The sequence below is a fragment of the Homo sapiens genome, chromosome 8, assembly GCF_000001405.40.
Source record: "Homo sapiens chromosome 8, GRCh38.p14 Primary Assembly".
NCBI lineage: Eukaryota > Metazoa > Chordata > Mammalia > Primates > Hominidae > Homo > Homo sapiens.
In genome coordinates, this window is record NC_000008.11 from 139,294,260 (window position 1) to 139,366,348 (window position 72,089).

A 72,089-nucleotide genomic window follows, 5' to 3' on the forward strand; every position below is an offset into this window, starting at 1 on the left:
AACAAAAGGCGTCATGTCGTGGTCCATCCGTACAATGGAGTGTTATTCTGCCTTAAGAAGGAAGCAAATCCTGTCACACACCACAACATGGAGAACCTTGAGGACATGATGCTGAGTGAAGTAAATCAGCTACAGAAGGTCGGGTGCTGCATGAGTCCCCTCATATGAGGTATGGAAAGTCATGAAATTCGCCGGGCACGTTGGCCCATGTCTGTAATCCCAGCACTTTGGGAGGTAGAGGCGGGTGGATCACCTGAGGTCCGGAGTTCGAGACCAGCCTGGCCAACATGGTGAAACCTCGTCTCTACTAAAAATACAAAAATTAGCCAGGTGTGGTGGCGTGTGCCTTTAGTCTCAGCTACTTGGGAGGCTCAGGCAGGAGAACCGCTTGAATCCGGGAGGTGGGGGTTGCAGTGAGCTGAGATCACCCACTGCACTCCAGCCCGAGCGACAGAGTGAGACTCTGTCTCAAAAAATAAAAATAAAATAAAAATAGTCATGAAATTCGTAGAGACGGAAAACAGGATGGTACTGACCAAGGGCTAGAAGGAGGGGAGCAGAGGGAGTGGTTTAATAGATACAGAATTTCACTTTCACAAGATGAAAATGTTTTGGAGATCTGTCCCACAACAACATGAATATATTTAACACGATTGAACTAAACACTTAAAAATGGTTAGGATGGTAATTTTGTTATGTGCTTTTTGTGATAAAAAATATATTACATAAAGCTAAAAGGATATATAAACAACTTCATGCCAACCATATCTTTAAAATTAGGTAAAGTAGACAAGTCTTGAAGAAAAATTTTCCATAATTCACCCAAGGAGAAATATAAATTTTAATTGTGCTATCTGTATTAAGGAAAATCTAATTTATGGTAAAAATCTCCCCTTAAAGAAGGTTCTGAGCTCTGATTATTTTATAAGCAAGTAAAATGAAGCTTTCAAGGAACAACCAATAGACGACAATGTAAATAGGTCAATTACATGTCATATTCAAAGATTATCTTTCTTTGCCTAGATATAAAGCAGGGAAAGGGGAAGGTGTGTGAGAGAGTTCATATAGACAAGGTGGCCAGGGCACGGTGGCTCACACCTGTAATCCCAGCACTCAAAAGGGGAGGCCCACTGGAGGCCGAGGTGGGTGGATCACTTGAGGTCAGGAGTTCAAGACCACCCTGGCCAACATAGTGAAACCCCATCTCTACTAAAAAATACAAAAATCAGCAGGGCATGGTGGCACACACCTGTAGTCCCAGCTACTCAGGAGGCTGAGGCAGGAGAATCATTTGAACCTAGGAGGGGGAGGCTACAGTGAGCCAAGATCGCACCACTGCACTCCAGCCTGGGCAACAGAGCAAGACTCCATCTCAAAAAAAGAACAACAAATCCTAAGTAGAGGAAGGAGAGTGTTAGGATAAATAGCTAATGCATGTGGAGCTTAATACCTAGGTGATGGGTGGATAGTTGCAGCAAACCACCATGGCACACATTTACCTATGGAATAAACCTGCATGTCCTGCACATGTATCCTTAAAATAAACCCTAAGTAGAAAAAAAAAAGTGAGCAAAAAATATACATGGGCACTTCATAAAACAGGGTATACAAATACAGTCTTGATAGTCATCAGGGAGATGCAGTTGAAGACCACCCACTGTCTTAGTCTGAGATCCAAGGTCTGAGAAACCCAATAACACCAAGGCTTGGGAAAGATACGGAGTCACGAAGACTCGTATGCAGCTAGTGGTAATACATTAGTAAACTGCTGCTATGCATCTAGATGTTTGTGGATGTTTGAATATTGAACCCTAGTCCCCAGTGTGATGGTATTAGGAGATGGGGTGTTTAAGAGGTGATTAGTTCATGAGGGTGGGGCCCTTGTGAATGGGATTACTGCCCTCATAAAGAGGCCCCAGAGAGCTGCCTCACCCCTTCCACTGTGTGAGGATGCCACTAGAAGTTGCCATCTATGGCTTTGAAAGGGAGGCCTCACCAGACACTGAATCTGCTGGAGCCTCGATCTTGGACTTTTCAGGCCCCAGAACTTCAAGAAAAGAATTTCTGTGGTTTAGAAGCCACCTAGTTTATGGCGTTTTGTTATAGCAGCCCAGATGGACTAAGACCACAGTCTCCAAGGATAAGTTGGCATTATCTTATAAAGGTGACCATGTATCTACAGGGTGATCCAGACATGGTGGCCAAGAGCCATGTCCAGCTCACACACAAGATAAGGCAAGCTCAAGACTGGGCTGATTCAATGGAGGTCAAGTAAAAATGGCAGCTTCTAGATTTAGAGAGTGTTATGAGTTGAAACGTGTCCCCCCAAATTTCACACATCGAAGCCCTAATTCCCAGTCCCTTCGAATGTGACCTTATTTGGAACTAGGACCTTGCAGATGTACTTAGTGGACATGAGGTTGTTAGGGTAAGCCCTAATCTCATATAAGTGGTATGCTTATAAAAAGGAAATTTGGACACAGAAAGAATACCATGTGAAGGTTGAAGCGATGCTGCCATAAGCCATGGAATGCCAGAGAGTATCACCAAACCACCAGAAGCTAGAAGAGAGTATCACCAAACCACCAGAAGCTAGGAGAGAGGTGTGGGGCAGACTCTCCCTCACCTCCATCAGAAGAAGCCAAACCCGCTGGCACATTGATGTCAGACTCTGGACTGCCAGCACTAAGAGAAAATAAATTTCTGTTGTTTAAGCCACCTGTGTATGGTACTTTGTTAGGACAGCCCCCAGGATGCTAATACAACATATGGTTTGTTACCTATACAGGCGGTGGAAAGGAAAGTACAGCTAGATGCCAGCTCCACATGGTTCTTGTTCCACACCCTAAGAAGGACGGTGCTGAAACAGAGGCACTGTGTGGCTGCCGTGTGAGCTGGGGGCACCCCGGTGCTGAGGAGCCAATGCTGGACTGCAGCTCTGCAGCTCAGAGGGAGTGGGACAGGAATTCCCAGATCCTGTCAGAACCCAGGAGGCCATGAGAAACTGTCTCGCCACCAGGGAGAGGGGGAGGCAAGTGGGAGATGGCCGAAGGGCCACTCCTTCCCTGGCCTGGAAGCCATGGTGGAGTCATTCACCTACAAGCGTGGTTTTCAAACCATTTTTGGTTATGTCTGTAGCAAGAAATGCATTTGAAATTGTGGCCGTAACACACATACACATACGAATACAGATGATAGAAACACGGTGAAAGTCTTTATCCTTACTTTGTACTGTGCTGTCTTTTTAAAAATTATTCTTTACAGTTTCATTAAAAAAAGGCTGGTTGATACCTGATACTTCACTAAATTGATTGCACAAACCACAAATCAAAACAACTGACAATTTGTAAAGCACTGAGAATCTCTTGTAGGTGAGCTGAGAAACACACACCTGAATTTCATAGTGGCATTTGTTTGTTGAATACACTCTTACAGAGCGCTATGTGACAAGCACTGTTTGAAGCATTGTAAAAATATGTGTACAACCACAAGTGATCACAGCCATAAAAAGGATGAGTTCATGTACTTTTCAGGGACATGGATGAAGCTGGAAACGATCATCCTCAGAAAACTAACACAGGAACAGGAAACCAAACACCACGTGTTCTCACTCGTAAGTGGGAGTTGAACGATGAGAACACATGGACACAGGGAGGGGAACATCACTGGGTGGGGGGCAAGGGGAGGGACAGCATTAGGAAAAATACCTAATGCATGTGGGGCTTAAAACCTAGATGATGGGTTGATGGGTACAGCAAACCACCATGGCACATTTATACCTATGTAACAAACCTGCACGTTCTTCACATGTATCCAGAACTTGAAGTATAATAAATAAATTTAGGCTGGGTGTGGTGGCTCACGCCTGTAATCCCAGCCCTTTGGGAGGCCGAGGCGGGCAGATCACGAGGTCAGGAGATTGAGACCATCCTGGCTAACACAGTGAAGCCCGATCTTTACTAAAACTACAAAAAATTAGCCAGGGGTGGTGGCGGGTGCCTGTAGTCCCAGCTACTCAGGAGGCTGAGGCAGGAGAATGGTGTAAACCCAGGAGGTGGAGCTTGCAGTGAGCCGACATCGCGCCACTGCACTCTAGCCTGGGCGACAGAGTGAGACTCTGTCTCAAAAAAAAAAAAAAAAAAAAAAAATTAAAAATCACACACACAAGCGACCCTCACAGGAAAGCTATGAGTTAGCCACTGTTGTTACTCCCAGGTGACAGATGAAGAAACAAAGGAGTAAGGGAAAGTGTCTGTGAGGTCACACAGCAGGCAGGAAGAGGCACGGTATGCTTCAAGCCCGGTACACTTTTTTTTTAACTTTTAAGTTCAGGGGTACATGTGCAGGTTTGTTATATAGGTAAACTCACATCACAGAGGTTTGTTGTACAGAATATTTCATCACTCAAGTATTAAGCCTAGTACCCATTAGTTATGTTTCCTGATCCTCTCCCTCCTCCCACCCTCCAGTAGGCCCCAGTGTGTGTTGTTCCCCTCTACATGTCCAAGTGTTCTCATCATTTAGTCCCTACTTATAAGTGAGAACATGCAGTATTTGGCTTTCTGTTCCTGTGTTATTTTGCTAAGGAGAATGGCTTCCAGTTCCATCCATATTCCTTCACAGGACATGCTCTCATTCTTTTTTATGGCCGCATAGTATTCCTTGGTGTACCAAGGAATACTATGTGTGCCAAATTTTCTTTATCCAGTCTAGCACTGATAAGCATTTAGGTTGAAATGATTATCAGAGTAAACAGACAACCTACAGAATGGGAGAAAAATTTTGGAAACTATGCCTCTGACAAAAGTTTAATATCCAGCATCTATAAGAAGCTTAAACAAATTTACAAGAAAAAAGCAACCCCATTATAAAGTGGGCAAAGGACAGGAACAGACACTTTTCAAAAGAAGACATTTATGCAGCCGACAAGCATATGAAAAACTCACCACTGATCATTACAGAAATGCAACTCAAAACCACAATGAGATACCATCTCATGCCAGTCAGAATGGCTGTTATTAAAAAGCCAAAAAATACAGATGCTGGAAAGATTGCAGAGAAAAAGCCCAGTTCTCTTAACCTTCCTGCTAGGGAGCATTTTTCACAGTAGGAAACACACAAACAGACCAGGAAACAATCCATTAAATTTAGATACTTAAAAGTGTACACTTCGCAACAGAGTACACAAAGCAGTAGAGATTGTGCTATAGCTACACATGACTGGCATGTGAGCATTTTAAAATGCTGAGGAAATTGCAGTGTAGAACACCATAGAATGCTATATTTCACACAAAAATGATTTGTAAAGCTTAAAAACAAACAATTAACAATGTTACTTAGGGATTCATATATTTGGTAAATCTCTTAAAAACAGTATGTTGACGTGCAAAATGCAAGGCATGGGGACTTAAGAGTTCTGTTCACAGGTGGATACAACAGTATTGGCAATGTTGTCACTCTTTTTTTGGAGGGTGATAAGTTCTGGCTGTTTGTTTGTTTGTTATAGAGTCATGCATTGCTTGATGACAGGAATACGTTCTAAGAAATGCTTCATTAGGCAATTTCATGATTGTGCAAACATAGAAGGTACTCACACAAACCTAGGTGGTCTATCTTACTACACACCTAGATGATATAGCCTATTGCTCCTAGGCTACAAACATGTATAGCATATAACTCTGCCGAATACTGTAAGCAATTGTAATACAATGGTTGGTATTTGTATATCTAACCATAGAAAAAATACAGTAAAAATACAGTATTATAATCTTATAGGACCACTGTCATTGACTGAAATATTGTTATGCAGGGAACGTGGCTGTACTCTACAAGTTGCGTGTGTGTGTACATATATATATATACATACCTTCTATATCTCTTGTACAATATTTTTAAATTATGGCAAAAACATAAAATTTACTATTTTAATCACATGTAAGTGTACAGTTCAGTGACATTTAGCACGTTCATATTGCTGTGCAAGCATCACCACCATCTAGAATTTTTCATCTTCCAAAACCGAAACTCAATACCCACTAAACAATGACTCCTAGTCCTCCCTTCTCCCAGCACCTGGAGAACACCATTCTACTTTCTATCTTTGTGAATTTGACTACTATAGGTATCTCATATAAATAGAGTCATATAGCATTTGTTCTCTTTTGACCAGCTTACTTCACTCAGCATAATGTCCTCAAGTTTCATCCATGTTTTGCCTATGACAGAATTAATTTTTAAGGCTGAACGATTTCCCATTGTGGGTATATACTACATTTTGTTAATTCATCCAACAGTGGACACTTGGGTTGCTTCCACCTCTTGGCTGTTGTGTACAATGCTGCTACGAACATGGGTGTACAAATATCTCTTTGAGTCCCTGCTTCAACTTCTTTGGTTATATACCCAAACGTGGGATTCCTGGATCATATGTAATTCTATTTTTAATTTTTTCAGGAACCACAATAATGTTTTCCATAGAAGTTGCACCATTTTACAATTCTACCAACCTTGTGCAATGATTCCAGTATTTCTACCTCCATGCCAACACTTGTTATTTTCTGTTTGTTTTTTTTTTAATAGCAGCCACTCAAATGAGTGTGAGGTGATCTCTCACTGTGGTTTTGATATGCATTCCTTGAATGGTTAGCAATGTTAAATATCATTTCATATGTTTGCTGGCCATTTGAACAGAGACTCCTTGACTTACAATGAGGTTACATCCTGATAAACCCACCAAAAGTTGAAAACATCTTAAGCAGAAAATGCATTTAATACACCTAACCTACTGAACATCATAGCCTGGCCTGCCTTAAATGTGCTCAGAACACTTACATGAGCCAACAGTTGGGTGAAATCATCCAACACAATGCCTATTTTATAATAAAGTGTTGAATATTTTATGTAACTTATTGAGTACTATACTGAAAGTGAAAAGCAGAATGGTTGTAGGGGTACTGGAAGGACACTTTCTACTGAATGCATAGAGCTTTTGCAATATTGTAAAGTCAAAAAGTAGTGCGTTGAACCATGTTTCTATATTTTCTTCTAAGAGTTGCAGATCATGAGGTCAGGAGAGCGAAACCATCCTGGCTAACGCAGTGAAACCCCGTCTCTACTAAAAATACAAAAATTAGCCGGGTGTGGTGGCAGGCGCCTGTAGCCCCAGCTACTGGGGAGACTGAGGCAGGAGAATGGCGTGAACCCGGGAGGCGGAGCTTGCAGTGAGCTGGGATCGCGCCACTGCACTCCAGCCTGGGCGACAGCGCAAGACTCTGTCTCAAAAAAAAAAAAAAAAAAAAAAAAAAAAGTTGTATAGTTTTATCAGAAATGTAAAGGCTTATTTCTGGACTTCTGATGCTATTTTATGGATCTATGTATCTATCCTTATGATAGTATCACATTGTCATGGATTAATAAATTGATGGATAAAATAAGTGATCACAATGGAAATTAAACACACTTCGTCCTGAAAAATAATAAAAATATATATAAAAACTGGCCAGTGAGAAACAATTTCCAAAATGGCAGTGGGAGGAGGTTTTTTCTCTGGGCCGTCTCCTGAGGAAATAATCGTATTGTATTTATTTTGAGGCTGTTAGGCATAAACAAGTGTGTGATTGTTTGATGTTACTGTTTATCATCATTATCATACAATGGCCATTTTATCCCTGATAATTATTTTTGTCTTAAAATATATTTGCGTGCTATTACTTTGTTTACCAGACATATTCTTGATTATTTTTTGCCTATCATATGCTTTTTATTCTTTTATTTTTAGTACTTCTGCATCTTTAGTTTTTTAGGTGGGTCTTTTGTAACAGCATAAAGCTGGCCATAATCTCATTATAATCCAATCTGACAACCTGTGTCTTATTTTGTGAAATTAATGCATTTTTCATTTATTGTCATGATTTATATGTATGCATTAATTGTTATAATTTTTATTAGTGTTTTTAAAATTTTTTTCATGCTTTTATGTATGCCTCCTTTTACCTCATTTACTGGCCTTTCCCTTATTTTCGGATTCCCTGTAATGCAGGCTTTGCAACAAAGATTTAGGGGTAAGTAGTTTTGGGAGGAGTTATTCCAAAACGTCCTGAGGGAGCTAGGAAGGGAGAGAAGCCAATAAAGAGCATGTTAATTATGGGCTGTCACTAAAGCAGTGGGTTTATTTCCAGTGGATGCTCTCCGAGATGTGTAAAAGACATCTCAGAATTGTCCCACCCAGGGATGAGGAAGGCCAGATATTTGTTTACCAATTTCCTTGCTTGTTGACTGAGGGTGGTTTCTGGGGCATTGGCTCTGCAATACCTGAGGCAGAGAGAAGCACAGAGGCATCAGCCTCTGGGGAAATCGGCAGCTGAACTCCAGAGTAGGCTGAAAAGTTGTGAGTGGGCTCTGGAAGCTTCTGCTAAATCTTTTGGGGTTTTTCTTCCTCTAATTTTATTTGTTTGTTTATTTGTTTTACTTCTTCCAGTTTGACACTTGTTCACACTTTTTCTATTTACAGGTTGTCCTCGATGTTTTACTATTAAAATTATAAATTCTAAAATTAATCAAAAACGCATCTTTTTTTTTTTTAAGACAGTTTCGCTCTGTCACCCAGGCTGGAGTGCAGTGGCACAATCTGGGCTCACTGCAACTCCCGCTTCCCAGGTTCGAGTAATTCTCCTGCCTCAGCCTCCCGAGTAGCACGTGGCACCACTCCTGGCTAAATTTTGTATTTTTTTCTTTTGAGACGGAGTTTCACTCTTGTTGCATATTTTTAGTAGAGACAGGGTTTCACCGTGTTGGCCAGGCTGGTCTTGAACTCTTGACCTCAGGTCATCCACTGGCCTCGGCCTCCCAAAGTACTGGGATTACAGGTGTGAACCACCATGCCCAGCCCAAAAACGCATCTTCATTTCCTAAATAATATGAGTACATTATAGCAGTTTGATTCTTGTAAACTCCTACTGACTTACATGCAATTATGTTGGTATTTTATTGCGCCTTCTCTGACTACATATATTTTACTTTTTATTAAAAATAGTGTTTTTTGAGAGTTATCTATATACTTACCCATCTGTTTATTATTTCTTCTTGCATCTTAAACCTTCCTTTGGGGATCATTTTTTCTTCTTTCTAAAGTATATTCTTTGGTAATTTCTGAGTAAATTTAGTTAGAGATAAACTCAGATTGTCTTTATCCAAAAATGTATGTATATTTTATGCTTGTTCTTGAGAGACAGTTTGTTAGTACTCATTCTAAGATGACAGATTTTTTTCCCTCTCAGCATATTTTAACACTCCTTTGCTTCTCTGATTTTAATTTTAATTTCTTTGTAAATGATATGCCTTGTCTGTACAGGTGTTTGAAACCTCATCTTTGTCATTCTATAGCTTTAATGCAATAGGCTTAGGTATCAATTTCCTTTTATTTATGATGCTTGGTATAAATTATGTCTTCTGTCTATGTGGATTAGTCTCTTTCAAATGTGGAAGTTTTTCAGTCATTTTATCTTCAGATCACTTTCTGTTACTCTCACTCATGGAAGCTGATTAGCTATGTGTTAGAATTTCTAATTTCACCTTTCATATTCCATAAACTCACCTTGTATTTTCTTCCTCTTTTCTTGTGTCTGCATTTGAAGCCATAATCCAAATCACTAAGTCTTTTTCAGCTCATGGGACCTGATTAGAGGTTAATCTGTTAACCTCTAATCTGTTGTTTCATTTCAAAAAGTGTCTTTTCACTTCTAATAATTTAGCTTTCATTATCTTTGTAGTTATTTTTAAAATCAACTTTATTTGCAAAACTGGTATGTAATGCAATAAGTTTTGAAAAATGTCTAAAGTTGTGTAATCACCACAGTCAAGCTATAGAGCATTTCCATCACCCCAAAAATTTCCTGTTTGCCATTTGCCAGCAAGCTCTCCTTCTTCCCCCAGCACTAATCAGCTTTCTGTCATATGAGTCGGCCTTATCCAGAATCTAGTGTAAATGAAATCATACAATATGTGGGCTCTGTGTCTGGACTTGTGCACTTAGTGTAATGCTTTTGAGATTTATCTGTGTTGCTGCATCTAGCAATACTCCATTTCTTTTTATTATTAAGAAGTATTTCATTATATAGATCTATTACAAGTTGTTTATCCATTCCCCCAGTTGATGGGCATTTGGGCTATTTTCAATCTTTGACTATTATGAATAAAGTCTTTGTGTGGACATGTTTTTCATTTCTTTTGGATAAATACCTAAAAGTGGGATTGCTGGTTCACATGGTATGCATACCTAGAGATGTATTTACCTATGAAAGAAACAGCTTATTCTGTTTCTCCTTGACTTATCCAAACTGGACTTCTTGTGATTGTACTTCTGCTAACAGCCATAAGCATTTGGCTCTCTCTCTAGCATAAACCTGCCCTTACTTATCTCCATTCTCTTAATATTGTTTTAGCACTATTGTTAGTAAACAATAGTGATTGTTTTATTTATACTGATTACATTATTTATACTAGCAATGCTTCTCACTGCAGAACTAAGCGGTATGCTGGAATGATACTTCCTTACCTAGCTTTTTTTTTTTTTCCTGAGCTTTCTTTTCTACTTTTTTTCCTGTAATTTCTTCCTTCTACTTAACCTCCCTTTTTATGATTCCCCAAAGCCACATCTTTTTGGTTATTTTCCTCAGTCTCCTAAATCAGACTCTCAGGAAAACTCACTCCTGGGTCTCATTCCCTCCAGGGCTGCTGCATGGTTTACCTGGTGGTTTCTCTTACAGTTCCCCTGGATTTGGCCCACTGTTTCCTAAATGTGTTGCCATGTTCTTCATTTTTTTTCCTAGTATCTCTGGATGATAGTCCTTCAGCAACTTCCTATGAAAAGAAAACAAACTATCTGGTTACCTACTTTCAATTAACAGATTTGGCTTAAGCTCCAGTCTCCTCACTGGACTTCACCATATCTGTCACCTAATAGCTCAATCCTCTTTGCTTCTCTGAAAGGCTAAATTGCATCCCTTATTAACCAATCTTTCCTTCTATGGCTTTTCTTAGGCTGCTATATTAGCTACCACTCAACTGTCTGACTTCCATCTTCCAGAAATGTCTTGATCATAAGCCTGCCCAATTTATTTGCCTTCATGGGTTTATAGCATTTTATACCTTTTTCAATGCAAAGTTGCTTAATGTCCAAGCTCATCTCTACAGTTTCCCTTCTTCAACATTCTACATTAGTGGCTATAATGATTTATTTATATTGTATATTTGTATTGCAGGAAATGTAGCCTAATATGACCTCCCAAATGATTTGAAGTGTCTGCCCTGCCCCCAGAGGACTTTGTCATGGCAATTACCAAGTGTCTTTCAAGCTTTTTGTTACTTCAATTTTTCTAATCACTTCTTTGTGCTACCACCAGGCTATGCAGAAGAAGTGATGATGGGTAAGCTTTATTCTTATATTTCAAACTTAATGCCTGGCTCATAACAGGCATAAGATAATATTTTTTGAACAAAAGAAAAGCTAAGGCCAGGCACGGTGGCTCACGCCTGTAATCCCAGCACTTTGGGAGGCCGAGGCAGGCAGATCACTTGAGGCCAGGAGTTCAGGACCAGGCTGGCCAATATGGTGAAACCCCAGCTGTGCTAAAAAAAAAAAAAAAAAAAAATAGAAAAATTAGCTGGGCATGGTGGCACATGCCTGTAACCCCAACTATTCAGGAGGCTGAGTTAGGAGAATCGCTTGAACTTGGGAGGCAGAGGTTGCAGTGAGCTGAGATCACTGGTGACAGAGCGAGACACCATCTCAAGAAAAGCTAAGTATGTCTCCATAACAAATACATACCATTAAGCTTATTAATGTTTTTCTCCTTCCTCATCTGAGTATGATCTTCACTCTTAGATTAGCATTTTCTCTAGAAGGAGCACAAAGCTAAAAAGGGCTAATGATCAGCTTCCACATGGGAGAAAGGGTTATAGTGCCTGACAACAACATCAAAAACCAGACTGTTTTCTTGAGAAAGTAAAGTTCAAAATGTTTATATGGCCTCTTACCATTTTAATAACTAAACATGAAGTGCTTAGCTCTTAAAATTTCTTCTAAATGTTTGAAACATTTTTGTCTCTTTCTGACCGTTAAGGCTTGCTCAGAAGAAGAAAGAATATGAGATAAAATTGGTGGAAGATGAGCCTTTCTCCTCTCCAGCCTGGGATAGGATACAAAGATGGGAAGGAGGATGGTTTCTCTGTACTTATTTTTATTTATTTCCTTATATTTTACAAAACTGAAATCATATTGTAGTCATTTTACATCATGACTTTTATCACCTTCCATGATGTCATGAGCATTTTCTGATGTCACTAAGTAATCCTAGCAGACATGATTTTTTTTGATAGCTGTTGGGCACCTTATTACATGGATACACCATCATCTAGGTAACAGGTATTCAGCTTTCTCATGTCTAAATGGGGAGATGGATGGCTGAGATAATAGAAAAACATGTCTCTCTCGGGGCCTGACCACAGAAACTGTGCAAAACATATGCACGATTTTCTTCCACGTTTATTCTCTTTCCTCTAACATATTTGGATGCACACCAAAGTTTGAGTATTCTTTCAGAATCTATGTGTCCTGAAGACTGGGGATCCCTGTCTTTAAGAGTTGAGAGAATATGAAAACTCCTGTGTCTGAAAAACACCCTCAAATCCTTGTCTGCTGGGTGGAGTTGAAGAGTGATTGTGAACCCAACCATTGTTCTGTCCTCTCTTCATTTCTCCCAGATTAATGAATTTCCTCACAGCTTCGATTACATTTAATGGATTCCCTAGGAACTGGGACAGAAGGTCGGAGCCAATTGACTTCAGCTCCAGACCAAGAACAGCTCCTGACCTGAAGGCAGGCAGAGTCATTTGTGAGATCTCCAAGGGGTGAAAATAAATTAGGGTGGGTTACGGCTATCTGCATTCATTTCCAGATAGCTCAATAGGTAAATAGCCACTGCATATTGGCTTTGTGGCTTGTAAGTAGAGCAGAAATTTCATAAAGTCAAGGTATGTATGTATGTATAAACATATTTTAGTTACAAAAATTTATGTCAAAAGGAGTAAGGAAGCATACATGTCTTTCATTGTTATCTGAATATAAAATACCACAGTTTTTTTTTGGAGAACAATATCAATTAGACATAAAATGTGCAATCTTTGACCAAAAAATCAATTTTGAGGCAGTGTGCTTATTATTTAGAGGCATCTGTGTGCATTTATCTAAATAAACATTTAGTGATATGCACAGGTGAATTTATTTTTTCTGCAAATATTTATTTGTATATGCCTCTTTAACATATACCTGTATCTCTCTGTTTCAATTATACATTTGTTTCCTTTCACCCTACCCAGCTATGATGTTGTTAAATAATAATTTGCAAAATAATAAAAAATTCTGACTTTCATACAAATATAAATAAACTCATATCAAAGATTTAATCAAATAATCAGTTAATGAGGAAACCAGTAAGATGTTAAAACTTTTCAAGAGATGATCTGAAGAGACACGTATAACCAGGAATTGGGAATGCTGACATGAATTCCATACTAGATACAACACTAGTCACTACCCACAGTGCTGTTTTTGAAATAGATTCTTCCATTGGGACAGGGTGGGGGGTTAATTGCCCTCACCACCAGACAAAATTCATTTGCATCTCTATGGAAAAATTATATTTTTTACTCTCAAGATTTTCAAATTAACTTATAGCATAGCGATATATCCCCCTTAAAGGCCCTGGAGAGATCAGAGCCCTGTAAAATTAGATAGCCCCACTTTGATAATGCTTGATAATGCCCAGCATTCTAGTGAAAGAACACCTAGTATTTTGTTTCCATTTCCAAGTCTTTCATGGCAAAACAAACTATGAGATGGTCTTTCATAATTTTTCTTGGCAGTATAATTAGAAGAGCACTGATTATGGAGAAAGAAGATTTGAATTCCAGACATGGATTCCCCATTTTATCTACATGAACCTCAGATAAATTACTTCTTTTGGGGGTGTCATACAGAGGTTCACAGGAGAAATGACCTGAGGCTTTAATCTTGGAGGATGAGTAGGAATTTGTTCAAGATGACATGTGGACTGTCCCGCCAGGAGAACGTGCTAAAAGGCACATTTGAGGGGGTCAAGGAATGAAGGACCTCATCCTGGTGTTCCTGACCTTAGAGGAAATAACTTTACATGTGCTCCTCTGTTTCTCACCTATGGTAAGTTCTGACCGACATACCCCAAAGAGAACCTGTGAGAATCACATGAGTTCACGTTTGGGAAACATTTTTTTTTTTTTTTTTTTTGAGACTGAATCTTGCTCTGTCGCCCAGGCTGGAGGGCAGTGGCACAATCTCGGCCCACTGCAAGCTCCATCTCCCGGGTTCACACCATTCTCCTGCCTCAGCCTCCCAAGTAGCTGGGACTACAGATGCCCGTCACCACGCCCGGCTAAGTTTTTTGTACTTTTAATAGAGACAGGGTTTCACCGTGTTAGCCAGGATGGTCTGGATCTCCTGACCTCATGATCCGCCTGCCTCGACCTCCCAAAGTGCTGGGATTACAGGCGTGAGCCACCGCGCCTGGCCCGGGAAAGTATTTTTAGGTCTCCAAAGGAGTGTGCATTTAAGGACTGCTGTACTGTGTGCTTGACACATACTATGTCATTTAATCTTTTCAATCCTATAAGATAGATACCATTATGATCCTGTTCTCTGAACCTTATAGAAATGGGAGTTTCTTTGCCAAGGTAACATAGCTACCAAGCATTAGAGTCTAGGACGAATTCCAGACTGCCTCTTAATATTGCAGCTGAAATTAAAAAGCAGGATATTGACTAATGTATCACTGATGACCTGGAGGGAGGTCTGGTGTAATTCAAGGTTCTATCCTTGGTTCTTTTCCCTTCAAGAGTTTTCATCCATTGAATCATTCATTCACCCATCAACATATTGATTTATTTAATTGCCCTATATTATTTCTGCACTTTTTTTTTTTTTTTTGAGATGGAGTCTCCCTCTGTCGCCCAGACTGGAGTGCAGTGGTATGATCTTGGTTCACTGCAGCCTCTGTCTCCTGGGTTCAAACAATTTCCTGCCTCAGCTTCCTGAGTAGCTGGGACTACAAGCACCAACCATCATGCCCAGCTAATTTTTGTATTTTTAGTGAAGATGGGGTTTTGCCATGTTAGCCAGGCTGGTCTTGAACTCCTGACCTCAGATGATCCACCCGCCTCGGCCTCCCAAGGTGCTGAGATTACAGGCGTAAGCCACCACACCCAGCCTGTTTCTGCACTATTTAATAGATGCCCTGCTTAACATAGATTAAACTTCAAAAATCCTATATAGAGTCTATTAGCTTGATTTATCAATAAGGAAATTGAGGCATGAAGATTTCAAGTAACATTGTGAAGCTCAGAGGGCCAGTATATTTTGAGCTGTGTCTAGAATGCAGGAATCCTATTTACCTTCTGGACCATGATTTATCTGAGTCTATATGCAAACCCAAGCATGACTCATTGGTTACGTGTCTCATCCATTGCATCTTCTTCATACCCACTGCCACTGAGTTACTGGCTTCTCCCCTGAGTTTCCATGGAAGGCATCTGTCTGGACTCACTGCTCTGTTCTCATTGCTCTGCACTAATGTTTCCAGGAAACTCAGATTCTCACATAAGCTCCTCCCATTCTCCTGGCCCATGCTTGTTTCTTTAGCCTCAACTTGCTCCACTTTTCTCCTTTCTTTCTGGTCTTGTTCTCTAGCCTCATGGAAGCACTTTCCTAAATATGTACTTGCTGTTTTTTGGAGCCAGAGAATCTTGGCATCAAGAATCGTACTTAATGTATGTTAGTTGGTCTCTTTGGGTTCTATTTTTAACATCCCTGAGCTCAGTTTATTCTTGTTTAAGAAGAGGATAGCAAGAGCACCAAAATCCTGGGATTCTTGTGAGGATTGGTAAGAAACCTAGATTGTTGTGTGGCTCATCATAAGTACCCCATTCACATTCAGTTGGGTTGATGTTGGTGTTAACATCATGTGCTGCTTTCCCTGGTTGGTGTAGCCTGCCATCCATCTTCCCCACCCAATACACAGGCTGGCCTTTGTTCATCTTGAACACTCAGTTTGTTTCTCTAGGAAGCCTTCTCTGGGTTCCCAGACTGGGCAGCCTCACCCAGGCTCTCATAGCACCTAACGATTCCTGTAGCTGAACACTGATCATCCTGCATTGCAGCTGCTCACTTATTGCTATTCTCCTCCTTTAACCTGTAAGCAACTGGGAGCTATGTCTGTTGGTCTACATGCCCCTGGAATGCAGCTTTTTGCCTGGCACATAATAGGGGATAAATCTGTGTTTTCGGTGAATGAATGAATGAATGAATGAACAATCAAACGTGATGATCACATCTCTCACACCTTCAAGGGATGGCAGAGGTATGGATTTATTTATGCCACTGGGTCATTCTTCCACAGTGAACATTAAAAGCTTGTTTATCTTGGGGATTGTCAATCAGATTCCATCTCTGTTTTGAATGAAGAAGAAGACAAGCAAATCATTAGAATAATGACTGAGGAAATTCAATATACGGCATTTAAAGGGCACTATCAGGAATCTGAGGCCTCAAGTCAATGCCTCTTGCAAGTGACATTAGCAAGTTTGGAGTGTCATGGCACCATGGAAACAAATGACCCCATGAAAGTGATTTCATTTAATCTACTCATTCTATAATAGAGGGGACTGAGGCCAAGGGGAGAGGAGATGTTGTGAAAGAAGTTTTAAGAAGAACTGCCCTGGAGATTGGATTATTAGCTTTCGCCTAAATGAGAGTATTCTATAATAGTCACAGGAACGTGTGCTCCAACCACATGAAGCTCCTAAACACAGCAATGCCTGCTCTCTTTGAAGCTGTGAGCAGTCTAAGATTTCTGTCTTAATCTCCTACCAGTGAAGTTCTCTTACCATTAACCAGGATACATTCTCACCTTGGTCATTATGCAGGAAAGGGTTAACTTCGCAGACCTGGGCTCTTCAAACCCTGCACATTCCCAGGGTATTCAGGACTAGCCCTTGGTCCAGGAAGTCCTTGGAGTATCCTGTCTGACCAGAGGCTTTGGGTCATGCCAAGTAGGTCAGGCTAACGATGGGTATTTATTGTGAATGCCATTTGTGTATGCTTGAGGCTTTGGGGCACACTGTTATCAGTCTAACATTGGGGACGGAGGGTGAAGGTCTGAATAGCTGAGGTCAGTCTTAAAGTCACTGCATGCCCATGTGACTGACTCATAATAAAACTCTGGACAGCAGGGCTCAGGTGAGGGTCCCTGGTTGACGTCAATCTGCACAGGCTGTCACACGTCATTCCTCAGAGAATCAATCACCGCCTGCGAAACTCCACTGGGAGAAGACACCTGAAAGCTTGAGTCTGGTCTCTCCTGAACTCTTCCCTATGTGCCTTTGCTGAGTTTAGTCTGTATCCTTTTGCTGTAATAATCTGTAACCATGAATATACAGGTTTTCTGAGTTCTGTGAGTCCTTATAGTGAATCATCAAAACTGAAGGTGTCTTGGAGACCCAGACACAGCCCTCTGCTCCATGTTATATGCCAGCAGAGGTGCTCTGTCAAGACAGAAAGCACATGGTCTAGACCAGCATACTGATTATATCAGCTAACTTCAACTGTATAATAATCCCAAATGAATGGCCTAAAACAGTAACTATTTAGCTCATGATTCTGTATCTTTCAATTTGAGTTGGGCTTTGTCAGGCTGTCTTTCTGCTCCCTGGGCTCCTTCTATTGTCAGAGTGGCTCTGCATTGAGGGTTGGCTGGAATCCAGAAACGGCAAGGGGAGAAACTGGACTATATGCTTCTCTCCCTCCAGCAGGCCAACTCTGGCTTGTCACAGAGCAGGCAGTGGGATTCCAAGGTCAGCAGGGAAGCAAGCTCCACTATGCAGCCCTTTTCAAGCCTCTGCTGGTATTGTGTTTGCTAATATCTCACTGGTCAAAGCAAGTTACACGGCTAATTCAGGTTCAAGGAATGGAGAAATATATGGTGCAACATCACATTGTGAGGGTGTGGATACAGAAAAGGGAAGAATTTACAGTCATTTTTACTATCTACCAAACCCTGAAGAGAAGAGTAACAGCAGGTTATGAATGGGGTGACTGAAAGCCAGCTGATTTCATCACACTTCTTTTGACAGTCCCTGCCTGGGGCACACTGTCACCAGCAGCTGGATCAGTAAAAAGACAAAAAAATACCCCCACTACTCACCACAGATTTGCAAGCCAGTTTATTGTTATGGTCTAAAAAATAAATTGAGACAATTATATCAATACTGCTAAACCCCATCAGAAATGCCTCACACTTACTGCTTTGCAAAATTTCTTCCAAATCTGTCATATTCTTGATAGTTAGGAGCTATTATCCCTATCTGATAGATGAGAAAATTAAGGCATGGAGAGATGGTGTAGTTGCCCACCCAGATTCATACTCTTTGTCTAATTCCAACACCACTCTTCTATCACTGTGCAGTGTTGTCTTTTATTCATTATCACAGGCCCACTTTGAGATGTGTGTTTCTGCTCCCTTTATACAGATAGAGGCAGAGGCTTACAGCAGTTCGCAGTGTAATGGCTGTACCACCCTGAGGGTCACTTCCTCTGTATAACACTCACCAGACACGTATTATTTCATCCTGAGTGATAGTCCATAGCAAAAGCATAGAGAATGCACCAGTCACACACCCAGAGCCTGCTTTTAAGGAGTTCCAAGCCATTTAAACCATACCTTCACAGTTTTTTGGCATTTCATTTGTTCAGGTTTAAGTAGCATACAAAGATGCATAGATCTGAGCGAGAAAAATTTCTTTTCGAGTAGGTGATTCAGAATATGTGCAAACAAAAGGGATAATCTCTCAGTTTGGAGGGAGTAACAGAAAAAGAAAGAGACAAATACAACCAGCTGGTTTGAGGGCGTAATTGCAATGCTTATAACACTGGCCTCTCCCCCACAATCATGCTGGGCTCTGGGGCCATGGAAACAGACATTCAAATACCAGTTTCTGCCTCAAAGAGTCACCAAAACAGTGCACAGAGAATAATAACAGTGTGAGAAGCTGCGATGTGGGGAGCCAGGAGGGTCCTTCCGACTCTCAGAGGCAGGTGTATTGTTATTGCATGACCGGATATTGAGGGAGTTGGACCATTGCCCCTGACTTTCCACCTGTCTCAGTATCAGAAGGATGCAGCCATGCTCTTTGTCACGTGACCTGACCGTCTCACTGACTAGAGGGGGAAGAGTGCTGCCCCCTGCCATGAAATTGGCTGTTGGAATGTGGGGCATGGCGGTCAATCCATTTCAGCACCAGGCATTAAGATGCACTGCAAGGTTCCATTTGCTTCTCTCATGCCCCTGCTTCTATCCTAAAATGCAGACTCAGTGGGCAGCTCCTGGCCTAAGGGCGACAGAGACCCTGGAGCCAAGCTAAGCCTCACCACAGCATGCAGGGGAGCACGCCTGCAGACAGGTAGACCTGTGAGTGAAAAATAGAAATAGTTGCTTCTGGAGGCCACTGAGATTTTGAGGTAGTTTATTAGGTAGAATAGAATAAAATAAAATAAAATAAAATGAAATGAAATGAAATGAAATGAAATGAAATGAAATGAAATGAAATGAAATAAAATAAAAAGCTAATAAGAGTGCAGACTCTGCTGGCCAGACCAGAAGACCCCCACTCTGTTCCTTTATGTCAAGGCTTGTGTCTCCTTAGACCTGGTTCCTCCAGAGGGCAAGTTTGCTTCTAGGTTTGGGTCCTGGTTCACCCCATTCTGGTGCTAGTAGCTGATCAGTTCTAGGCTTTTGGTAGGCCCTGGGGGGCCCAGGTAGTTCCACTCTCATGTTTAATTTGGTGCTGGGGTGAGAGTGGTCTAAAATGTACCTGTCATGTCATCTATTATATATTGACACTTTACACAATCCATATCATCACCCTCATAACCACCCGGAAGGGTAGGTATTATTAGCAAGTTGCATGATAAAAGCAGACTGTTGTAGGGTGGCGAATTCTTCTCCATGCCCTGTTTTGAACCAAATGAAAATAAAACAGAAATAGACAGCAGATGAAGAGCCACAGCATGGCCTTACAACTGCCAAGGCTGACACTAGAGAAGGTGACTTCTTTCTGTGGGCACCTGGGGGACTTCAGAGTACTGATCCCCAGAAAAAGAAAGAGCTACTCAACCAGCCCAGGCCACTGGAGCTGACAACATCCCCTAACCCTGGCCAGCATGGGGCTGCCGCTGTCTGACAAGGTGGGGGAGCTGCCAGGTGTTTGTAGAGGGTCCATGCTGAGAGGAGCCTGGGTATGTGCCTGAGAGTGGACCTCAGGCTGCTTAGGCAAGGAGACAGAACATAAAGTAGTATAAGGGAAAGTATCAATATCGGTGCCCGCCCCTGGGAGGCAGGATTTAATACCATAGCAAACTCCCTGGGAGACGCTGCTAAAATGCTGCAGGGATGCCTCCTAAAAGCAGAGAGAAAGTGATGCCCACACTGAGCAAAATAGAGAAGCCAGCACTGCCTTGGAGATGGAGGGGGAGGGGGAGTTCATGACTAAGGGAGTTGGGAGGAGCCGTCAAGAGGCTCTGCCGCATGGAAGGGCTTGCATGGGCCTCAGGTCGGCAAAGCAATGAGGTCCAAACTGCAGGAGTGGCACTCTACAGTCAGGGTGCACCTCCCACGGTGTTCTCTCTGGGCTGCGGCTGATGGGCAGAGATGCTCTCATGGTAGGATCCTGAAATAACAGTCTAGGTGGTAGCCCACAGCTAACAGAAGCATGGTGGGTGCTGGACCCTAGGTCAGGGAGGCAAAGGAGCATGGAACTCTACCCAGCACTAGGGCCAGGACTAGACCAAGGCAAGAGAGGAGCTCAGGGTGCAAAATGTAAGGAGGCTCTCACCTCAGGGCCTGACTCTGTCCCCATGGCCCTGGGAGGGAGTTCCTCCTTATGGTTTGTACCCTGGGCCCCTTTCTTGCCTTACCCTAGTCCCAGCCCTGGTGGTCAGTAGGGAACGATGGATATGGAAGATAGAGCACAGCATCCTGGGATCAAGATTGGAGCCTTGGGTCCACATGACGGTCTTTCCCCCTTTGTCTGAATGTATAATTGGAATGAACTCATGTGGTAGGTGGCACCCACTGCCACTGCGTTCTTGGCCTGTGGGGTAAGAGCTGTCATAGCAGCAGGGGCCAGGTGGAAGCTGCTGAAATGGGTCCCCACCCTGAGCCAAGAAAGCAAACAAAACAAACAACCCAGGGGTTGGCAGATGTCAGGGCCCCCTTAAAGGATACAGGGAACAGTCCCCATCATATCCCCACTTCATGCACCAGTATTGCTCCAGGAAAAGGTCCAGGAGGGTGAGAGTAAACCATGACATACTCACCTCACTTGCAGCTGCTGTGCAGGACACAGAATCTCTATTAGAGTAGATTTACACAGATAGGATGTCACCATTAGACAAATGGTTCCCGTTTCATCCCTATGAGAAAGAAGAACCCAAAAGCCTTCAGTTGGAACTGACATCTCCAGGTATGCATTTCCAGTCTTCCCCAGGCCTTGACACCTCCCACTGTCCTAAGATAGTCCAGGGAACATGGTCCACCCAGATATTCTGCAGATCATCATGTTGCTCCACTCCAAGATGAGTTGCACTCCATGTGAATTGCATGAGCCGAGCAGGAAGTGGCAAGTACACTAAAGGCCGTGGCAGACACATGTGCTCCAGCAGCAAGGAGATAAACCTCATGAAGATTCAAGAGCCTTACATCAGTGAAGTTGCCTTGGACATGATAGGATTCCCCTCCAAAGTAAAATTCTGGCACCTCCTATTACTAAGAAGGAAGTACAACACCTGAGCGGCTCCCTGTGCCAGCAGCACATTTCACACCTGGAACTAACTGCTTCAACCTATATACCAGGTGACACAGCAGCCAGCCAGCCTGGAGTGGGGTCAGAGCAGGAAGGGGCTCACCAGCAGATATGGGCTGAAGTGCAGGTGCCATGGGCTATGTGAACTGGCAGACCCTGTTGTGACAGAGGCAACTGCAGTGGGGAGAGACACTATGTAGAGTGTGTGGAAAGTCCCTAGAGAAATTACAATAAAGGCCCTTGGGTCCGCAATGGAGTGTCATGCCATCTCTAGTGGAGAACCACATATCTTTCAAAACATAGTCCCTGGCATGAAATTGGGCTTTGGTAGAGACGCCTATCTATGGGACATGAAGTAATGATACTCCCAGAACAGACCATCATGAAACTCATCAAGTTGTAAAGTTGGGCGGGAGATACTCCATGAGGGAATGGGCATGAGCAGCACTGAAGGCATTAGCCCATAACCCAAGCAGGCAGCCCAGCCACCCCCTTGCCCCAACTATCCCCCACTAATGCCTGTTCCTCAGCTCACACATGCAACAACACCCTAGCTCCTTCTGACCAGCTGACAGAGGTGGAAATGGCCAAGCGTGGTTTATGAATGGGTTGGCTTAATATGTGGGTACACATCAATAATGGGGTGATATATAAATTGAAAATAGTAATGCCATTTAACTCCTGAGGTGGTTGTGAAGATCTATTATGATAATGTGTGTCAAGTACTGACACATTCATAAATGTGAGATACTGTTATTGATGTTGATGTTGTTAGCATCACCATCATGACAAGGGAAAGCTGGTGGTAAGCAGACGGTGCTACCCACACTCACCTTTCTTGACCTTCTCCCATATCTCAGCTCTGATCTCTGTTTCCTGACCCGCTCCCTCCTGGTTGCCACCTGGAGCGCAGGTGATTTACTGAGCTTGAGCAGCACACTTAGAATATCAGCTCTTGGTAGACACAGCCCTCTCACCTGGTGTCAGCTCCTCCAAATGCTGCCCGAAGCCAACTGAAAGAATAATTAAGCAGCCATTTGGATACTAATTATGGAGCCTTGGCAAACATAGGGGAGAGTGGAAATCTCTTTGGCTTGAGTTTGTGCACCTGTGTCCAGCAGGAGATGCATACACATGTGCGTACACACACACCTGCTCACAGCATTCCAGAGGGCAAAAACAGAACACACATGAACTCATCCCCACAGGCAGAGAAGACCAGTGGGGTCCGTGGGAGATTTGCTGGCCTCAAAGCTAACCCGTCTTGGCAGAAGCTCATTTCCTAGCCTCTAGGACAGGAAATACATAGTCCCACTCAAAAACTGGCAGCCTGGAGATCAAACTGGCCTCGAAGATTAGGACTCATGTGTCCTGGATATTAAAAAATAAATTGATTTAGTGGCCAATATTCAATGATGAAAAGACTTCTCATAAGAATCCAGATTTCAAGGTTGTCTTCAGAAGCAAGGCACTCTGGCAGCACTCTCTGTATCTTCCTACTGGCCCACCCTAGGCTGCAGCCACTGCCCCTTGTGGAAGGGGCACTCTTCATTTGTCATAGCCCCCCCAAACCATGAGTGTCACTTGGTATTTAAGGCCTCTATTCAGGGCTTCTTCTCTCACATTTATGAAGCAACTAACACTTCTATATATTTGAACTTGTAACTTGTACTTGAAAACAATTCCCTTTCTTAATAGGTAAGGAAATCAAAGCTCAGAAATCGGAAGTGAGCTGGGAGTAGGCATGCATGACCCACAGGCATGGAAAATTCCCTTTTCACAAATTCTTCTTTTCCTTCAAGATCCATTTCCATGTCTACACGATGCCTCCAAAACCATTTCATTGTACAACATTCTTTTCCTCATCTAAACGTTAAAACCACCGTGGCCTCTATTCACATTTGCTAATGACTCATCTGCTGGCTTTAGTATTTCTGTGAGTGCTGATGTCTGCATGTGTGACACTGAGTTGGCCTAGGAAGAGAGAATGATATAAATTAAATGTTGTCCAATTCTTAAAGCAGGTGGGCTGTTGTAATAGAAAGAATTCAGTCTTTAGCATGGGACCTGGCTTCAAATCCTGACTTCACCACTAACTGGCCTTGGGACATTGAGAAAGTTACTTAATGTCTCCTAACTTCCATTTTCTCGCATTTAAAGGGGAGGCCATAATTTCCATTCAGCATGGTTCTTGCCAAAGTAAATGAAAGAAAATTTGGGAAAATGATCTATACAGTCTCTGCTATGTGAAAAGGTACATTCCCTCCCTTGTGATAATTCAGAGAGTGGTGAAGAAGAAAATCTAGAGAACAAATGATAAAGGTGCAAGGGAGGGAACAGCCAAGGCCTGAAGAGAAAATCCACAAAATTCATCATGATTTATGGAGCACCTGATATGTGCAAAGCATCAGAAAGGTTTTGATATATGTGATCTCACTTAACATCCTGGCTACCCCTGGCCTGGCTAAGGCTTTGCTGTATCCATTTTTCAAATGAGAAGACTGAGGATCCCAGAAGTTAAGGGAGTTGCCCAACATCAAGAATTCCCAAGTAGGAGAATCAGGTTTGACCGCATATCTGGGTGCCCTACCTGGGAGCCTTCCCATAGTACCTCACTGCCTCCATGGAGACGTGTGGGGATGCTGAAGGCTGATCCATCGCCCAGGAGACCCAAAATTCCTAGAGCTGGCAGTGGCTCTGAGTCACCATGGGCTGAGGGCACAGAAATTGTAAGTCCAGGCCAGGACTCTGTGGAGACCTTGTGATGTTCCCCAGAAGGTCAGGGCAGGCGATCTTGGATTCTTCCAACTCACCCTCGACCTGGGTCTCACTTCTCCAGTGTGGTCTCTCAGGTTGCAGCACATCCATAAGAAGAGAGGACCTTGAGGCTCTGAGATCAAAGCTCACTTCCCACTGAAGGCCATGCCCTGGGGCCGCTGAGGTTAGGAAGGCTGAAGAGCAGAAGATGGGATCAGGGTCAGGATTCAGAGGCCTGTGGGCAACTGTCCTCCAGCCAGGAAGATGGAGGGGCTTCTTGGGGCATCTTTCCCATCCTTTAGTCACCCTCTCACTGTGAGATCTCTCTCTTTCTCTCCTTTTTCATCTTCAGGAAAGTGATCCCTCAACATGCTTGGAATCCAAAGCAACTTCCTTTCTGTGCCCATCCCACAAGGGGTGATAGGGAATCAGGAAGACTCTGACACTATCCCTGACCTCAAGTGTCTCCTCTTTCAGAGTATAAGACAGGCAGGTAAGCAGGTGAGTGGTGAACTTTACTGATGGTGTTGGGCCACTGGAAGCATGTGGCCTCAAGTGGGCCCACAGGTGAGAGGCCAGTGTTGAACGAATGGAGAGAACAAGGCCAATAGAGCTTCACAGAGATGTTGTGAAGATAAAGAGATGGCCCAAGTGGACTTAACATCCAACACAGAGTGCTCAAGAAGAGGTAGAGAATGATGATGATGATGATGATGGACCCAGGTTACTAAATTGATTGGAAAAATGGAGCTCGTGGAAATAAAGAGTAGGGAAATAACCACTATGATGTGAGGAACGGGATTGTCTGTAACTACAATAGCACACGATGCTTACTCTGTTGCCTGGACCATGGTGTGGCTAGGACCCTAGGCCCTCGTCCAGGTGGGAGAGGCTGCACTAGGCTCAGCTTCTCAAAGGACTATTGGTTTTGCCAAGCTCCTCATGCCCTCAGGCCTGCAGCAGTCGGCAGCTGGTATTCCTTGGCAACTCTGAAAACATGTACCCAAAGCCAGACTCCCTGGCACCAAAGCAGGTTTTTGACCATTCACTGATAGAGCAGCTCTTGCTCTTGTCCTGTCAGAAGTCAGAATGTCAAGGCCAAGTCCCTCCATGGATGCACTGATGCTGACCCTGGTGCATAGTGTGTGGCCCACCAAGTCTGGGCCCACATCTTGTTAGAAGATAAGTTTAGGGCCATGAGGACACAAAGGCATAATAATGATGCCATGAACTTTGGGAACTCTGGGGGAAGCAGGGATGGGGGTGAGGGATAAAAGACTATTTGTTGGATACAGTGTACACTGCTCAGAAAATGGGTGCACCAAAATCTCAGAAATTACCACTACATAACTTATCCATGTAAAAAAACCACCTGTTCCCCAAAAACTATTAAAATAAAAAATTTTTAATAATAAAAGAAGATAAGCTTAGGCACATTACATTTTTAATGCATTTATTTCAGCATTCAGTGACTCATGAATCTGGTAGTACCAGATCACAAATTGTTCAGCATCCCATCAAGGGGGTTACAGGGAAGAACTTTTATAAGGTGTTAATGGAAGCAAGACAAAGAAAATATGTGATTGGTTACTGTAGAAAGCCCATAGTTAGAGGTTAGTTATCAGGTTCTGATGCGTAAAGTCTCTAGTTACAGGTTGGTTGGTGATTTCTGATTGGTTAAGTTGAGGTTTACAACTGAGTTGAGTTTCGTTTGCTTGTGTGGGAAGACACCAGGGCCATCTCAGCTTACTGGACCCTGCAGTTCATCATTTTAACCGGCTGACAGGAGGATGGAGGGGTCCCTGCCTTCCCCATACTTACTAACTCTTGCTATTTGTCTCTCTACTTCCAAATGAAGCCTGTTCCTTCACCTAAACCATATGATGTTGTAGAATTTGTCTCAAGCCCTGCTATGTGAGTAGTGATCACCCTAGGAGAGCAACATGGCATGAAACCATCTTCTTACCTCTATCCTTGAGGCTGAATGGGCAACAAAGCAATTCACTCTCTCATTCAACAAGTTGAATTCATACCACCACCCCAGGAGAGGTAGGTTCTATAATAATGCCTACGCCATGGAAGAGGAAGCAGGGGAAAGCCTACACGCCCAAGCTCACCTGGCAGATCAGAGGTGAGGACACTGAAAAAAGAGGAAGGAACAAGACAGACATGGCTCCTGCCCTCTGGTGCTGACTGGAGGCTCCTGGAGGGGATAGACATCAAACATACACAAATCCCTATGTCCCTGTAAAGGATCTTTGTGCCAAGAGGAAGCAGATATGGGTGTGACCAGAGGGAATAATGGGGCAGGCGTTTTTGGGTTAGGTGACCATGGCAAGATGTCTTCCATGAAGTGAGATTGGAGTGAGGCCTGAAATTTGAGCAGAAGTCAGGATTTCAAAGGGTCCAGCCAGAGTCATCCAAGCAGAAGGACTGACATGGGCCAAGTCCTGAATGCAGGGCTGGAGCCCAGGTGGGGGAAGAAAGTACAGGAGATGAGGAGAATGGGGTGAGAAGTAGGAACAGGAAGTAGAACAGGTCAGCCCTGGCTTCCGGCGCCTACTAGGACTTTTGGGTTGAGAGACTGATGAGGAGGAATTTGGAGAAGCTGGGTTCTCGTCACAGATCAGAGGCTACAAAAGTGCAGTGCACCAGTGCTTGAAAGAGCAGAATCCTTCAGCTGGGGCCAGGGCAGGCAGGAGTTCAGGAGGGGAGAGTCACTGCTATACCTAAGCATATGTCCCTGGGGCTCTAGAGGCTTTCTCTGCAGATGTGCAAACTCTAGGGGATGGCACAGAAGAGAATAAGAATACCCTTCTTTTCTTTCCCATTCTCCCTGTGGAATTTATGGGGTTTGAAACACTGTCCTAGCAGGGATACAGGAGAAGCCGTGAGAAATCTGATGCCACTAACCTAATTATGACATGATTGATTTGACAGCTATGTCCCAACTCAGCTGGGGTCCCTGTTCCTCTTCTTTAGAAGACAATAAATTCCTCTGAAGTAAATCTGTTTCCCTGGGGAGACCCTGGGGTAACAACAATGTTAGACAGGAGTCTTTGCTAAGCCAAAATTCAGAGGAAGACTGAGACTCCTTTTCATTTCAGGTTTGAAAAATAAATGATTCTTATTTATTTCTGCCAGGCCACTGGGGGAGAACTTGGAAAATGTATACATGCAGACAATAGGCTTGGTATCAAAGGGGGACTTCTGTGCCCAGCTGTGAAAAACAATTGGAGAATTCCAGATGCTGGGCTCTGTTTATCCTTTCATCTTGATGGATAATCACTGTTTCCCTAAGAAAGTCTGTGTGTCATAATCAGATTTGACTTTGCAAATGTTGCATTTTCCCTGAGAGAACATGCAAATGGTTGCCTTTTTGTGGGAAAGATTAACCCCAATTCTGCTTCCTGCAAAAAGTACGTGAAATTTCACTGGAGACATTGAAACCTTAGGACAGAATTCCAGAGAGCAAGAGGCATAGGGACTTTAACCTCCACCCTCCAGAGTCCCTTTCTCAACTCCTACCTGCTCAGTGCTAGGGCCTTCTTCAGGCACATTCCACAGGGGATGGATGATCACTACTCTTCCTCTAGGACCACTGTCTTCCTGAACAACTGCACCTGCCAGAGATTGTCTTTTGTGAGTGGATAGCTGCTCATCCCAGTTCCACCCCATGCCCTTCTCCTCGCCTCCAAAGGGCTGCCTGCTTACACACTTCTACGGACAGCCCTTTTGTGTATAGCAAGGGACCCTCCAACTCTCACTACTCTCCCTAGGGAAAATAACATAGGTTGTGACTACCTTGGGCAAATCACTTAACCTCTCCGAGTTTCAATTTCCCCATCAAGAAAATTGTCAAAACAGTAATACTTGTGATTATTTTATATGGTGGTTGTGAAAATTCCATTACATAATATACTCCTGGCTTACAATGACTTCGCCATTGGTGTTAGCTAATGATGTCATCATCATCAATGCCTTCATGCTTATCATCATCATGAACATCTTTGTTGTCTTCATCATCATCATTATTGTCATTACCTATTTCTTATAAATAGTAATAAACAACCCTAATCTCTCTACATGTTCTCATATGCTTTGGCATATGAAGGTTTTATTATCTTGGGTCCTTTTGGTGAAAATACTCCTTGGACCCATCACTCCTGACCCTTGGTTCCCCCATTTTTTTTTTTTTTTTTTTGAGATGGAGCCTTACTCTGTCACCCAGGCTGGAGTGCAACAGTGCAATCTCAGCTCACTGCAACCTCTGCCTCCCAGGTTCAAGTGATTCTCTCTGCTCAACCTCCTGAGTAGCTGGGATTACAGGCACCCACCATCATGCCCAGCTAATTTTTGTAGAGATGGGGTTTCACCATGTTGGCCAGGCTGGTCTTGAACTCCTGACCTCAGTTGATACACCCACCTCGGCCTCCCAAAGTGCTGCTGGGATTACAGGCGTGAGCCACCATGCTCACCCACTTCCCCCATTTTTAAAAGGGCAAACCAATGTGTGACACCTTGTGCATCGGCTGACGTAGAGGTTATGACACTAGCAGTCTCTCTGTGGGTCCAGGCCTCTCCTCTGGGGGGACACTTCTTTGGTCTTTGCGTAGTAACAGTTTTGGTGATGTCAGGGTAGCTGGGACTGCTGCCATTAAAGAAGTAAGAAAATGAGAGGACAAAAGGTGAACTGGTTATCTCAAGGCCTCTCTTTAAAGCAGAGGTCCCCCTTCCATTCTCAGCCAGGCAGTCTTCCACAGGACAGCAGGTTTCAGGATGACACCCTTCACCACACTTTGACTTCCTCCAGTTGTTCAGAATCACATGGACCTTGTTTCAAAATCTACCTAAATTACGGATATTTATTTAATATCTTTAAGCCTCAATTTCCTCGTCTTGTTAAATGGGGCCATAATAGTATCTACATCATGGAGCTGTGAGTATTGAATGGGATAACCCATCTCAAGGGCTAGCACAGTACATCTTAGTAGTAAATACTCAATAAACTGGTCATTTTTCATCTTAAAGTAGGGTTAACACTCACATCACAGCTCTTGTGAAGGGAGTTTTACGAGCTTGGCTTGCAGCCTGGCAGGCTCAGTAGCTGCTGGGAAATATCATCATCTTTACTATTATTTTGTTCCAAAGCTCCAGCCCTTCTGCCCACCACATCTGGGCCACCCGCAGTCATTGCATGTGTCTAGTCTGATTGGCAGAATTGGCAGCCACACCAGCCATCCCTGACTCTGATGCTTCCAAAAACGTTTGCAAGCCAAATTCCAGACAGCAGCTCCAGCCTAGCTGCAAGGGGACCCAAAGCTCACACCAGCTGCTCGGGCCCCAAAGCCTCCCTGGCTGGCCGCCTGGCGCCCTGTGCACCAAAGCCTGGGGCTGAAGAGCACTCAGGTGGTGGATAATTATCCCCGCACTGCCAAAGCCTGCATTTAGATGAGGCATTATTCAAATCCACCCCTCTCCAAAGAGCTTTGTCATCTTCCTGGGCCCCAGGACAGGTAGCCACAGAGCCACCACCCTGGGCAGCCCTGCAAGTGGTCTGTCAGGAAGCACTGCAGAGTTAATGATGTTTATTTTCTGTGGTTTGTCAACCCTTGGAGCTATTGCTACTGCCCAGCCTTCTTACCATGATCTCTAATCTTCTTGTGGGTGTCTTTCCAAAAAGGGAGGGAGGGAGAAAGAGAGGGAGGTAGAAAAAGGAAGAAAGAGAGAAAGAGAGGAAGAAACGAAAGAATTTCCTGAGAGCAGACAGATTTCTGTCTGCTCTTGTTGCCTCCAGACATTCTTACCTTCCCTCTCAAATGCTTCAAAAGGGCCCTACAGCTCTAAGAGCTCGTGACAAAACTTTTCTCTCTTTCTATAAACACTCACTGCATCACCAGCAAACTCTGCCTCAGAGGAGCTCAGTAAGATTCCAGCCTGAATGTACAGAACCCACACATCATGCATACCTCATATGGACTCCAGGTACCGTGATGAGTGATGACATGTAATTTTTTTGGCAAGAAAAATATGTAATTCAAGTAAACCATTGTGGCAACATGGAGATGCACCCCCAGACGTCTTCAAGGCAAGACTTCCTGCTTAGCACCAGGGAGTGTGATCAGCAGGCAGCCTGTAGCTCTCAGCTCCCTTGGGGTCCACCCCAGCTGCAGAGAGCCATCTTGTCTAAGGCCATGTCCTTCTGAGGACAGTGCATACTCAATGACTGAATGAGGCAGGAGCATAAAGGTCCTGACATCCCTGCCCACCATGGGAGACTTCAATGGGCAACACTCCAGTGGCCCCGCTCTACTCCCTATGTCAGCCAAAGTCTCCCTCCCTCCCTTTTTTGAAAGGAACCCACAGGAAGATTAGAGATCATGGGGAGAAGGCTGGGCAGTAGCAACAGCTCCAAGGGTTGACAAGGAACACTGTCGGGTGTTCATTGCAGTGTGACCTTTCCCTTCCCAATCCTGCTTCCTACACCTCCTTTCACACATGGGGGTCCCTGATACACATCTTGAACCCCACACTCTGTCTTGGCATCTTCTTCTGTAAAATCAACATGTACTAGTTGCCACTGGGAGTGTATTGAGAAAATCCAGAGAGGGTGTTCAGGTGGAAGGAAATATCCTAGCTCATGGGATATGTCAGTCATTTGAGACTATGAAGAACCTATAAGAATAGGTATATGGGCCGGGCACGGTGGCTCACGCCTGTAATCCCAGCACTTTGGGAGGCCGAGGCAGGCAGATCATGAGGTCAGGAGATCGAGACCATCCTGGCCAACACGGTGAAACCCTGTCTCTACTAAAAAAAAAAATACAAAAAATGAGCCAGGAGTGGTAGCGGGCGCCTGTAGTCCCAGCTACTCAGGAGGCTGAGGCAGGAGAATGGCGTGAACCCAGGAGGCAGAGCTCGCAGTGAGCAGAGATCTCGCCACTGCACTCCAGCCTGGGTGACAGAGCAAGACTCCGTCTCAAAAAAAAATAAAATAAGAATAGGCATATGGAATGGCTGTTGCTGGGTGCCACTGATGTTCTGCAGCAAGATAACAAATAGCTGGAAACAGAAATGGGCAGCTGAAAGCCAGGTGTGGAAGCCAGAAAGCCTCTTTCAGAAGCAAAGAAACTCTCATCTTCTGCAGCAGGAGGGTAGAGAAAGCCAAGGACCAAGTTCAAGACTTAATAGTCAGAGGCAGCTGAACTTCAAAGACTGTTCAAGGCTCCAGCAAGCTAGGTTTGTAAGGCTAACTGGGAGAACCTGGGTCCCTGGCCCCTGGTCCCCGGTCCCTTTGGTTCCTTAAAGATTTGGACTTTTCAAACTGCTCTGAATCTTCTGAGGTTGCAGACATGGGCCACCCCTCCCTATTGTAAGACAACACACCCCATGCTGGAGGACAGTGCAGAGACCTCTGCCCTTAAGGCAACACATTACCCCTCAGGGGCCACCCCTATCTCCCTTCCTGGCCACTAGGCTCATAACTAGGGTTAAGGCACAGCATAAGCCAGCAAGGATGGCTCTGAGACACCTGGAGAACATGACAACCCCCACTAAACAACACTGCAATGTCAGGATGCTAATGGCTGACCGTGGAGGGAAAGGGTGAAAGGTTCAGTAAGCAGGTGCATGCTGGAGTGTACACATGGTGTACAGACAGAAGACCCACCAGAAGACAACACTCCGAGAGCAGGCCTAGAGGAGACACAGCACTTCCTAAGGCAATAAGGCATGTGACAGTAGCAGGGGCACCATGTTCCAAAAATGCCAATAGTGCTTCTCCCCTATAACATGGAAGGAGAGGCTGTTATAGAACTTGGCTCACTGATAGCAACAGTGATAATGGAACCCTTGAAATATTTGGGGTCATGTGACAGCACTTGACCACCATAAAGCAGGGGGTCACAATCATCACAATAACTGGCAAGGCTGAGGTGGCTCTTAATGGGGTTGGACCCTCAGAGAACTGTGGAGATGGTTGACAGAGCATGGCATTCCTAGTGGCAAAATAGATCAGCAGCCAACTAGGGGTCCAGCCAGCTTGTACCAGCAGAACAAACTAAGGATATATGACCAGGAGGCTGAATCACAACACCTTGCCCAATTTCTGGACTTGGCATCCCAACTTTGCTCAGCATGGTCCATTGCAGAGGCCCAACAGATGAATGAAAGAGAGATGGGAAGGTTCTTCTTATGGGCTGAATTATGTCTCCCCAAAATTCATATGTTGAAGCCCTAACACCCAGGACCTCAGAATATGACTGTACGTGGAGATAGGGCCTTCGAAGAGGTGATTGAGGCAGTTAAGGTGGGCCCTAATGCAGTCTAAGTGGTGTTCTGATAAAAGAGGAGTTTAGGACACACAGACAGGTATAGAGGGAAGACTGGGTGAAGGACAGGGAAAACATGGCCACCTGAAACCATGGAGATGGGCCTCAGAAGGAATCAACCCTATTGGTACCTTGATCTTGGACATCCAGCCTCTAGAAGCGTGAGAAAAATAAATATCTGTTGTATAAGCCACACAGTCTGTGGGATTTGGTTACATGGCACCCCCAGCTGAGGATTACCCATCCCCATGCCTGCACCCATTGCCCCACTGCATTGAGGAGGCTGCATTGGGCTTGTATTGCTGTCCATCTTCTACCTCTATCTAATTCTTCTCTTAACACTTCCTTTCACTGGTGTGATTCCTTATAAACGTCTCACTTCAAAACTTGATCTCAGTGTCAGCCTCTGACTGACTCAACCCATGGCAATCGTGCATCATATAGAGAGCTGTACAAGCCCTAAGTGTTAGCTCAATAATTGTCACAAGGGGAATTCACCTGTGTAACCTCTACCTTGTAGGCCAAAAGCTTTCCTCATGCTCACTCAAGATAATGGCTGTGGCCAGGCGCCGTGGCTCACGACCGTAATCCCAGCACTTTGAGAGGCCAAAGCAGGCAGATCATCTGAGGTCAGGAGTTTAAGCCCTGCCTGGCCAACATGGTGAAACCCCGTTTCCACTAAATATACAAACATTAGCCAAGCATAGTGGCGTGCTCCTGTAGTCCCAGCTACTCAGGAGGCTGAGGCAGGAGAATCGCTTGAACCTGGGAGGCGGAGGTTGCGGTGAGCCGAGATCACGCCATTGCACTCCAGCCTGGGTGACAAGAGGGAAACTCGGTAACAAAAAAAAAAAAAAAAAAGAAGAAGATACTGGCTGTGAAATTCTTCATAAGGTTCCTGGTAAGAGAAGTCTGTTCTTCTGGTAATGACTATACAGTTTCCCAACATATAAATATACCACAATTAATTTCCTTCATTCTATTAGACATCTCCATTGCTTCCATTTATTCTATTGTAAATCAAGCTACTATGAACATTTGTGTACATTTCTTCTTATATGGACATATGTATTTATTTTTCTTGGGTATATACCTAGTAGTAATAGTCTTAGGTCATAGAATAGGTATGTGCTTAGATTTAATAGATAATGCCAAACTATTGTCTAAAATCGTTTTAACTTGTATTTCCCTGAAAAATAATGGTGTTTGACACCTTTATCATATTATTAGCCATTTGCATATCCTGCTCTGTGAGGTACTAATTCAAATCTTTGTCCATTTCTTTACTGTTGTCTATTTTCATATTAATTTGTAGGTCTTAGTCATATATTTGAAATATTTCCCTGTCAGATATATGTATTATAAATCTTCTGTTCATCTGCAGCTTGTCTTTTTTTTTCTGATTTATTTATGTCTTTGAGCAGAGCACTTCATATATGTGTGTTTGTATGTGTGTGTGTGTGTGTACAGACATGCACCACATATTTTGCTCAACAATGGACCACATATATGATGGTGGTCCCATTAGATTATAATACCATATTTTTGCTGTACCTTTTCCATTTTTAGGTGCATTTAGATACACAAATAGTTACCATTGTGTTATAATTGCCTGTAGTTTCAGTACAGTAACATGCCATACACGTTTGTAGCACAGGAGCAATGGGCTACCCCATATAACCTAGGAGAATAGTAGGCTCTACAATCTACATTTGTGTAAGTGCACTCTACCATGTTCATACAATGACAAGATCACCTAATGATGCATTTCTCAGAACGGATGTCCACCATTAAGCGATGTATGACTGTATGTATACACACACATAAGTTAAATCATGTATATATAAATGATTATATATGTATTTTTTCATTTTTGGTTAATGCTTTATTGTGTTCTGTTCAAGAAACCCAAAGTTATGAACATATTCTCTTTTGTTTTATTCTAAAAGCTTTATATTTTACATCTTACATGAAGGTTTAGGATATATTTATTTCAAGTTATCTTCATGTATGGTGTGAGGTAGGAATCAAGGTTTGTTGCTTTACTTATAGATAGCCAGTTGTTCCAGCATCATTTATTGAAAAAAAATCTCTTGTTCAGTGAAATGCTGAGATACTTTCATGGGTATGAGTAATATTTACAAATTAATATGCAAATAAGCAACAATAAAAAATGGACATAGACTTGAATTAGTATTTCACAAAGCAGATAATATGGCCAATAATATTATAAGCCTATGGGGACAATATATGTGTGGGTCTATTTCTGGACACTCTTCTTTTCCATTTGTGTATTATCCTTATACCAATATCATGCTGTCTTAACTACTCTAGGTTTAAAATAAGTCTGACAATAATGTACAATAAGTCCCCCAACTTTATTTTTCAAGTTTGTCTAGGTTTATTCTAGGTCCTTTGCATTTCCACATAAATTATGACTTTTTGAGATTGCATTGAATCTCCAGATAATTTGGGGATTGACCAAACTGAGTTTTCCAATTATGAATTTGGTATATCTCACAAGTATTTAGATCTTAAATTCTCTCACTTAGGTTTCATTGTTAAAAGTACAAGGGCGGCTGGGCGCAGTGACTCATGCCTGTAATCCCAGCATTTTGGGAGGCTGAGGCAGGCGGATCACGAGGTCAGGAGATTGAGCCCATCCTGGCCAACATGGTGAAATCCCATCTCTACCAAAAATACAAAAATTAGCTGGGCGTGGTGGCACGTGCCTATAATCTCAGCTACTTGGGAGGCTGAGACAGGAGAATCACTTGAACCAGGAAGTCAAAGTTTGCAGTGACCTGAGATTGCGCCACTGCACTCCAGCCTGGACAACAGAGCGAGACTCCATCTCAAACAAAAAAAAAAAAAAAAAAAAGCACAAGGGCCAGTTTGTCTTCCATTACTGTAGCTGAGGCAGGAAGAGGTTCATACTGCAGCACAGTTATAAGAAAAATTAGGCCAGGCAACACATGCTCTCCAGCCAGCACTACCCATCGGAGGAGTGGCGCCTCTTGCAGGAATGCACCTGCAGTGGAATTCCTGCAACCCTCACTAATGAGCTGGGAGAAGCTCATAGGAAATGTGGTCTCAGTAAAAAAGCTGTGGTTGGATTCAGGATGCAACAACTGGGGAAATTAGTAAGTGGTGAAGCCAGGATTTAACCCAAGCAACCACGTCCCAACATCAACTCTCTTCATTACTACACTACCTAATCTCATAAGGCTGAAATAAGAACTAAAAAATAATAGTAATATGTGAAGTATTGTATACCTGGAACATAGCCTACATTCATCAACTGTAAGTTACTATTGTTCTAGGTACACCTTTGCATTGCTTTGTGGCAGGTTTAGTTGTAATGCCAAGCAAAAGTCACTTCAGCCCAATTCACCTCTACTTTTCCACCAATACTCAAATCAGGACCAGACTTTGTAATGTGATCTGTTTGAAGCTTCAATTAACACAAACGAAAGAATCATTTTTGTCCTTCTAAGACTGTCTTATTTCACTTAGCATAATGCCCTCGGGCTTCATCCATGTTGTTGCAAATAATAGGATTTCCTTCTTTTTTAAGGCTGAATAATTGTCTTAGTTCATTTTCTGTTGCTTATAATAGAATACCTAAAATTGAGTAATTTATAAAGAAAAGGAACTTATTCCTTATAGTTTTGAAGGCTGGGAAGCCCAAGGTCAAGGGGCCACCCCTGGGGAGGGTCTTCTTTCTGCTGGGGACTCTCTGAGGTGTCTTGAGGCAGGAAGGGCATCATGTGGTGAGTCAGCTGAGCATACTGTATAATATGCTAGCTCATGTTTTTCTGTCCTTATAAAGTCACCGGTTGTCTCCCCATGATAGCTCATTAATCCATGAATGGATTAATCCATTCATGCCCTCATGATCCAATCTCTCTTCAAGGCTCCACCTCTCAACATTACCACTTTGAGAATTAAGTTTCACTGTGAGTTTTGGTATTGAATATATAGCAATATGAGTTTGCTATTGAAACCATAGCAAATATATTCCATTATATGTATATACCACATTTTCTTTATCTGTCATCTGTTGATGGACATTTGGGTTGTTTTCCTATCTTGACTATTGTGAATGATGCTGCAATGAACATGGGCATGCAAATTTCTGTTCCAGATTCCTATTTTCAATTCTTTTGTATAGATACCCAGAAGTAAAAATGTTGGATCCTATGGGAATTCTATTTTTAATTTTTTGAGGAACCTCCATACTGTTTCCAATAGTGGCTATACCATTTTACATTCCCACCAACAGTGTCCAAAGGTTAAAATTTCTCCACATCCTTACCAACACTTCTTACCTTTTGCTTTTTTTTTTTAATAATAGCTATTCTAACAGGTATAAGGTGATATCTCATTGTAGCTTTGATTTGCATTTCCCTGATAACTAGTGATAGTGAGCACGTTGCCATATATTAATATGTGGTAGCTATTTGTATGTGTTCTTTGGAGAAATGTCTATTGAAGTCCTTTGCCCATTTTAAAATCAGTTTATTTGGGTTCTTGTTTTGCTTTTGCTATTGAGTTATAGAAATTTTTTAATATATTTTGGATATTAACTTCTTACCAGATAAATGGTTTGCAAATATTTTCTCCCATTCTATAGATTTTCAGTTTACTCTTGTTTCTTTGGCTATGCAGCTTTTTAGTTTGATGTAGTCCCAGTTATCTATTTTTGATTTTATTGCCTTTGCTTTGGGTATTATATTTAGAAATCATTGCCAAGACTAATGTCAAGAAGGCTTTCCACTTATATAAAGTATTCAGAATAGTCAATATACAGAAGCAGAGAATAGGATGGTGGCTTCCAGGAGCTAGAAGGCAGGGAGGGGAAATAAGGAGTTGTTCAATGAATACAAAGTTTCATTTATGCAAAGTGAGTAAGTTCTAGAGAGCTGCTGTACAACACAGTGCTTGTATTAACAACATGGTATTGTGCACTAAAAATTTGTTGGGAGAGTAGTTAAGCATTCTTACCCCCCCTGCCCAACACACACACACACACACACACACACACACACACACACACATACATATCTATATAGGGACAACAGGAAATTTTGGAGGTGATGGATATGTGTGGTATCTTGATTGTAACGATAGTATCACACAGGTGCATGCATATGTCCAAACTCATCAAATCGTATGCATTAAGCATGTACTGTTTTTTTGCATGTCAATTTTACCTCAGTACAGCCGGTTAAAGATAGAAAAATAAAATAAAACAAAAATGTACAAATCAACAATAATGTTAAACTTCTTTTTCCATCATCCAACCTTTCTCCAAGAACTAGGCTTCCTCCTACTTCCCAACCAAATCTCCCATCTACTCTCTGGGGTAAATACTTGGCTCCAGCCAAACTAGTTCCTGCACTATTCCAACAATACCCCACTGGACTTACTTGCTTCATGTTAGTTAACTGTCTGAAGTTGTTTTCCCTTGAGGTTCCCTTCCAGCTCCTCCTCATCCTATGTAGTTCAGTGTCCCAACCCCTCTAGGGAATCTTCCTTGAGCAGCCCAGCCCACACAGATTTCTCATTGCTCTGAACTTGAACATTGTCTGTATCAGTCACATGGCAATTAATCATGCTGCATGAAACCTCTTCTATTGTGGCATTGAAACATAAATTTGTAATTTTATTTTGAGGGTTTACATATTGTTTCCTAAACCAAACAGAAAGCTCATTCAGGGACCATGTCAATTCAAGAAAGCTGTTCAATTCATCAAAATTCTTCCTATGCTTTTTTAAGCCACAAGAAAATTTATAAAAACAAGTTGGACTTGTCTTTTCCTTCAAGGAATGAACATGTGACTACAGAAAGAGCACTGGACTAGAACACCAATGATGAAAGTTCAAGTTTAAATTCTGCCACTCAAACCATATGACCTTGGATACGTTATTTAGCCTCTGTGAACTATTTGTCAAGAGGAAACTACTCTTCCACAAGATTTGCTTTTGATATGGGGTGAGAAGATTCCAAGCAGAGGCAACAGACTGTGAAGATCTTCGGAGAGGAAAAAAAAAGCTTGATGTGTTCAGGAAAAGGAAAGGAAACCAGGAAAGGAAACCAGGCTGGTTATATTAATTGAGTATTTACTATGAACTGACATTTTCTTAGCATGTAGTATCTCACTTTAGTCATCATAATAACTCTGAGAGTTAATCTCACAACAGGGTAAACTGAGATACAGAGACGTTAAGTAACTCGGCTACACAGTTAATGCATGGGAGAGCTGGAATTCCAAGTCAGCCAATGTATTCCAGAGCCTGACCTCTTCTGCTGCCTTCATTATTCCGAGTCAGGCTGCACGGAGCCCTGCAAAGCAGTAGAGACCTGACCAGTGGGTTTACCTATGTTATTAAGTATAATAAAACCACTGCAAGGAGTAAAGCAGGAGAGTGCACGATAACTTTATGCAGTAAGAAGGTCACATTTTAACAGCAGATTTTATCAGGATGCAACCTATATACAAAAAAGTGAACAATATCTAGCTCAATAAAATATTTTAAACCAAACACATGTGTTATCAACACTCACATAAAGAAGACATTAGCAGAATCTAAAAAATGCCTCATGCCCCCTTCTAATCACTATTCATCCCCCAAGTGTACTCACATTGCTCATTTCAAACACCATCGATGAGTTTTGCATATTTTTTAACTTTATGCACGTGGAATCACAGAGTATGTTTTCATTTGTGTATGGGTTTTTTTTCTCCTCAAAGTCATTTGTGAAATTTATCCATAATGTTGTCTATAGTTATAGCTCATTCATTCTCATTTTAGTACAAAATCTATTTAATAAGCCTATCACCTTATTTATCCATTCTACTGCAGATGCTCATTTGAGTTGTAAATGTCCAGTTTGGGGCAATTACAAAAAGTAGCTGCTTTGAAAATGATTGTTATTATGATTTGACATATATATGTGTGTGTGTCAAATATATGTGAATATATATTGTGAGTGTGTAAGTATATATGTATGATGTGTATATATATGACATATATACACACACATAATTCAGGAACATACGTTAGACTAGAACAGCTGAGTCATAAAGTATGTCGATGTGTGGAATGGTTGAACCAGCTTATGCTCCCACAGTAACCTATGAAAGTTCCAGTTGGTCTACATCGGTATCAACAACTGGTAATGCCAGTATTAATCATTTTAGCCTTTCCTGGTGTGTATGTGGTGTTATAGTGTCTTTAATTTTTATCTCCTTGATGAGTAACGAAGTTGACCATCTTTTCTTATGTTTGCTAGTCATTTATGAAGTCTCTGTCAAAGTCTTTTGCTCACATTTCTATAGAGCTTACTTTCTACTTTTATTGATTTTAGGAGAGTATTTTTTAATCTGCTCGATATGAGCTCCTTGTTAGATACAGGCTTCATAATTTTCTCCCAGCCTGTGGGTTGACTTTTCCTGCCCTTAGTGGTACTTCAGGTGCATGGCATGTGGCCCTTTGTTTTGGTTTTCTCTGTCCTATAAGGGATGACAGCTAAAACCTGTTCTGAATCATCTGAGAAGGACACCTGCCTATAATTACAGCAAGACAGCCTTGCGCAGGGCTAAAACATTACAATCTGAAGGGACCCATACTACCTGTACATTCCACAGGACATCACATTAACTCAATCCATCAATGACATCTTGCTAATTGGATAGCAAGATATAGCAAGAATGGTGAAGATCTGTGTAAGAAATGTGGTCTAAAGAGCAGAAAATAAACCATGTTAAGATTTAAGGGTCTGCCATATCAGTGACATTTTTAGGGAGTCAAGCGGTCTGGGGTATTCTGGGACTTTCCCATCAAAGAAAATGCTGAATTATTGCATCTGGACTTCCCACCACTACAAGCATAATGTCCAGTAGTCTTCATCGGGTTCTAGAGGAAGTGCATATCATGCACTTCAGAGTACCCTTCCAGCCTATCTACCATGTGACACAGAAGGCTGCCAGCTTTGAGTGGCCCAAGACCAGGAAAGTGCTCTGAAGCCGGTCCAGGCTGCTGTACCAGTGCCCTGCCACTTGGGCCCTATGAATTGGAAGACCCTAAGGTACTAAAGGTATCCTTGGCAGGAAAAGATGCCATGTGAGGCTATGGCAAGTCCTAGTAGGAGAATCACAGGCCATATAAGAGTAGACATTGTGTATGGAGCAAGACCATGCCAATAAACAGACCCTGGGATAGAATTTGGCCCTGATAGAAAAGAAATACCTGATCACAGGGCAACAACAAACTCTGTGGCCAAAGTTTCCCTTAGATACATGGATTGCACCAGGCCCTCCAAGTCATGGTAGGCAGGGCCGAAGCACTGATGGAAGTTGCTCATACAGGATTGTGTCCTCTAGCAGGGCTAGAGGATACAAGTAAAGCCCGCTAAACAATGGTCCATGTCATCCAGCCTGGGTGCATGTTACCCAGGGCCCCTCTCTCAGCTCACACATATGGCCACTTTTAAGGCGTTCCTTTATGACCAGAGGAGACGAAAGGCCAGGACTTATTTACCACTGTCAGAAGGCTCATGGATTATTTGATCCTCCTCACCTGGAGAGAGCTGCCTACCCCAAGGCACAAGCCCTTCCCAGCACCAGTCTCTAATACCTAGTGGACATGGGGGTACAAAGGCCCGGACCCCATGCCTTGTACTGAGGGGCCATCACTTGCTACAGATCTTTTTGCAGGGCCAGTTGAGGCCTCTCATGCAACTACATTGTGGTTCAACACCTCACTTTGCCTCTTCTGGCTTCCCTCACACTCTTAGAGGTGTTATTCCTGCCAGAAGTCTTGAGTAAACTTCCTGAGTGCAAACGTTCTTCTCAGCCTCTTTTTCTGGAAACCATCACCAAAGATAGGTATTCTCCACTCTTGTGAAAGACCCAAAGGCAGGGAGGAAGCCATCTGTATTAGTCTGTTCTCAGGCTGCTGTAAGGACATCCCCGAGACTGGGTAATTTATAATGAAAAAGAGGTTTAATGGACTCACAGCTTCACATGGCTCGGGGGATGGTCTCACAATCACGGTGGAAGGCGAAGGAGGAGCAAAGGCACATCTTACATCGCTGCAGGCAAGAGAGCATATGCAGGAGAACTGCCCTTTATAAAACCATCAGATCTCATGAGAACTCACTAGCATGAGAACAGCATGAAGGTAACTGCGACCATCTCTGTGGACTTTGGGTGTTTACAGTGGAGGATGTAGCAGATAGAGAGGACAGAACCAGCCCTGAGGTGGCAGTACGTTCAGCTAGCTCTGGGAACAAGGAGCGGGCCAGGGTAGCTAGAGCTAAATGAGCAAGGATAGAATGGTAGTTAGAGGGGGAAAGTTAAAGAAATGGATGATAACTTGAGGGAAAGTATATTAGTAGATGTAAGAAGCCACTGGAGCAGTATGAACAGAGGCATTACATGATATAAGACTTACGTTTTATAGAAATCACTGGCTCCTGGGTTGAAGCCAAGTGTTGGGACCAGGGTGCAAGCAGGGAGACCAGTCAAGAGGCTTACAAAAATTCAAAAGATGATCCTGAAAAGATGATGGTCTCCCACCACCTATGGGGCCACTTACAACATCTCCCCCTGTTTTATAGAGAAGGGAAACATGGAGTTAGGCAACTTTAAGATTCATCAGTAAGAATGGCTGTTAAGACAGAATCTTACCAGGCTCACCTGCTTTTGACCACTTTTCAGTGTAAATCAGCATAAGTCAGCGACTCCTCTCCTCGCACTCCCTACACAGTAGGGGCCAGGCTCTGGGCACTCAATAGATTATAGCAAGTGGCACATCTGCAAGCTCGTTCTGCCCATAGTGTGAGCACCTTGAGAGCTGGGACCCCGTCTCATTTTCTTTGCACCTTCATTGCTTGGGGAAAGGAGGCACCAAAGGAACATTTTTGGAATAGGTGAACAAACTACTAAATTACTTTATTAATCCCTAAAACACTCTCTGAACTAAGTTTCCTAATTCCCCCATTTTACAGAGGAGAAGACAGAAGCTCAAAGAGGTCAAGAGTCTTGCAGAGCTGTGTAAAAACACAATATGAATCCAGATCTGTCTAAATCCAGATACCAAACTTGGATTTGAATCATAGCTAGATGGAAAATAAGTATAAAAATATGTGGGAAAAACACTGTTAAAAGTGTTATTTTAAACCAAATTTATGCGTATATATACCCTCCATACACACACACACACACACACACACACACACACAAAGTAACTCTTCCTTATAGGCAAGGCACATGTGTCTGAATAGATGTACACATGTATCCATGTGTACTTACACACATATATACCATAGATGTGGATAAATATAGCCATGATTTTTAATTGAATATTTAGTAGGTGCCAGTTTCTATGCTAATGTTTCATGTGCAGCATTTCATAAAATTCTAACAAATCTATGATTGGCATCACCACTTTAAAAATAAGGACCGTGGGTTTTGGAGAAAGTAAACATTTTAGTCCAGCCTCTAGGGTCACAGAGTTGCTAGTTGTCTGATGCTGAAGACAGGTCTGCCTGCCTTTGACTGTTTCGGTTCTTCCCATGTATTTGTAGAGTGTTTCTACACACTGTGTTCTCTAAGATATGATATACCCATGTGTATTTTATGCTCAAAGCAGGTATGCTATGAATGACATCGTTACATATGAGAATAGAGGTGGCATGCTGCCATGTAAGGCCTATGTTTCTATATCTGTTTACTGTAAATGGATCTACATGATATATACATATGCCCGTAGGAAGATAACTTCTTCAGGCTTAAGAGTAGAGGCATTTTTGTAGCCTTTTAATGTGTTTTTTCATTGCTTACCTGGCATGACGTTAATCTTGGCAACTTTAATATGACTTTAAATTCAATTTTCTTTCCTCCTGGATGCCAGCCACACAACCCTGTTTACAGGGATCACTAAACAAAAGTGAAGGAAGAAGGAAAACAGGTTCCATCCATTTTCCTTCTTGCTAATTGGGGATTTATTACTGGTTCACTTGCTCACAATGGCAGGGAGCAGATACACCCTTCGGTTTCTGGTCCCCAGGCTGGTAATTGGAATGCATGTAGTGTTATGAGTTTGCTCTCTATGGCTGCCTCACATGGGAGCAGAAGGATGAAGACAAAATGATATTTGTGTGCATTTATTATTGTTCTTGCAGCACAGGAAAGGGCTTCCTAGAGGGTGGTGGGCTTACCCTTCAGCCTGCTGAGCTGCAACTGATGGGGGTTATGCCCCCTTAGAGTTGTGCTCATTCATTGATTCATTGGCTCTCACACTCATAGTGTGATAAACTTTTACTGAACCTGTACTAAGTGTGCACCTGTGCTGGGCCCTGTGGCGTACAGATGCCTCCAGCCTTCAGGGAGCTGACAGTGTAGGGAGAGACATGGGCGGTGAACAGAAAACGACCCTAGAGCCTCTTGTGTGGTTCTCTGCAGGTGACAACAGGGGCCACAGAGGGGCTGGGAGAGAACAAAACAATCATCCTGGGATTCAGAGGATAAGTGGCCAGGTGTTGAAGGTTGAGTAAAAGTTCAGAGAGTAAAGAAGGGGCAGGGACATTCCAGGGGAGAGCCTGGAAGCCCAGGGGTGCCATGTTGGGGGACAGTGAGTTTCTGATGAGAATGACTGTGAGTGAATGGACCTGGATGGAGAAGCAGAGTTCAGAGAGTTCATATCTGGCACCCAGAGGAAACCCTAAAGGGGAGTTTTAACGACATTGCCTGTGGGCTGGAGGAGAAAAGAGCGATGTAGCCAAGTATTTGAAAGAAGGAGAAGCAGGGCCAAGCAGTCAGAGGGATGCCGGGTAGGGAGCAGGAGAGAAGGAGCTGAACGTTACCTCCTCTCCGGATTGCTGAAGTCTGGCCCCTAGAGAGGTTCGGTGGGCATCACCAATAGTGCACTTCTGCCTCTAAGGAGATTTATGACCCTAGTGCTTATTTACTAGCAACTGGAATATAAAATGGCCAAGCAAACCATTAAAAGACAAACTTAGGCACATTAACATTTCAACGAGTTTATTTCAGCACTCAGTGATTCATGAACCAGGCAGCGCCAGACCACAAGCAGTTCAGGGCTCCTCCAGAGGGAAAAAGGGCCGGTTTTTACAAGGTATTCGCAGAAGCACATCAAAGAAAATATGCGGTGTTTGGTTTTTTGTATTCTCACTCATAGGTGGAAATTGAACAATGAGATCACATGGACACAGGAAGGGGAATATCACACTCTGGGGACTGTGGTGGGGTGGGGGGAGGGGGGAGGGATAGCATTGGGAGATAAACCTAATGCTAGATGACGAGTTAGTGGGTGCAGTGCACCAGCATGGCACATGTATACATATGTAACTAACCTGCACAATGTGCACATGTACCCTAAAACTTAAAGTATAATAAAAAAAAAAAAAGAAAAAAAAAAAAGAAAATATGCAATTGGTTAAGGTGTAAAGACGTTGGTTAGAGGCTAGCTGGCGGTTTGAGATTGGCGAAGCTTTAGTTTTATTTTGCTGTTTACATTGAGCTGGGTTTGTTTGCTTATGTAGGAATGCAAGGCACGGCAGAGGTCTCAGCCTAATGGCCTTCCAATTAATTATTTTAACACCACTGTACCTTAAAGTTTATAGAACACATTTCCACTCTGAACCCCATTTGAGCTTCTCAACACCCCTCAGGCATAACCACTAGATACCTGCATTGTACAGATAAAAACACAAAGATTGTGCCTTTGATTTGTCTGAACCCACCTTCCGGAATCTCTGCACCCAGCTTCCTCCCACGTGTCCACCAGGGCTCCCAACTTCAGGAGGCACTTGCTGGATACCCAAGGTCACCCTCTGCTGTGTGTGCTCCCAGCTTCAACTCCTGCATGATCTGCCCTGCCCGTCCCCGCTGCCCCCCACTTCCTGATTGATTTGCTTCATTCCTATTGTAGCACGAACACTCCGACCTGTTTTCCAAGTCCTTTATCTTCCTGCTTCAGGGTGTCTCTGTCTACTGTTCCCACTGCCTGGACCAATCGATAATCTACCAGCCAGCTTACTCCTACACAGAGGTCAGATCTTCCACAGCTGAAACATCACTCAGTCTAAAGTGCTTTTGGCTTTATAATTTAAATCAAATTCAGATATTAGACATCTATTTGTGTGATCTTTTTTTAAGGTCTCTGACCCTCAGAGAACATAGCACAAAGTTTGGCCCACACTAACTGATCAAAAAATATTTTAAATAAAAACATGTATTTACAAAAGTTACAAAGAGGCCAGGTGCAGTGGCTCACACCTGTACTTCCAGCACTTTGGGAGGCCGAGGCAGGTGGATCACTTGAGGTCAGGAGACCAGTCTGGCCAACATGGAGAAACCCCATCTCTTCTAAAAATACAAAAATTAGCCTGGTGTAGTGGTGCACACCTGTTGTCTCCACCCAGGAGGCAGAGGTTGCAGTGAGCCGAGATTGTGCCACTGCACTCCACCCTAGGCAACAGAGTGAGACTCTTGTCTCAAAAAATAAAAGGAAGAAGAAGAAAAGAAAGGTTACAAGGAATTGAGGTATGGTTAAAACCTAAAAATATGTTTCTGGCTCCAACCATGTGCCCTTGTGACAACACTGCACTGCCTTTATGTGGCATTGAGTAAGTCACCCCACTATCTCTGGTCTAAATCTGCCCACCACAGGAAGGCTTTGCATGTGACCTGCCCCCTGGTGTTTTTCCCCCACCATGTGGCATCCAACAGCCTGTGAAAGGCCGCCCCCTGGCGGTCCTCTACTATCAGCAGCACCAACACTACATAAGCTACAAAGTCAAGATCAATAAGCCACACAGAACAGATGGTTTCCCACAGTACACAGGCTTTTCTGACAATAAACTGTCAGCCTGCTGGCCAGAGCTATTAACTCCATCATTTTCTTTAGGCTTCTCTGGTTAGAAAAGCTCATCCCTTCATAAATGGATTCTAGAAGTAAGAGCTGGAAGGAATGGCAGCAATGAGATCATCTAGGTCAGGAACAGCCAACACTTGGCACTCATACCACTCCTCCTCTGCTGCACACTGACAGGCATCACTAATAGATCACAGCACTCTTTCAGAACACACCACTGTAGGCAGCCATGAGCAATCAATCTGAGTTGATGTGTCAGATGAAAGCTGAAGGAGTCAAGATGCCTGGTGGGAAACAGATGTCTCACCCAGTTGGAATGTTTGAAAAGGCTTTGAATGAAGGTGCTCTTTACACAAGGGCTCCTAACCCTGTGATCAGGGTCAGGAGAACCAACACAGACTGCCCAGTCACCAGAGACTAGCAGCACCGGGGTTGGGGGAATCTACCCCTAGAGAAGAAGGGGGTGGAGCATCAGCCTGAAGATTGGGTTTAAAGCTGGAGCCATGAAGAGGGCCACCTGATAAGACAGACACAGGCATGGTCCCAACTGGGCAACCAATGCAGGGCAGGAGCAGAGGAACACACACCCCAACCTCTGTCTCCTCTACCCTCTAGCCTCCAGCCCACCTGGAAGCCAGGAGGCAGTAGACAGTTGGTGACATATTTCCCTGAGGCCAGTCAGACCCCTCCCCACCCAGGACACAGGGCAGGACACAGGAGGTCTGAGCATGGAGTCTCCAGAACACAGCATGAGGAAAAGGTCCAGGTTTGCAGCTGTCTCAGGTCGAGTTCGTTAACTGCAGGGATGTGCAATGACGTGGCTTCTTCTCATGATGTTCAGCAAAGGGAGCGGGGGATGCAGGATGGAAGGGAGGGCTGAGCCAGATCCTCGGGTTAGGGGAGGCCTCGGCAGATCTGCTCCACTTTCCCTTTAGGCAAGAGGGCTGGCCCCGTGAGCTCCATTGCCAGCCTGTACTTGGCTGCAGGCTGTTCCCTGGGGAGGGGGCATTCTCTCTCTGGCAAGGATACCTCTCGGGAGGAGAGGACATCAGGAGCCCTCTGCTGACAAAAGTCACAGCTGATAGGGATCTGAGCTGAGCATCAATACTATCCATAGCAGAGTCAGGCATCCGTGTGCAAATTCAGTCTCTGCCACTTATTAGCTGAGTGACTACAGGAAAATGTTTAACTTCTTTGAGCTTCAATCGGTCATAACCTTCAGTGTCAGTGGGAGGAGTATGTTAACTAAGGTACGTAGAGCCCCTGGGACAGTGTAGGCCAGGGCTTTCTTCTTTCCTCCCTAGCCGATGCTCTTTCATCTCTGATAGCTGAAAATGTGGGGTCATAGAGACCTGACTCTTGCAAAGTCAGGGGCATGGGGGCAAGGGAAGGAGGGCAGGAAAGAAGGGAGGGTAATGGGCAGCTCTAGGTTGCTCTTTCAGAAGCCAGGAAAGTTCAGTGGTTAGCACCAAGACCCCAGTCCCTTAGAGGAATAGGCTGTTGGTAGCAAAGATTGAACCCTAGTGGGTGGAAGCTGGGAATCTACGGACGAGGTGGAAGCATTATTCCAGAAGAAACAAGACAGGGTTATGAGTCCTGAATCATAGGATCAGCACTGATCCTAGGCAGCTTGAACTGATGTTAAGTGTCCCTAGACATGCTCTCTGAGTAGATGCTCTTACTGTAGCATTCAGCAAGGTGTCTTGAAAATAGAAGGCACTAAATAGATGGCATTAGTAATCACATAAGGATTAAAACAAGTGGCACTCAAGTTGCTCCAGCTAATTGCTGGGGTACAAGTGCTGCCACAAAACCTCTATGGGTGCTGTCAACTGAATTGTGCTCCACCCCTCCCCCCAAAATTCATATGTTGAAGCTCTGATATATTAACATTAAGGTAATCACAGTTAAAGGAGGTGATAAGGGTGGCACTCTAATTCCATAGGACTTTGGCCTTATAAGAGCAGGAAGAGAGAGGGACAAGAGATCTGCCTGTCTCTCTCCACCATATAGGGAAAAGAAGGCAGCCATTTGCAAGCCAAGAAGAGAACTCACACCAGAACCCAACCATGCTGGCACCCTGGTCTCAGACTTCCAGCCTCCAGAGCTGCGAGGAATAAATGTCTGTTGTTGAAGCCACTGTCTGTGACATTTTGTTATGGCAGCCAGAGCTGATGAACACAGTGAAGAAGGCAAAAGAGAGCAATCATGTTCCTGCTCTCATTGTAGGAAGGCCAGGGCTGTGCCCACTCATCTCTGCAGCAGGGTTGGGGAGAGGGAGGAAAGAGTGGAACCTTTGCCTCTGGGTAGCAGGGAGGGTGTGGAGGAGGGGATATCTGAGTTGGCCCCGAAAGATTCATGGGTTCGCTGCGAGAGATGGTGTAGAAAGACCTCCCTGGAGAAAGAAAAACATAAATAACCGTGAGTTAAAACAGGAGAGTTTTCACCTATGGCTGTTCTTTTAAGACTGGCTCATCTTTCATGCGTTCAGAGGATATTTGATATTTCCTGAGTGCCAGACCCCTGCAAGGGACAGAAGAAACTGAAATAGGTAGAGTCAGTTTATCAGGAGAATCATAATTGGGTTCTAACTTCACAGGGAGGAGGGTTGGGGTGGGGGTTCAGAGGGCATGGGGTGCAGGGACATTACCATTCCTTGGTGAGACAGAGATCACATAAAAATACGCCATATTCCTTATTATCTCCTGGTCTTGCTTTCACTCTCCCACCTCCTAATTCAGAAACTGAAGTTCTCATCCATCGTCATCTTGAATGTATTTAAGAGGTTCCTCCAGAAGATCTCTAGCAGGTGGGGCCTTCGGGGTGAGCTCTCCTCTAGCAAGATAATGGGAGAGAAAATGGATAAATAAAATATAGAAATACATGATCCTAAGAATGGGTGACCCTTGCAGGGGATGCTGTTGAAGGAGAGGAAGGCCAACAACCCTTTATGACCACCTCACTCATAGCTAACCTGGACGAGGAGCCTGGGAAAGGGCCCTAGACCGGACACGTCCGAGTTTCAACTTGGGCAGTCATTTAGTGGCTGGGTGAGTGGAGGTCAAGGGGAAAACGTACTTGGTGGAAGGAACAAAAAGCAAAGGTGTAAGTGGACAGTACCCCTGCATTGGGGGAATGAGGTCAGCAGTGAGAGGGGATGAGGCTGGCGAGGGGTCGGGGCAGATCAGGGCACGTCATCATAGAAGTCTGGACTTTACACTGGTTAAAACAAGGAGAAGCCTGAGAAACGATTCACAGGCCAGAACTGCATTTTTTTTTTTTTTTTTGAGACAGAGTCTCGCTCTGTCGCCCAGGCTGGAGTGCAGTGCTGCGATCTTGGCTCACTGCAAGCTCCGCCTCCCAGGTTCATGCCATTCTCCTGCCTCAGCCTCCTGAGTAGCTGGGCCTACAGGCGCCCGCCACCACACCCTGCTAATTTTTTTTTTTGTTTGTATCTTTAGTAGAGACGGGGTTTCACCATGTGTTAGCCAGGCTGGTCTCGATCTCCTGACCTTGTGAACCGCCTGCCTCGGCCTCCCAAAGTGCTGGGATTACAGGTGTGAGCCACCACGTCCATTTTTGAAACCTCACTTTCCAGCACTGGAGATAGTGGCGGGTAAACAGAAGGCGCTCACTTGTACATGAAGCGCAAGGCTCCTGGTGCCTGCTGAAACAAGGTCAGCTTCCCTGATCTACGTTCCTGCCTTCTCCACAGCTGAAAGTACAGCTAAGTCCCCACCTCCCCAGATATCTTTCCTTCCTGCTGGCTGCTTTTTCAACTGAATGTGGGAAGTTTGATTCATTTGCTTCAATATCAGCAAACAAAGAGGAGGCAAGACTGAAGGCAAGAATCCAAAGTGGTGCTGTCTACCCTTACAGAACTGGTGGGCTTGGATGTGTGCAAGGTTTTTGCTGAAAATGAATCTCTGCAGGGCCTCTGCGCTGGCTTAGAGAGCTCAGAAACAAAGCAATTAGCCGTGGACTTTGACTTAACAAATCCAAGCGGCTCTTGGTTCTAAAACTCTGTTAAGCCTGCTCCCCCACCAATATCCCCAGCCCAGTAAATGGCTTCTACTCTAGTAGAAAAGTAGCCCAAATCCCTGTCTGCTCACTGTCTCCACCCTTGGCTCTAATTCAATCCACCTATCATCCATTCTCTGGCTTCTACACTCGGCCTCAGGACCTTTAAGGACCTTTAAACCTATGACCTTTAAGGACCTCTAAAATCTTGCCTCTGCTTGCGGGTGCATCTTGTCTTCTGCAACTATCTGTCCCTACGATGCCCACACACCCACTCCCCTACACACGTGCACACCACACACACGCACATGTGTGTACACACACACACAGGCACACATGATGTCCCAGAAATACATGACTGATTTCACTTCTCCACATAAACCATACTTTTTCATTTTTCTGTTCCTTTGCAGTTTCTTTCCCTGCTATCCAGAAAGCCTTAACCTCCACCTATCCGAATAATAACAAAATGTTATTATTTCTCCTGATTTGTCCTTGAATGAGGCATGGAGGAAACATTCACTCCCCAAACCTGAATTGAGTAGCTGCAGAGGGATAGAGAGAGGACTAAGACAGGGGCCTGTCCCTTTCAGGAAGTATTCAAGTTGGTGGATGGGCAGAAAGAGGATGTGGCAAAACACCAACCCCACCTGACAAATACCTATAAATTCTCTGAACCCTGTTCAGGTGTTAACCTCTTCTTTGACACCTTCTCTGACAACTGAACCCCTCTGGAGTTACTTAGCACACACATGACATCCACGAGTCCACGTTTACCTAGACAGCAAGATTGTGAGCTCCTTGAGGTCAGGAGACTCAGAGGCTTCTCCACATATCCCAGGGCCCAGAACCTAGGAGGAGATAATCAAATATTTATTGGATTGAGATAAACTAGTCAGGGCTTACACATCAGCCACAGCCCAAGCACGCTCACAGCAGAATCAATCCCAAACCCCAGGAAAGGGGAGATGAATGGTGAAGGGACATTTCCAAATCGCACCGCAAGTTAATAGCTGACTCTCGCTGAGAACCCAGAAATGGACTCCCAGCCCAGGGCTTGCTTCTAGAATTCCATGCTTGCTGGAGACCTGGAGATGTTGGACATGGACTTAAAGGCCAGCAGCACTGACTAGGCACAAGAATGTGCATGTAGATAATGGAAAATCACATATCAGTTAAGTGACTATTAGTGATTGAAATTGTGTGAGGAGTAGAGACCACCCCCCACCCCCAGGAGGCATTAGAGAAAGGCCAGCACTGTTGAGGGCTGTGAGGCTCCCATTTTCTCTCTGTCTTTGTTTGTCTCATCTCCTGGAAAGAGAGATGAGTAGAAATGCCTTGTTTTCTTTTGTCAACAGTCCTCAAAGACTTGGTGTGTCTGGGATGTGAGTATGCAGTGTGCATCTGGAGGGTCACCTCCACTTTTTTGTACCCCTCAAATCCCTGCACAGTTAATTAAAAGTAATGGCATTCTCTCTGCCACAACATGGCATGATCCCACCTCCATAATCTGTCATCCTAATTAGCAAGGAGAGAAGGGATTTGGCTGCTTTCAATTTGTATGTTCTAAAGCTACAGAGAAATTCATAGGAAATGGGCCTGGCTGAATCCAGCATGAACATCTGCTTAGAAAATTGTAAATTTTGAAATATGATCTTGGGGTGGTTTAGTTCCAGGTACCCTGTATTATTTCAACTGATAAATAACAATAAAATCACAGTGTTAACTATGACAATAATACTAAGGGAAGTTATTGCTTTTAGTGCCTATCAAGGGTTTTGTATTTTTAAAGTGTGCTCCAAGAAAACTAGTCCTTCAAGATACTCCTTGGTAAATGCTTGTAATGCCCAGGTCCACAGGGCATGTGTGACTCACTATAGTCTCCTCTTGGATGCTTATAACATCCAGTAGACTATGAGAAGCACTGAGAAATTATGTCATTTTAAAAAGTCATTTAAGTTTAAACCTATTCAAAACTGGAAATCATTTGTGGAATATTTAATATAACTTTTGTTCAATACAATATTTTAAATTCTAAAAACTGAGTAGGTAGCTTCCACATCACAGATAAGAAAAATGAGGTCGTCAGCAATTGCTCTGAGGTCTATGAGCAAATCCCTAAAAACTGAATCCACATTCCAAAGTCTGTGCTCCCCAGTCTCCACAGGCCCTGCCAGTAGCATGGTAGGGTCTGCACCTGCACAGATAGGTCAAGTTCATGCCTCACCCTCACTATGTGGAGGCTGCTTTCCAGGCCCACATACCCAGAAACACTAGGTGGGGAAGGGAAAAGGGACAGAAAAGAAAGTAAGCACTTACTGAGCATCCCTGGGCATGAGATGCTGTGCTTGACTCAGAAAACACAGAGATGCAAATATCCTAGTCCCTACTCTTAGAAGGCTCACCACCGGGTAGGAGAAAGACATGAATGACCAGCTTGTCACAAAAGCACAGGCTTTGGGTCCAGACAGTCCTGAATCTTGTTAAATGCCTGTTATGTGCTGGGTGGTGTTCTGAGCACAATCATTCCCTCTCTGTGCCACTTTGGGCAAGTTACTTAGCATCTCTTGTTCCCTTTCTATATAATGAGCATCACCCGCTATGTAGGGTTTCCACAGGAACTAGCAAGGCTCAATGTTCTAATGCAGTACTGGTGCCAAGCAGTTTCCTTTAACATCTACAACCATCTAATAGGGAATTTAGTGAGTTCAGTGGGGAAATCAACTCTGACAGAGTTATAGAAAGGCATCAGGGATGAGGTCATATTGGGCACAAGTTCTGAAAGATAAGTTCAACAGCATAGACAGTGACAGGAAGAAACACTCAAACTGGGTCCAAGCAAAAATAGCGTCACTCCGACAAGCTCTATCTCTCAGCTCCATCTCCTATGCTGGTGTCAGCCAGGCAGGCTCTTCCCATACCACAGTGAGATGGCATACGAAGCCTCAGCTTACACATGCTATCCACTCAACAACCCCAGCAGAGAGAAAACGCCCTTTTAGGACCAGTTCCAACAAGTGTCACCAACTGGGTACCTTCATCTGTCCCCAGATAACTACTTTCCCACCCAGGAACCTTAAAACTTGTTTCGAGATCCATGGAACTTGACCACTGTGTTTGCTTCCTTCTTTGATATCCCCGAATCCTTGAATCACTGTGCCTGGTATAGTACCTGGCTTAACAGTCCTTTAATAAATCCTGGGTGAACAGATAAAGAAATGAATGACACATTCTTCTAGAGTTCCTACCTGAGTTAATTTTCTTAAAGAGTAGTAAGATTCCAGTGGTGTGGAGCAAATCGGGCAGGTGGAACGGGTTACTTTGCTGAAAAACGTCTGAAAATCAATTTATTCTTTTGGACTTCTGGACAATTGAAAAATTACTGTCAATTCTTATGCAAAGAATAAGGCTTGGAAAAAGCGTGGAGTGGCCATGAACAAGTGTGTAGTTCTTCTCATCAGGAAATAAGGAATTTGGAATAAAGATGGAAGGCTTTGACTCTTCCCTCATTGGCCTTTCCAGAAGTCCCTCCAGACTTTCCGTTTCTTTCTCGTGTAGGAAATCCTTAAAGCAATGACCCGGCCGGTTGGTTGAGGCTGTTCTTCCTACCTGGTATGACAAGCTGGATTCTTGTCCTTGACACTTTGCGTTTGCCTCCTTTGCATCCAAATTGCCCTTTGACCTGATGCTGGTCACTAGGCCTGGTTCACTATATTTGACCTAGCACAGGTGCCCCATTTATCTAGAGTAATTGTTCATTAGCACTCTAAATATAACTGTTGGTGATTTTGAGCATTTCTCCAGATGTTGCCTTAAATGTCGTTTTAAAAATAATCAGCCCCAATGCGATGAATCAACCCCAATCCAAGCTTCCATTTGATATCTGAGAAGGCTATTGGGATGGCAAAGAACTTACAAAATAGATAGTAATTTACAAAACGAACAATAATTTGACAAATTATATACAGTAGTGTCCCCAAAGCTTGGAAGAATAAATGCAGTTTGAGAAGTTTCTCAAAGAATTAACCCACTCTGCCAAACTGATTCGGACTAAATCATTGGGATTTCTTTTTGCTCCTTAATGAAAAGAAAATTCACGTAAGAACAATAGAGTAAGTTTTATTCCTTTATTTGTTACTTCATCTCACATTTATCAAGTGTCTATTTAAATTCAGGTATAGGACTAGGCATAGGAGACTCAAAGATTCTGGACTATCGATAAACAAAAGGAACTAGAAAGCTGGACCCGGTGGTCCCCTAGGGTGTTCTCCAGTCATTCTTTGGAAGACTAGGAGGAAGCTGTGCAGCTGGTAACGACGTTAGAACTGCTCCTGGAAAGGCACTGTCATTCTCCGGAGGTTGCTGAGTGGATGGGATGTGAAAGATGAAGTTTCCTGTTGGCCATCTTGCCATTATATGGGAAGAGTCTGCCTAAATAGAACCGATGCAGAGAAAACAGAGCCAAGACACAGAGGTCTTGTCCTGAAGCAGCACCCCCTTTATATGTATTACTGCATGGGACACCTCTTGTGTTCCATTTCAAAGCCCTTGGCCTCACATGTTGTTCCACATGAAGCTATGGCACAGGTTTCCACCATCTTCATTGCCACTTGGCCTGGCAGCACCCCAGGCCCCATGTGGGCTATATGTCACCCCTCTGGCTTCTGGCCCCAGGGCTTCATCGATTCAGTGAATGGGTGAGGACAGTCAATGCTTCCTACTCATACTTTCAGAATCCAGGACTCTGGAGGAGCTGACATAACTCTGGGGGACTCTGTGACAAGTGGAGCATGGAAACCAATGGATCAGTGCTTCCGAGGCTCATTCCTCAGGCAGATGGACCTGAGATGCCCCTCACAGGATGCTTGACAGGTAGAGGATGTAGTCAACCTTCCTGGGATCTTCTATCAACTCTTTCTCCTTTCCTGCTATCCCTCACTCATGCACAAGATGATCAAAATCCCAAATAAAACATTTGCTCATCATCTTTTGTTTCTGATTATATTTTTTATGGAAATCAGGCTAAGGCTTTCCTAGAAAGGAGTGGATTTAAACACAAACTCTCAGGATAGGATTTTTGACCTGGGCATCTCACCACCCAGATGGCAACAGGACCCCATTGCTGGTGGTAAGTGGGTGGCTGGTAACCCTCCAGCATACAGTACAATGACAGTTGCAAAGGTATTCCTGTTATTGGGATGAGGTGTGGATACAGGGAATATAGCATTAGAGCATGTAACAGCTAGGATATTTGAATGACAGGAAGGCAGCAGTGACTATAAAGTTTGCGGAGTGGACTCACTTTGTTAACTGCTTTGGAAGCCTTGTAAAGAAAATGACAGACTTGGGTCAACCAAACATGAGTTCAAGACTCCAGGCTGCAAATTAAGATGATTCTTATTTCAGGAGATGCAAGCCATAGTGTACTAAAAATCAAGCCCAGGGTCCAGTGGTAAGAATAACAGTAGATATAAAGGTCCCTGAATGCACAGCCTCTACATGTCTCCCATGTCAAAGTTAGGACTCATATAAGAAGAGAAACTAAGGCAACAAATGGGACAGTTCAAGGATGTGCATATGAAACTTGAACCCCAGATTTTCCTGAATCTTCTAAGCCTGTAGAAGAAGCTCTTTCCACTTGCTACAGGAGAGAAGCTCCCCCTAGCACAGACCCTAAAAAAGATCTCAATTGAGCCAGGTGCAGTGGCGTATGCCTGTAATCTAAGTGCTTTGGGAGGCTGAGATGGGAGGATTGCTTGAGTCCAAGAGTTCAAGACTAGCCTGGGCAACACAGAGACCCCGTCTTTACAGAAATTTTAAAAATTAGCCAGGTGCGGTGATGCATGTCTATAGTCAGAGATACTTGGGAGGCTGAGGCAGGAGGATCACTTGAGCCCAAGAGATTGAAGCTGCGGTGAGCTATGATCATGCCACTCCACTCCAGCCTGGGCAACAGAGTGAGACCCTGTCTCTAAAAAAAAAAGAAAATCAACTGAGGCATGTATCTTACAAGATATCTTTTTTCAGAGACTTTTTTCCCTATCAAGCCCTGCACCCATATCTCCTCATTGCCTCCAGGAAAATAACTGCAGTTATATTTTAGGATGGGCTGTATGGGGAATTAAAGCCTCTACCCTAGGAGGAAATAGCTTACATCCAGAAGTATTAATAGTTGCAGGATTAATTTAAAATGTGGCAGCGGAAATGAGGATTGGGATGGTTGAGTGGAGCTATGTGAGATTGGATATTGAGAGTGTTAAGTAGGATATAAGAATCATACTTCCAAGCCATTGTAGACCTGTGGACAAAATTAAATCTACAAATTCTAAACTCTAGAGGAATGAACCCACGAGCAAGAGACAGAGGACAGTTTTACATCTGGGGTCAGCTTCTGAGATTTGGGGTAGTATGGGCAGAGATAAGACCTACCAGAGAAGGACTTTTTTTTTTTTTGCTCAAGAAAGAAAACAATCAAATTTTGACAAACTTGGGGACTGGCATGTCTGATTTGAATCTGAAAGATGCCTGAACACAAATATAATTCTTCAAATAATTATCTTACATAGGCATTTTGCTGAATAAGGAATTGTGTTAAAAAGCAGAAAGAGAGCTTGCCAGCTCAGAGACTCTTGAACTTGTCATCTCATAATCTCACAATTCGAAGTCTATTGATCTTGATGCCTTAGACTTATGATCTTTTAGTCTTATGATCCCATGGTCCTGGTATCCTATTCCTGAAATCTCATAAGTCTGGCAAACGATAGTCTCAAAATCTCAAAGACCCATGCTTTGAAATCTTGTAATCTCAATGTCTCGGATTCTCCTTTCCACAGGATCTTCCAGATTTAAATATCGAGGAGTCTCACAGCCTAGCAGTTTTGAGGTGGAGCAAATAGGAGCCCTCCCAATTCCAAGGATTTTCAGTCCTACAATGTTTGATTCCAAAGACTTACCAGAGAAAGAGGCCTGAACTCAATTTAAAATTGTTTTAAGCCAGAAGTAAACTACATTTAATTAAAGACCAATCAAATTCAACCCAATTAAACTTCTAAGGAAATAAAAAATACCAGTTCCCTGGTGGTACAGGAATCGGTTGGGGTAAAAAAATAACAAATAAACTCCTTATATTTTTTGTGCTTGAATTCAAACCCTTTCTGGAGGAAATAAAGACAAAACCATGACCTAAAATGGCTAAACTTCCATTTACATCAAATGATCAGTTCTCCCCCATGTAATCTGCCCATTATTATTGTTCTTTTAAATACAATGTAAGAAAATAAAAAATTACAAAATTAAAAAACAAGCATAGAATTACCAAGAGAAAAATCAAGTCAATGGAAACATACCTAAAAATGATCAACATGTTGGAATTAGCTTACATAATTCTAAAATAAGTATAATTAATATGTTAATAAATCTACATAAATATATACATAAAACACAATACATATATTTATACATATATATTTATATAGTACAAAAATATGGATAATTTCACAAGAGATTTTCTTAACTGTAAAAAAGAACAAAATTTAAAATCTAGAACTAAAAATATATCTGAACCCAAAGTTGTAATGATGAGATGAACAGCACTTTGGAAATAATAAAATAAAGGATCAGTGAACTTGAAGGGAGATGAATAAAAATCATCCAAACTGGGCCAGGCGCAGTGACCCATGCCTGTAATCCCAACACTTTGGGAAGCTGAAGGGGGTGGATTACCTGAGGTCAGGAGTTCGAGACCAGTCTGACCAACATGGCGAAACCCCATCTCCACTAAAAACACAAAAATTGGCTAGGTGTGGTGGCACACGTCAATAATCCCAGCTACTTGGGAGGCAGAGACAGGAGAATTGCTTGAACCCAGGAGGTGCACATTGCAGTGAGTCATGATTGCACCACTGCACTCCAGCCTGGGTGACACAGTGAGGCCTCTTCTCAAAAACAAAAAAAAATAATCATCCAAACTGAAGCTCAAGAAGAAAAAAACTCACTGAAAAAATAATTAAAGAGACTTAATGACTTGTAAAACAGCATAAAGTACACTAATCTAGGGGTAACTGAAATTACAGAAGAGGAGAGGAAAGTAGGGCAAGAAAAATATTTGAAGAACTATTGACTGAGTGTTGTCCAAATGTGATAAAACAAATAGTATCCAACTGGTCCAGAAAGATCAGTGAATCCCCAGCAGTATGTATACAAGACAATAACAACTAAAGAAAACATAGTAAAACTCCTAAAAATCAAAGATAAAAGAAAAATTTTTTGAAGTACATGTGTAAAAAAGAAAGAGATGTAATATACAGGGAAACTATAAACTAGGCAGTTAACTTATTATCAGAAATGATGAAGGTCAGAAGATAATGGACACAATCTATAAAGAGCTAAATAAAAATTTATTAATTTAGAATTTATATCCAGCAATACTATTTAAAAATAAATGAAGAAGTAATGAAGACATTCTCATATAAAATAAATAAATTTACGGGCAACAGATCCAACCATAAGAAATGGTTTAAAAAGTTTTTAAGGTGAAGGAAAACAAGACCAAAGGGAAATCTGGGTCTAAAAACTAGAAGACACTGGAAATATTAAGAATACAATAAATATTTTAAAAATTTGTTAATTTTTAAAAACAGGATTGATCACTTAAAGTAAAAATTATAACAAGGGATGGAGGGTATGTATGTGTAAGTAAAATATCTGACCATGGTAGCACCAGGTATAAGAGAATAGAAATAGATTTATACTTTTGTGAGAATCTCACATTATACCTGAAGTTGTATCATAGGAATTCCAGGTGAATTATTATATAATCATGCATATTGTAATCCATAGAGCAAGCTTTTTTTTTAAGTGCGAAGAGACATAGCTTAAAGTGAAAGAAAGAAGAGAGAAAGAGATGTTTAAAATAATCAATTGACCCCCAAAAACGCAGGGGAAAATGAAAGAAATAGAACAGAAACAAACAGAAAATATTTAAAATAATTGTAGAGATATTAATAAGTCCAAACATACAATTAATAACATTAAATGCAAACATATTAGGCACTCTAATTAAAAGGAAGGCGTTTTCAGTTTGGATAGAAAAGCATGACCCACTACATGCTGTTTACAAGAGACATACTTAAAAATAACTATTCAAATACGATGAAATTAAAAGGATAGATAAAGCAGGCAAACAGTAAGCATAAGAAAACTGGTATCGCTATACGAAAATTAGATAAAATTGTCTTTAAACAAGTAGTATTACCAAAGGTAAAAAGGGTCAATTAATGATGATTAATGGCCAATTTCTCAAGAGGCTGTTATCATCTTAAATGTATATTCACATAGCACCAGAGCTACAAAATATAGGAAGCAAAATTCGACAGAACCAAAGAGAGGAAAAGATAAATGTGCAATCATAGTATGAGATGTTAACACCACTCTCTCAGTAACTGGCATAAAATAGGCACAAATTAGTGAGAAGAAGCTTCTGCTATCAACATTTTGAAAATAGAAAACTACACATAATAGGTAAAGTCAGTTTTCAGACTTTGGACAACAGTGATCGCTTAGGGGAAACAAATGAGGTGGGCCCTGTGATCACCCAGACTTTCTGCCTAAAGGCACGAGTTCGAGGAGGTAGATCTCAAGCAGAACACAGTGGCCTCTGAGTCAAGGAGACAGAGATCCAAACTGGAGAGGACTGAAGCAGCTGGTATCTGGGGGACAGAGTGTGGAAAAGATGGAGCTACATAGAGAAAAAAAATCCTCCAAACCTTCATAGATGTCTCATTGAATTGGTTGCTGAATATTAACTGTTTGCTATGGCTGCCATTAAAAAAAAACTCACAGACAGGTAGAGTCATTGAGTTAACGATGGCATCAGAGGCTTCCATGTGCTGCTAGCTCTGTTTTCTTCTCAGTAAAATGGGTAGAGGCCTGAATTTCCAAGGGATTCAGATGATTCTGAAAAATTCCAAGCCCTGGCCTCATAGAAAAAGTACCTGTGAGTCCTCAGGATGTTAGCACTAATCCACAGTGCAGAAGGGTTTCATGCCAGGTGTCCCAGGAACCCTTGGAGTTTTGCCAGAGCTGCCTGGCCACCTCTTCCTGTTTAAGGAGAAGGAAACATTTTCTGCTGATTTGCAGCCAGCAACAGGACAGGCCACCTGCTTACTTTCAGGAAAGAACAGAGGGGAAATTCTAGGGAGGGCCTCAGGTGACAGCCGGGCCCAGGGAAGGAAATCATACTTCATCCACAGGGAGCTGCAGCTCAGTGTTCAGGCTCTGGTGATCTCTGTGAGCACAGGCAAGACCATGTGCCACCATATTAGTCAGGGCTGTCACTTTAATGGAAGTAGTGAAGTTAATACTTTATTCACTGATTAATTCATTCACACTTTCCACCCTTTTACTTTTGTGTCCATTTAACTTTTCCTTTTTCTTTACACCATGAAGGTGACAGTGCCTATCTCGATGGGTCCTTGTGATGATCCTTGCCAAGGTACATGGTGGCCTGCCCCAAGTTCTGGCCCAGAAAGCGTGTAGTAGACTTGGCATTATTGGATATCTTTTCTGTAAATGCTCTAATGGTAAGTCTCTCAGTCTTTTTCTCCAGCTATCAGTAACCAAACTGAGTTTTCCTAAGACTCTACCCTTTTGGCTGGAGAAACTTATCAGGAAAATCATTCTAGATTGCCCCACATGGGGCCCCCAATAGCCCAGTTTGCCCAGGACAGAGCCCATCTCTGGCTGTGAGACTTTCTGTACTGACACAGGAGCAATATCAGGCAAACTGGGACAAGTTGGTCCCATATCCCATCATCAAGTGGGCTAGGAGAGAACCAGTAACAGAAACCAAGAATCTGTTCGAACTCTTGTCTCTGTGTGAGAATACAACTCATTTTTCTTGATTTACACAAGTGTAGATCTCTCTACCCCCATCAAGCAGAACATGAGAGGCAGGAAGGGGTAGAGTTAAGGCCCTGACTTTGGAGTCCTGCCCTGGTTTGATCACCTGTAATCCATGAGCTCTTGGACAAATTACTAAACTTTTCTCACTTCCTTACTTCCTCATCTAGATTTAGTTTACTAATATCTTATTTAGTATTTTTGCATCTATATTCATGAGGAATTTGATCTGAATTTTTCCTTCCTATGGTGTCCTTATCTGGTTTAGGTATCAAGATGACAGACATCTCACAAACGTACTGGGGGAATAAGTGCCAATCTATGGAAGCACTTGTATAAAATTGGAATTATATATTCCTTGGTGTTAGGTAGATTCCGGCTGTGGAGACGTTTGAGTCCTATATTTCTAGGAAATGTTTTGTCGTGTCTATTTTTTATTTATTAACATACTGCATTCTTATTATACTATTACTAATATCTTAGCATTTGTTTGTTGATCAGTCGTATCAGATGTCCAAATTATTCGTATCTCAAAGAAACAAATATTGTCTTCTATTTATTTCCTACATCATTATTTTTCAGTCTTATATTTATATTTTTCTTATGTATTGGGCAGGGGAAGAGTTACTTTCTTATCATTTTTTTAGACTTCTTGATGCTTTAACTCACCAACAGTAAAGCTTTCCTTTTTCCCAACATCAAATATCATCTTTCATATGTAAAACTTTCATTATTAGCAATTTATAAAATATTGACAATTTACTATTGCCATTTCTTCTTTAAACCATGAGTTATTTAGAACTTGACTTAATTTCAGTTTCTTCTGGGGATGTGACGGTTATCAGCTGTCTGCCCCTTCAGGTCTATGCGCCATCCTTCCTTCACCCTGTTCTCTGCCCAGGAAACTGAGAGATGAGAACTATGTCAACTGGCTCTGTGATCCCCTGGCTGCTAGTTGAAAGGAGGTAAGAGGGTGGAAGGAGAGTGAAGTCAGGTGTCTATTTGCTGGACTCCCTTTTCTTTCCTTTATTTCATTCGGAGCACACGCCACACCCTGAAATCATGCTGTTTACCTTAGCATAACTACTCTTGTGTTTTCCGTCCTCACATTAAGAAGGTAAATTCCACTGCAGCAAAATCTCCAGCTTCCACCCCAGGGCCTGGCTCCTGAGGTAAGAGGTGAAAGAACCTTTATAGATCACAGAGACCAGCTCCTTCCCAGTGCATCTAAGGAAACTGAAGTTAACAGGCAAGGAGACTTGCCAAAGGTCAAATGTCTCATTAGAGGCAGGGCCACCTACACCCTGACCCTGGATTTCTTCTATAGCATGAGACCTCCCAAAATAAGGTGAGAAGAAGAAAGAGGGGGAGTCCCTGCCTGGACGCAGTGTGAAGGAACTGGCTGCATTGTAATTCTCTGAGCAAAGGAGGGCAAATACCCACAAAGCTGAATCACTGATTGCTTTGCCTCTCCCAAGTTTCACAAGTAGCCTCTGATCTCTGTGCCTCCTATGTCAAGCCTGCATAGACAGTTGGTTAATTAAATGAGGCCACAACAGCCAAATGGCCTAGGAAGGTGTCTGTTTCCACTGCCAGACCTCTGACCTCTTTATGGTGGAGAATAGAATAAACAAAGTTTCCCAAGAAGCTGAGAAAAACCTCTCTTCCTGAGTTCCTATCACATAAGAAATGATTGCTGTGAACAGATGTCCAAGTCCTGATCTTGGAGCAGCCAGGGCCCAAAGCTGGGATGCCAATTTTCATTTTATCTTCCTCTTCCACTAATCCTGCAGGGCCCAGAACCAAAGCACAAGATGAAATATATCAACACTTTGGAATAAATCACTATGGGCCATAGGAGGGAGGAGACCCATCAAAATTATTGAAAAGTTTGATTGAAGGTGCCTTTAAAAATATTGATGATTTTCCAAGGAGAAAATTTCTTCTAAGCAGATTTTTTTAAATGCATAATTTGTTTAAAAGTGCTTATTTACACCATGGAATACAATGCAGCCATAAAAAAGAATGAGTTCATGTCCCTTGCAGGAACATGGATGAAGCTGGAAACCATCATTCTCAGCAAACTAACACAGGAACAGAAAATCAAACACGTGTTTGTTCTCACGCATAAGTGGGAGTTGAACAATGAGAACACGTGGACACAGGGAGGGGAATACCACACACCGGGACCTGTCGGGGGTGGGGGGCAAAGAGAGGGAGAGCATTAGGACAAATACCTAGGGCATGTGGGGCTTAAAACCTAGACGATGGGTTGATAGGTGTAGCAAACCACCATGGCACACATATACCTATATAACAAACCTGCACGTTCTCCACATGTATCCCAGAACTTAAACTGAAATTTTTAAAAATATGGTTATTTATAAAAGACTTGAAGCACTTGACCTCGGATCAGAGGTATGTTCAAATCTTTATTTCCATGCGCCATGAGCTTGACTATCAGAGGTATGTTCAACTCTTCATTTCCATACACCATGAACTTGACTCTAAACTGGGCATTCCTGGCCAGGTGGGCACACTTCTGCCTGCTTTGCATCCCTAATTCTCAAAAGTGAAGCCTCAAGGAAAGTCCCAATCCTGGGAAGCACCTTAAGGTTTACAAAACCCTCTCGTGAGTTTATGTCCCATCATCTCCTTACACGAGCATAAGAACTGAGGCTCATGGACGTTGAATCAACCTGCCAAGGTCTGTCCAGCTACTGACTGACAGCTGCAGAATCTGAACCTCACCTGTCCTGTATGTTATGCTGGGGCACCTCATGCTGTGTTTGTCGTTAGCTAAGTGTGTGTTTGTCTCCCCAGGTGACTGAGTTTCTTGAAATAATGTCTCATTTACTTGCCTATTGGCCACATCTATCTTGCTGGATGGCACATAACAGATCTCTCCTAGTCCTATGTTTAAAATGTCTACATTCTGGTTCGAATGAATGAATGGAAATGCCCCTCAACAGGAAGGCCTGAAAAATGTGACCTTATCTTGGCTTTGCTTCATGACTTGGGACACCTCACTTCCTCTTTCTGTTCCTTGTGTTGCTACTGGAATACGAGTTCTTTAAATCCCATCACTTCTCATTCTCCTCTTCAGGCCAAAGGTCTTTGTGTGATGCCACGTAGCAAATTCAAAAGTGAGATCTCTTCCCACACCCTTAAAACCAAATCAAAGACATATTGAGAGAAAGAAGAGAGAGAGATTTTTGTCATGAGTGACTGGATAGCAGGACTGGCTACATAGTGGGGGTGGTCGGTGGGGGGGTTGGGTGGTCCAGGGTGAAATTGTTAAAATTCTTTAAAGAATTTCAAACTGGCAATGGCAGAACCTTAATCCAGTGCAGGTCCTTTTAGGCATGGGGTCCTTTGCAAATGAGCAGATTATATGCTATGAAGCTGGCCGTGCAAGCAGCAATTATGGCTTAAACATGCAGCCCTTTCTATGACCACTGGTGGAAGCATTTCCCTTTTAGGAGCCAAATCCTCTAAATGCACAGAGCCCAGGGTGATGGGAATGGGAGTGATGGAAAGCAGAACTAGACATCTTCCCCCATTGGTTTCCAGACCCTCAGCCTCCCCATTGGGTCAGAGAACCATATAATGATACTTGATTTCAGGCAATAGTTTTCAACCATAAACGGATATCTAGGGGATGTGGTGCTACTACTTATATAAAGTGTGTGGAGGCCAGGGATGCTGTTAAACATTCTACAATGGACAGAGCAGCTCCTCATGACAAGTAATTATCTGGCCCTAAATGTGAATAGTCCCAAGAGTAACAAACCTCCATTGAGGGTATATACTGCACTTGAAACTTGACTATCATGGCAGGCTCTTCCATCTTCATTGACCGAACCTTCACCATATGGAGTGCATTTATCTTACTGATGTCTGAAACACACTTACTTACTGCTTCTTGCTCAACCAATCTGATTGGTCTGATGTCATCAATATGTAGTCAAGAAGGTCATATTCTGTGGGATTTCCAAATGATCTAGATCCCTTCAGACTGTATGTTGGAAGGAGATGTAAGATTCACATGGCTTTGGGTGAGAATGTAAATGCATACTGCTATCTGTCCTACATGAATGCAGACTGCCATGAGCCCACTTTCTCATTAGGAGTTTTTTTTAAAAAAGACCAAGTTCACCATAGCAATGGCCTCCTCAAGGATACATATGAAACTCAAGAAGTTTTTTAGTGCAGTGAGGAAGGGAATGGGATGTGAATTATGAATAAATGGGGATGGATGAATGAACAATCTACACATGCATACATCCATGCAGGAAAATCAGGGAAGAGTTCTTGTAGAAGCCAGTGATGGAGATGATGATGGTATTCTGTGAATTCAGGAATATGATCATCATGTCCCTCTAAAAAAATAGGGAGAGATCTCACTTTTGATTTTGCTATGCTGCATCAACAAAGACCTTTAGCTTGAAGAGGAAAATGAGAAATCATGGGATTTAAAGAACTCATTCCAGGTAGAAAAACAAAGACCAGAAAAAAAGGTGTCCCAAGTCATGAAGCAGACCCCCACCCACTCCTGCACACTCAAGGAAAGGTAAGACACAGAGAGCATGTCTAGGGAAAGGATACTAATTGGTTAGTTCCACATCTTGCACACCCAGGTGCAGGTGCTCCATAGGTAGAACTAGAAATGGTAAGACAGCTGGAGGTAGAATCCAGCTCCCATGGAGGACTGAAGCCCTGAGGACAAGTGAGATCCTCAGGACAGCTGCAGAGAATGACTGAGTGCAGTGGGCTCAAGATAGAGCCCTGGAGAACCCCGATGTTTAAAGGAACAAAGGGGATGATGAACCCATCCAAGAAACTGAGAAGAAATGCTCAAAATTATGAGAATCATCAGAGGAATGTGGAATGAAGGAAGCTAGGGTAGAAGAGAATTTCAAAGGCCTGAGTGAATGGCCATTTCAAAGGCAGTAAGAGATGCTGGAAGATAAAGGCTGAAAACTTTTTAAAAAGTTGGACTATAATTTTTGCTTTTATCGTTACGATAAAGCATTGAATTGAGGTGAATGGGTTTGCGGGAGTGTGGAACAGGAAAGCGGCTCAGAAAGCAAATCGGTAATCCCTCTAACATCGTCCCTGCTCTACCATGGACCTTGTCTATTGCCACAAGTGAACATCTGGCCTCCAGTGTTGTCCTAGATGGAATAGAGATACGATTGTGTGATGTGCAAGGTTTTGTGATGCTCAAGTGAGAGATAAAATGTAAAAGTGCTTTTTAAACTATTTGTTGGTTCTTTTAACACATTAGCTAAAGCTAACAAGAGAGATTTGGATTTTGAACCATTGCACACCTTCCAGACAAAGATCTCAAACTTTTTATGGAAGTTTGCTTTCCTCCTCTCCAGTATGGACATCATAAAATGCAAGCCTATGGCATTGTCCAAGTCCAGGATAGGGGCCTTTGAAGTGTGTAAAAATGCTGATGAGATCATTTTTGAGAGCTATTGCCAGTCACTGCTTTTGATTGAACTCCACCCTGAGCAGCAGGGCCCCTGAATTTACTTATCCCTTCCTCTCTCTCTCGGGGACCTGCCACCCTCCAGAGACAAGACACAACCTCACTCATTACTTTTCCCAGTGACAAGCACAATGCCCAGCAACAAGAAAGAGCACCCCAAAACATGTGATGAATGACTGGATACTAGGAGGAGGAAGAAAATGTGTGCTAGAAAAAAAAATGAAATAAAGAATAAGCAAAGGAGAGGTGCATTTGACCTGAAGGAACTGGGAAAGCTTCCTGGTAAAGAAAGCAGTTGACCAAAACTTTGAAAGAAGGAAGGACTGGACAAGTAGACAGTAGAGAGGATATTTCAAGTCTAGAGGAAAATGTGAACAAAAGCACAGAATAAAGAAAATGCAGGAATGTTGGCAGCTACATCCATGTTCTTTCCAACAGATCTTGAAAGTCCCATGCATTGAGTGCTTGCTATGTGCCAGGCACTTGCAAGACTTTTTTCCTCCTCTTTGAAGAGGAAAGAAAGGACATGAACACTGGAGACAGCCATGGGGAAGGGATGAGGTAGGCAAGGGTCAGACCCATATGTGTTCTAATCCCAGCTCCACCACCACAGAAGTGTGAGTTTCCGGCAACCTAATGAATTCCTTATAAGCCTCTTGCTCCTCATCTGCCCAGGGGAGGCAACGGTGCTTACTCAGGGAGTGTGTGATGATTAAATGATATAATGAATCATACACATGCCCAGCATTGAACACCATTGGTGCTCAACCAGCATTTGCCCCTGTCCCTTCCACCAGAGCCCAGTGATCCTGGACAGCTTTCAGGCATCTTGAGTTCTCAAGGGCTTCCTTTGGTTCTCTTTGTACAGTAAGGACTGTGGGGATGCAAGATGCCACTCCTGTGCCAAGAATGTGAGGAGCACTATTTTCCTCCCAAGTCAGGTCTTTATGGTAACCTTAAAATGGTGCAAAATTCCAGCATCTCAACTCCCTTTCCCTGCCGTTATTTTTATCTCTTCTCACTCTGTCATGTTCATAGGATGCTGCCTCTTGCTGTGGCAACAGACACAAGGCTGGGTTGGGAGCAATCAGAGACAGATGGGAAAGACCTGCTGGAAGAATCCCGGAACATAGAAGCTGGAATCCATGTCCGCTCCCTCCGCTGCTTCCCACAGCCTCCTCCAAAGCCCTGAGAGAGAAGTGCAGGGGGAGGTCACACCCTCCCCTGCATCTGGGTTGGGGGACCTAAGAGGACCACCCAGAAAAGTAAATTATTTTTAAGCAGAGTATGCTGTTATTTGAAAAACACATACATATTTGATATTTCACTCAAAATATATCAACCTTCATTTGGCATATCCAGGTAATATTTTTAAATCACTTAATTTTTTTTTCACCAAAATCCACACATAAAATTGACGCTCACGTATAAATCCACACTGGGTATTTGTTCTGTTAGTGTCAAGCGCTGCTGAGAACACGACCCTATTTCCCAGTGAAATGTGGACTTCAGGATGGGAAACCTGAGTAGATCCCAACTTCAGATGACGGAAGTAAAGCCCAGAGGTTGCAAATCAATCTTTTCTCTTCTTTTAACTTTATTTTCCACTTACTTCATAAACATTCTTCCGTTTAATCCTCACAAGAAACCTACAAGGAAAGGAGGAAGAACAGTGTTGTTACTGTCTCCACTTCGTAGGTGACATCCAGCAAGGTGACAGGATTTGGCTGCTGCCTCCCAGGTTGCCATGGTGAATTCCAGCCCAGAAAACAAGATAACATACAGAGCCAAGAGTGAGAACACCATGGGACGTGGTGACAGAGGGAGATGGCAGCTTTGATGGGAGCACTGAGGGGGCAGGTAATGCAGCCTAGAGATTTATGGAAGACCTGCGCTTCACTTCAATGGCAGGCAATAGTGACACACCAAAAAGAATTTGCTTGTTGCAAATTCAAGTCCAAATGGAGCAGCCTAACACAGGGCCAGCTATGTAAGTGGGATGACAACTAGACCGTCCAAAGATGATCTAGTTGGCAAGATGAAGGCTCAGAAAGAAAAGAAAAAAAGAATCAAAATAGATAATAAAGAAGCTCTTTCCACCCTTCTCAAAAGAAGTAAGACAGCAGAATGCTGCTGCCCTCTATTTGATGCAAACGTCACATGGATGAGTGCTAAAATGACCCAAAAGCAGCATTCATGAGCGGAAATTCTCTGAACTCCAGCGGCTTCCAGGTAAGCTTGTGAGGATCCCAACCTTTATCCCCCTCTCTGACTCCACACCAGCCTGGAAGGCTCCCCAGCCCCCACACCCATTAAGTGGGACCATTAAGTGGGCACTGCACTTAATGGTCCTATTTATTCATGAGTGGCTGTCTCCCTTCATCAGTCCCAATGCACTCTGGGACTTAGAGGGGAGCTTTTCTAATCCTGAGGACACCTTGGGGACAGGGTAGACAGAGCCATGCCTCAGCTAGAACCTCCCTTCTGAGTAGCGGGCCCTGTCTCACCTGAGTGTGAGTGGATATGCTTCAGGATAAATGGCCAAACTGGACATTGATGAGGGGCCAAAAACTCTAAAGGAACTAGAGCAAAGTTAATGCCAGTCCTCCTGTCTTCCAGGCCTGAGAGAGCCTCCCTTGGGCTTGGATTTCTCATTTGCAAATAAATGTGGCTCACTATCCTATGGGAACAAAGGAGCCTGCAGCCAGAATCACTATAGGAAGAGACGGCCCAGCTTAGCAGTCACATGGCCTCTGTGGGTGAGCTCCTGGCCCTGCCACCTGCCACGAGAGCACCTGAGCCTACTTCACAGGCAGGTGGTCCTGTGAGCTTAACAGGCAGCGCCAACCCCATGGCGAAGTCTTGCTGCAGAAGCTCAGTGTTTCAGCAGGTACCCTTAACTCACACTGCAGACCCTGTCATTTGTCTGCCCAATAACCATGCCCCTATTTATTTAGGAAAGTTCTATGATATTTGGGGAGGGAATGAGGACAGACTCCTTATAGCAAGAGTGACCATGTGACTTTGTTCTGGCCAATTAAAGTTGAGAAGTCCCTAATCTGACTCGACCTTCTCTGAGAAAATGGATAAAGCCACACTAGAAGAAACACTTCCTCCTTCTCTCTGACCCTTTCTAACTACCAGAATGGCAGCAGCCATCCTGCAACTGTAAGAATAAAAGCTAAAAGGAAAGAAATATTCTGGGCCCTTGATGGCTAGTGACCCTTGCTCTGGACAGGCTACCTCCAAGTAAAAATAAGCCTGTGTTTGTCTAGTCACCTCTATTCGTTTGCTAGAGCTGTCTTAACAAATTATCACAGACTGGGTGGCTTCAACAACAGAAATTTATCTTCTCACAATTCTGGAGGCTAGAAGCTTGAGATCAAGGTGTTGGCAGGGGCGCTCCTTCCAAAGGCAGTGAGGGAAGGATCTGTTCCAGGCCTCATTCCTTGGCCTGTAGACTGCCGTCTTCTCCCTGGGTCCTCACATGCTCATCCCTCTGTATCTGTGTGTCTGTGTAGATGGCCGTCTTCTCTCTGTGTCCTCACATGCTTGTCCCTCGTTCCTTGGCCTGTAGACGGCCGTCTTCTCCCTGTGTCCTCACATACTCGTCCCTCTGTATCTGTGTGTCTGGGTCCCAGTCTCCTCTTCTTAGAAGGTCACCAGTCATACTGAACTAGGGCCCACCATAAAGACCTCATTTTAATGTAATGACCTCTTTAAAGACCCTATCTCCAAATACAGTTACATTCTCAAGTACCAGGGGTTAGGACTTCAACATGGAATTTGTGGGTTTAAGGGCAAAATTCAGCCCATAACACCATCATTGTGGGGTTGTCTGTGGTTTGCCTCTATCTACATAGCTATTTACCATATTATATCAACAGAAGGATCTTAGATGCTGTTGGTCTAGGTGCTGTTTGGTCTATCCAAATGGATATCCACACACAGTGCAGTTTGCTGCCATCCACACAGCTATTTGCCACATTAGATCAGCAGTAGGATCCTAGATTGAGGTGCCATTTGGACTAGGACTGGGCTACAAGGGCTGGCAGCCAGGCTGGTAGACACAGGTGTGTACAAAGGGCACAAACACAAGACTTTAGGAGAAGAGGCCTGGAGGGAGGGGGGAGGAAGGTAAACTTGCCAACCAGTAATAAACCATATTTGATGAGCAGCTCTGCAGCAGACAGTGGACAACAGCGCCACACAGGAGACCCCCTTCCAGGACCAGCACACACTCACTCTACCTGCATCATGCAACTTGCGCATATGCCCGTGACACAGTCCATCAATGTTGTCCATGCCTGGTAATTTGGCACAAATGATAAGCAGCTGCTATGATAACTATTAACCCTTTGCCAGCACAAAGGAATCTGCCAATACTTTGATGGAAGCTGTGTGATCGATCAAGGAGCAGCACCGTGAGGGAGGACAGCATGGATTCTTAGCCAAAGCTGGGTCTGCCCCTTGCCTGCTCTGTGACCTTCAGCAATCTGTGCCCTCTCTGTGCCTGCTTCCTTATCTCTAAACAGGAATGAGAATCGCCGAACTCACCTTACTAGGTTATTGCAAGGAATAACCAATTAACATTTGTGAAACGTAGAAGAGTACCTGGCACAGAGTTAGTTCCATTTAAACGTTCAGGTTTGTTTTTGTTTTTGTTTTTTAGTCCCAACATTTCATCCAAAATCACAGGTCCATGGGTCAATCCCTACCTTATTCTCAGCCTC